Source organism: Apteryx mantelli, chromosome 1 (genome assembly GCF_036417845.1).
Source record: "Apteryx mantelli isolate bAptMan1 chromosome 1, bAptMan1.hap1, whole genome shotgun sequence".
Lineage (NCBI taxonomy): Eukaryota > Metazoa > Chordata > Aves > Apterygiformes > Apterygidae > Apteryx > Apteryx mantelli.
Genome location: NC_089978.1, coordinates 81242099 through 81314187, shown reverse-complemented (window position 1 = coordinate 81314187; position 72089 = coordinate 81242099). Strand labels below are relative to the sequence as shown.

At 37.1% G+C, this 72089-nt stretch overlaps 1 protein-coding gene across 2 annotated transcripts; it reads left to right on the top strand.

The window, feature by feature from the left end:
- The first annotated feature begins 12976 nt into the window (after positions 1–12976).
- On the top strand, positions 12977–41609 carry PNPLA4 (patatin like phospholipase domain containing 4). Of its 2 annotated transcripts, none has more exons than XM_067296316.1 (9): positions 12977–13056; positions 14415–14719; positions 15541–15667; positions 21606–21790; positions 26031–26125; positions 26308–26443; positions 29800–29865; positions 38852–39004; positions 40951–41609. In XM_067296316.1, exons 2-9 carry the CDS (start codon positions 14561–14563, stop codon positions 41080–41082), a joined length of 1053 nt encoding a protein of 350 aa, XP_067152417.1. In that variant the 5' UTR covers positions 12977–13056; positions 14415–14560; the 3' UTR covers positions 41083–41609. The 2 variants fall into 2 exon arrangements, with proteins under 2 accessions (XP_067152417.1, XP_067152424.1); XM_067296323.1 differs by lacking the exon at positions 12977–13056 and adding an exon at positions 13764–13809.
- The last annotated feature ends 30480 nt before the right edge of the window (positions 41610–72089 follow it).

The following is a 72089-nucleotide window of genomic DNA, read 5'->3' as shown; positions in this document are numbered from 1 at the left end:
ACATATTAAAAAAAGTGAGTGAGCGCCAGTAACTTGGAGCAAAATACCACAATATTAAACTGTATTCAGATACCGCACACTTATAACACATTGATGCCAAAAGTAGTTATGCACCATTTCCAGCATTTAAAAGTTGTTATAAAATACCAAATTATACTGAAAGCACTGTGATATTTTTAAGTGTGGTTTGTAAGGAGAGAAATATTTTTAGTATGAATTTCACCTGTAAGGCTGTATGAATTCCTGCACTGTGAAATTATTTTGTTATTCCAAAAGTGCTCTTGTCTCCCAAAGGCTTCCCAGAAGTGACAAGCCCTGTCACAGTACGAGGAGTTTGGGCTGAGAAGTGAGAACACATTGCTCATGGGCTTTCTGGTTAGGATTTCTGAGAACCGGAGATAAGGAATCATGATTTGATGGCTGTTTTTGCTGTTTGCTGCTGCATCTAGCCTACATTTGGAGAAACTTGACCCTTTCCCTCCTCTACAGTGGAAGACATTATAATGTTTTTTATGAAACTGAGAGGCTTGTGCAAAGGCTCCTGAGGACAGACAGTAGGAGAATGGAATCAGCCAGGATTGCCTTACAAGCAGGTAGGAATTTTTCAACTTTTTTTTTTTTTAATATATAAATCAAGTTACCTATAGCAGCAAAATTGCCATTCATATGAAGACCTATTTAGAAAAAAATCTCAGGTCCAGGATGGCATTTCTGGTAGAAGACTAGGCCTCTCCTAAAAATAGTCAGAGACTTTATGTTTAGACAATGGTCTTAATTCCAAACCCTGCTCGGCTTCATCTGGAACAGATTTCAGCTCAGATGAGCTCTACCTCAGCTAAAAACATTCATCGTGTAGCTATATGGGTATATTTCCACAGTTTCTGTGAGAGCTAAGCTATTTAAATGCCACTAGAATTTAATTTGTGAATAAAGAAGAAAAATGTTAGGGAGATGGGAAGAAATATGACTAAACAGGAATTTTTATTTCCAGAATTTGCATCTTAGAAATATTTAGAAAACCCTAGCACTGAAAACATAAGTTAATTGATGTAAGCAGAGTGTGTCTTAATCCTTTTCACACAGGTCTTATTTAAACTGTTATAGCTTCAGCCTGCCTATACTCCACACTAGTAAGCTTTCCACCTGTCCTAATGATTTCTCTGACAGCTGCACACCCTTGAAAACTCAGCTCTTACTGCCTCAGGATATCTTAAATTAGCCAGAATACAGTATTATTGCATAGTATTTCATAAAAAAACAAAAAACAAAAAAACCCACCCTGCTTTATCAGCTTAAAATCTTGATCTCTTGATAGATAATATTATCAGAATAATCCCACTCTGTTCACCTTTACCTCTCAGAAAGATTCAGTGGACCTGTCAGAAAAGGTTGTTATAGCAGTCACAGTTCTCAAAGACATAGAAAGTGGCAGATTTGATTTTCCAGTTTTTCAAGTGATCAGATAGTTTAAAGTAAACATTACTAAACTGCTGATATTTCACAAACCTTCCCATCGGGCTTCAGTTCCTCAGTAAATTTCCTTGACTCTGCTAACTGTTATCATTATTTTGTAGTCATAGCTGGAAAGGGGAAGGCATACACAAAATATTCGGCACATGAATTTCATGCAGGTTGCTTTGAAACACTAAAAGGTTACATCCATTTTTGCCTTCTTTTCTGTTTGTTGCATGAATGTATCATATTTATACACAAGCATCTATTAGAACATCTCCAAGTCATTCAAGCACACACTTACTACAAAAGTGCAGTGTTTATATCAGACTGGTGGTAGAATCCTAAGAAAGGAAAGCTCCTGCAAATTAATCATATTTATAGCTTCACTCTACTTCTATCTTAGATAAGAGTGCAGGTTAAAGCTGACTTTGATACACCACAGTAATTTAGAAAGAGTTTTAATTAGCAAATTTTGTTTAATAGCTTTTAAGTACTGCCGCAAGGTATCTTTACAATAATGTCTTTTGCTCATTTTATGGTGTTGGAGATGATTTTAGCTTGTAAAGTAGTTTAACAAAACAAAAAAACCCTCACGACATATTTTATATATAGACATATTTTCCCATAACAACAGCTTTGTGCCAATGTACAAATTAACCCCAGTGGTATTAAACTGGGAATGATGTTCACTTCTTATGATTCCACAGGAGAGCAGAATAAGATATAGCAAGATATAGTGCACATTCCTATTCTTAATGAAATTGAAAACTATTCATGCACTTTTCCCTATCACAAAATACACCTTATCATAAGGTATACCTTATACATGAGCACGAGCAATTGCAAAACAAACAATACTGACAGTTTATTTGATGATCCTGGTGCTTGGACTTTGTAATGTTCACACATAGCTAGATTCCATAAGTAGAATGTCCATTTTTTGGAGATAAACCTGATAGCATAGCTGAATGATATTTAGATGGCATATGAGACATGAATTCCATACCAGATTGTGACAACATTGTGAATTTTTATTCACAATGTTTTTATTCACAATATTTTTATTTTATATATTTATTGGTGAGACCAATACCTGATGAAAACTTTTAAATTGCTATGATAATGCCAGTAGTTAGCTTGCTTACCAGCCTAAACAAACTGTTAGAAATCAATAGCACATCTATAAACCTCCTCCATTCTTTTGGATATGTTGCTTCAGAAATAGCATAGAAGCCTTTTACCTTAGTCTGAATGCACTGCTATTCTTACATTGCAGGTCAGTAGAACTAAAGTACAACTCAGAAGAGACAGATGCAATATTTAAAGGAATAATCCAGTATCAAATGTGGCAAAACAGATCAAAATATGAATAGGAATCAAGATCATTTTGTCTTCTATCGTCTTCTGAGCACAGAATCTCCCACTCAGTCTTACCAAGCCTTTTCCTACTGCCCTGCTCAGCAAATTTTCTCTTGCTTTGCACTGAACTTGCACACAAAGAGTTTACTTTTAGATAAAAGAAGGATGTTTTGTCAGGGTAAATGCACAAACTAACTTTGTCCTCTCAGCTGAGTATATCTTGGCCACTAAAGGAGACATTGAAGTTAAATGTTAGTGATGATACATTTATATAATATGTATACATAGGGCACAGAAATCATGTTCTTTTGAGGTATGTTACCTGGTGAAGGACAGGACAAGTCACTCTGGTCTCTACACATCACCTGTGAGTCCTTTGAGACCATGATGATCTATCACATACTGCCTGAAATGAAAGACAGCGCTATGTTTTTGCAAGGAAGGGAGACAAATAGGTCATATGGCGATCAAAAGTGGCCCAGTGTTTCTTTATGTCCTTACTCACAGAGTGTGTTTTTTTTCTCAATATCTTTTCTTTCTTTTTTTTTTTTTACAAAGATTAATATTCCTGTCCAAGTACAGGAATCAAAGTCTTAGCTGTTCTTTTTACCTTTCCATTCAAAGAAACACAAAACAAAGATGAAAACTCTTTGTGATATTTTGAGGGCTCCATTTTAACCTCCAAACATTGTTTTTGTCTACAAACTCAATTATGACCATTTTAATTCTGAATCAGTAGCTACAAAGAATTAATGGGGTTTAACTAATCCACTTCATTAGTCATATTCCACCATTAACTAATTTTCCTAACTGTCCCTACATTGACAAATGCTTAACACAGACTATGAAATTAATAGAAAGCCTTTTACAAAAAATAGAGTGGCAATTTGCTTAATTAGGCACAGAGAAACAAATGCTGTTACAAGCAAGTTTCTACCAGGCAACATTATCTTTAGAAATTTCACATACAAAATGTACTGAATACATGGGAAGGACTTATAAATGGATATGATGTAAGGATGCTCATTAAGTCTTCAGCTGTACACGCTTTCATTTGGTTTAATGTGTGAAAAATAAGGAAGACGAGATAAACAATGAGAAGGTGAGATAAAGGGTAAAAGCAGAACAGATGTCAAGATGGAAAAGCGGACAAAAAAGATGAATTATGGTAACTGCATATACAAATACTGATCTGCATATTATACAATTCAGGGAAGTTATCAAAAGTACAAAGACTTTAAAATCTTATTGCAATTGCATAAATACACATAAAAATTCTTTTTGCGGGAGGGTACAGAGCAAGAAATAAAAGGTAATTTCAGAGAAAATCACTGGCAAAAATGTAATGACTTATTAATCTGGTAGAGTTTAAATATTAGGGATTGTGCAGGATGCAAAGCACTTACCTAGCTACTTAGGTGTTGAATTGGAACTTGCAAAGGAATGGAAGAAGCCTATACATCAAAAGAAATGATTATGAGCTGTCATTGTTTACAAATACACCTCTTCTCAGGCTTACACCGAGACTCATTTATTCATATTTAATAAAAGAAACAACAAAACAACATCTACAGAAGGGTTTTCAGAGGAAGCGGTAAAGAGCAGAATACGGGCAAGTCAGCTGTGAATCTGAAAAGGGACATCCACACAGGTATTGGGCTTCTAGACAGTAATTCATCTTGCCTCAGCATTTCGAATGATGGCAGACTTGGCATTTGGCAGCGCAATGAGCCTACTCCATTGCCAGGACAGAGATTCATTTTGCCAAACTTCAGACATTTATTTCTGAGGAGGTTTTCTTAGACATCAGTGTCAATACAGAAAAATAAGGAGTTTTAGAGAGAAAGTATTCTCAGTGAAGAGAAATGGACATTTTTAGAAAGGAATATTGTCTTTGGGATAAAATAAATTCCTTTCTAAAAACATCTGTTTCTCTTCACTGATCATTAAGGCAGCTTAGAATGACTAGCTCAAATACCTATGTCTAGAATGTAGCCTAAGCCTGTTTTGCTCTGATGAATCCCACCCAAGATACCAAGAAATGAAAAGAGGAAATGTAAAAAAGTGAGACAAACAGCAGCACCATCTCCTATTTAGATTGTAGTCTCAGAAACTCCTAAAAGCTGGAACAAGGTACATTATGTATGGTTTACAGTGGAAAATCCACACAAAGAATTACTTTGTGTAACTGATACAGCATGCCTTAAAAAATTAAAAAATTAAGTTTAAAAGCAAAATTAAAAAACACAGCTGTGCAAGACTGAGATGACTGTCATCCATTTCTGCATTTTTTTGGGTGTAAATTATTTCAGTAATGGAAATAAGAAATCTAAAAACATTTTAAATTAAGAGAGTGAAGTGGAAAGACAACTGCTTTTACAATCAAATGGTTCTTTGATTTGTTACATGATTTTGGAATGTATCAACAGTGTAAGCATCATACACACACATATATGTATATGTTCGCACACACACAACATGAAATAGACTTGCAGACTGATTTGTACTCATGAAATTTATGACTTGATGCAGACAAGTCCTGAAAATTGTGTCATTTTTCAGATTAATAGCTAAAGGACACCTAAGGTGTTAGTAGATCTTATTTGAATGAAATGTTTGTAGTGACATTTTTAATAAGGTGCCCAGGAACAGCTCTTACCTTGGAGGTAGTGGGTTCCATCCCCATGAGAACGTTATAACCCCCCAGGAAAAGCTTTGAGTCTCATTTCATTCTTGTGTTAAACAGAAAGGCCTAGTACACACTAGCATGGAGTATGACACCCTGAACATCAGAAGGAGAGAGGTGTACCAAGCCCCTGCACTTGCCCTCAGTGGGGATTTCCCTGGCTGTACTTCCCCCTGCCCCAGGCATGTGGCAAGAGGAAGGAAGGGATTTTTGTTTTTCCAATATATAACAACTGTCCTCATCTAGCATTACCCTGATAACAAATACACTACACTGTTCTTGTTTTGTATGCTATTGTTCTCTTAAATCTCCATTGTGTTACACAAGTCTATTAAACAATTTTCTGTTGAGATCACCACCAGCTAAAAAAGCATTAGGCTTCTGAAGAGACCATTTAAAAAAGTTGTAAGTTTTAGGTTCTCCACCTCTCTTGTAAATTTATTACAATATTCCAGTAATATACAAGTCCATAAATGTAGGATTCATGTTAATTGCTCTGGGCATCTGACTGTTAGGCTTCTAATTCAACCAACTCAGATATCTGAAAAAGAGAGGCCATTCAGAGGGTGAGTCATTTCATCTTATGATACGATGTGAATTGATTTAGCTTATTGCCAATGCATATCAAAGTACAGTTTTCTCTAAACAAATAAATGAATAATTTTGGGGTCAGAATGAATAGGGCAGATAAATCTTTAATAAGGATCTTTCAAAATGAAAAAAAAATCAGTTCTCTTTTCAGAACAATGCTTTGTTTCAAAATTTACAACATTTATTTTTAATAAAATAAAGTAATTTTTGGCTTTGGATAGAAGACAGAAAGTGGCTCTATTCACTGTCATTCCTTTTGAACAAACTGTTTGGCACATTTGCCATGTGTGACAAAGAAAACAAAGATTAGCTTTACAGGATGACTGTCAGGGAAGACACATTTTTCCAGCTTGAGTTGGTCAGTTGTATGCCACAACAGGCAAACCGTACCTTGCTTCCCATATCAGTGTTATAATGACAATGAATATTGAAAATAACTTTTTAACTAGATGATAATATCTGGGCACAAACCAAACTTTCAGAGACTGATGGGACAGAGACTGTAAAGCTGCTAAAAGGCTGACAATGTAGAATATCTAGGAAGCAAAATCAGATCAAATACATGATTTAAATAATTCTCATCTATTCAGTCTAGATAGATGAGGCCTTAAGGAAACTGAGGAGGAACTATCTTCCCCTTGATATTTAGAAGTAACTTGAAAATGTCACCTTTGGACTAGGTAACCACTGCTGTGAGTCAACCCGGGAAAAAAACTCAGTCTTATTTTTAGCTGGTCTTACTCAGTTTTAATGAAAAATAAATCTTCCAGATAAACAGTGCATGGGAATAACAGTGAAGGGTCAAGAAGCACACCTTGTCTATACAGCTTGTTCAGAGTCAATTTAAGTGGCATCCAAGTGATAAACTGGAGGCAGGAAGGACAGGTGAACAATCAAAAATCAAAGACAAAGACAAGCTTTATTAGATACAACTGTGAAAAAAACAATATACACATTATGCAGTCCTCATCCTCATAAGCTAGATTTTACCAATCTGTTTAGGGTGCCTTAAATCACATAATGTCAGCTAGTCTTCCCATGGTTTGTATTTTGGCTTAGTTATAGCTATATCACTGCTGCTTAAATCAAGTGGAAGCTGGTCAGCCTGCAAGTTATATCATATAAAGTAAGTATGTTACACTGGATATGCCTAAACTCAGTCAAATTCATTCATGCTTGGAGTGAACTGGTAAGGTTCAACAAATCTAACCATTTCATAGTAATATACTGCATAAATTTTACTTAATAATAAATCATTGTAATCTAGCACAATGCTTAAAAATTATTTTGCTTTATAGAAATATTCCTTGCAAAAGTGCCCATGCATATGTTTAGAAGCTTTAGCTCAATCAGCCAGCTACTTAAGAAACTCAGAAAAGACCATAGAAATAGTCTGGCTGACATTATTCTACCTCTTTGCTCGGAGAGGCTGAGAATGTTAGCCTTCTGCCTGGAATGATTTTCTTGGCTAAAAACAAATAGGACAACTGTCTCCCACTTTTTTTTTTTTCTTTTTGATTGTATCTGAGATGGCAGATCACAAGGCCGTGTCTGGAAAACATTTGTTCAACGGACTTCTGGCAACCTATGATCCAGCTTTCCAAACTGAAGCTTAGGATAGGTTCTTTGGGACAACTCCTACATTTGTTCCTTCTGTGAACTTATATCTCCTGTAACCCATCTCTCTTTGTGTCACTTTGTTCGGACACTTTATCTGTGCGCAGAGACTCTACAAGCAGGATATACACAGCTAAAAGTGTAAAGCAAATATTCATTGGCTATCATACATATGATAGCTACCATTTAACAAGCTACTAGGCTAAGCTTTAATATGCTCACTGCTCCTTATAAGACACCCAAAGATTCCTTGCTAGCCAGGCAGGTGGTCAGGAGGAGAAGGGTCAGCTCCTGAAAGGGAGCCTCAGTGTTATTCAACTGCCATCTTCTGCCACCCCCCCTTTTTTTTTTTATACTTCTCCATGTTGGTGTTTTTTCCTTGTCTTACCTCTGCCTGCAATTTTACCATTCTTATCTCACATGGCAAGAAATCTTTCCTACCTCACCCTACAGACTTTCTGACATTTTTCTTCACAACTTAGCTATTTCCTCAGAAGTCTGAGCCAAGGTTATGTAGCTGGGCAGTATCAGAGATGGGCCTTGGATCCTTGGAAAACAGAGTTAGAGAGAAAGGGAGTTACATTCTTTTTCAGCATGGGAGATGACTGTGACAAAGGATGTAAGGATTAGCTGGCTAAGATTTAGGATAGGTAGCTACCATATAGATCCATGGGTTTGAATGTCAGCTACACAACAGTAACTTTCTATGTTCTCCAGCTTACCCACAAAAGAAAAGCTTATCCTCTTCCCTGTGATACACCATTAGATATTTCTGCAAATCCTAGTTCACTGCAAAAAATCGTTACTTTTTATCGAATTTTAGTTAGTTTTCAATCCATGTATCAGCATTTGGATCCAGGCCAATTTGAATTAATGTTGCAAAATGCTGCACTAAATCCTTTAATGACATCCATCCAAAATCAGGATCTTATATCCTCTCCATGAAAATACAGAGCTCATAAGAAAGAGACATTCAATAGCAGACATATTTTTAAAATATATATACTTCTGAATAATATGCATCACATTTCTGTCAGCAAAAAAAGGCTTTCAAGTTGTCTTATTCTTAACTGATTTTCCTTATATGCTTTCTCATTTTCTATATAAGGATCAATCTGTGAACTAAGAATTCACAGTCTAACTGGCAGAGACACATCACAGTAATTACACCACTAACCAACTTAATCATGCTGACCAAAACTGTAACAAAGATAGAGTCTTATTACCAAGAGCTCCTTTTGCAGCTGTAGCTTAGCCTGTTCAGGCAACTGATTTTAGATACCTCCAATTAAGTTGTACCTTAATCATCTCAGTGCTCCAAAATACCCGTTCTGGAAAACACCATATTGCAAAGCTATTTAAATTATTATGCAATCTATGTCAGGATTGTTTTTTTTTTTTTTTTTTTTTGGGGGGGGGTGCATTTTCTTAAGAAAATGGCAAAGAACTATGACTGACTATAAATGAACAAAGACTAAAAGATTTATGTCATGCTATAAAATGCTGAATTTATCTAAATAAATTTATCTAAATAAATTTATCTAAATATTAGCACACAGCAGGTAAAAAGAGACATGAGTGACAGCTGCAGAGAGACAGATGGACAGATAGACTCCCCCTCCCTAACAGTATGCTGTCCTCAACAATTACTTGCTTTGCCTACGCTTGGACCTAGCCCTGATTACATTATCTCCAAAACAGAAACCTTAATCTACATTACTAATTTTCCAGTGTATGAATAGACCAGACACAGTGCAGAAGGAACAACAGGCTAGCTACTATACTTTAACACACATCTGGAAGGATGAGAATTCAAAGGTTCCTCTTGCCATTTTTGTGACTTTTGTACCTGCCAAAGCTGTCAACTAAAGTATCAATTTAGATGGAAGCGTGGTCCTAACAACATTAATGCATACTACACATTAGAACAGGAATCCTCGGTCTATAATTAAAGCAAGATTTTTTTCCACTGTTAAGGCTTGTCTGTCTTTCTTGTCTACAAGCTCATTCTGTAAGTATGGGGAGACCAGTGCAGTACAATGGAAAGAGAAGGCAATAACTCTATGTAAGAGGGTTTGGCTACTGTGTGCACTTCAGTAGCCAGAAGACAATCCCAGGTCTCTATGTTTTGCAACTCTTTTTCCTTTACTGTGCATTTGGGATGCAAGCCAGTTGTTGTTGCTGCTGCTTCCTCTTCCTGCCCACCCAAAATACCTGCAGTGAATTTCAGTGTGAATAAATTCCTAACCAACCAAAAAACCTCTCCTTTTGTAAAGTATTAAAGGACTATTCTTTATGAATACACAGAAAATTCAAAGAAAATAGAGCTTTATGCACAAACGTTTTAGTATAACTTCCATCAATTCCACAGAACTTGTTCCTCTGTTTTACTGTAAACTGAAATTTACTTCCAGTGGCGAGTCAGACTTTGTTTTCTTCACTTCTGTAAGAAAGCTGGATGCAGAACTTTCTAATTTTTCAGAGAAATATAGGAAGCCCTGTATGCAGGCTATTCAATGCAGCAATTTTTCTTTGAGGATGGGCTTATTTTTTAACTGCATGTATATCACAAACAGGTTTAATAAAAGTTAAAAAACAGATTGTGGGAAACAATGACTTTAAGGAAATCAGTGCTTATCTATGGCTACAATTGTGTTAACATAGTAAAATAAGAAGTTCCTTTGTTTCTGAAATACTTGCCATTTTAAATTTCTCTTCCTGAGCAGGGAGAGAAACAAAATATTTTATTGAATCAGCTGAAGTGACATCTAGTATTGCTAATGACGGTAATCATTTAAATTAACATAAGAATGAGATAAAAGCCAGGAGTAACAGCCACATAAAAAGGATAGAGAGAAGAGAAAGAGAAAAGGCAAGTCAACTAGTGGATGCTATACTCAGGTCCACATTCTTCTTTCTCTTGTGTCTAGTTTTTACAGATCACCATTTGTGAGAAAGTGTCAGAGATCCACTGTTTATGTTCCTGTGAAAACTGGGCCTGAACTGTCAGATATTTCTGCATTGCTCTAATGAGAAGCATACCTCAGGATTATGCCACTGTTTGATTAATTTATTTCTCTTCCCCCCTTCCTTAGAAACAAGATTTTAACTTTTAGAGTGCTAAATCTACATAAGCTGTCATACAGAAAAAAATCCAAGGCAACTGATAAGACTTAAAATAAGCGATTCCAAAGCCATATTAAATAAAAAGATGCCTATGACATTTCCAGAAATATTTTGTAAACATACACATTCATATCTCACTAGCGTGTCACATTTAATATTTCTTTTCCTTACACTGACAAGTAATATGTACATCAGTGTCTTCCGATGATCAAACCCACAGATGTACATTTGCTGTTCTCACTTCTAACCATCTTTAAGTTGCTGATAGCATACATACATATATACTAAAGGTGAATTTTCTTGTGATTCACCTTTTAAATATTGCATTTTTTTGTCTTCAAAACTCTGCTAATTTATAAGAGGATAGCAGTTGCAGTTCCGGGTTATGCTACAATAGGCTTTGTAGTCTCTATACAAGGAAATATGTGTTTTGCAGGATTCCACGTAGAAATTATCCTACAAATTTTTATTCACATATTTTCTACCTTAGGATACCAGCATTACAAACCTATGAATATTTGTAAGATGTTAGGGTGAAATTAATTAGTGAAAAATATGCATAATTTTTATCTGCATATTTCCATTTCTCACAGGCATGTTTGATAAGCCATAAATTAAAAGTCAAAGACCTTGCAAATGTTCAAATCTCTAAAGTAAAGGTGGATATTCTTTAGTCCTACGCTTTCTGAAATAGATTAAACTGAAGCACAAATTAATACTTTATTATTATTTATTAAGCAAGTACTTTAATGTAAGGGTAGGAAATTTAATAGCTGAAAAGAGGGCCAGATTCAACTGGATACTTAAAGTTTCTCAACTTGTTTTCAGCATTCCTCTCCAATAGGCATTTGTCTGGTTTCAAGATACTCATTCACCTTAAACTGTGTGTAATTTTCAAGTGTTCCCCAGCTACTTCTAATGTTTTAGTGCCTATCCTTTTAGGTCTAAATTGTTAAAAAAGCAGCTCTTTTGAGACACAACAGAGAATATTTTACAAAGAAATTGCATATATTTATTACTTTCAGAAAATAACAAGGCACTACATGTGTTTTAATTGTTTTATTGCATTTTTCTGTAAGTAACAATAAAATTATGATTTCTACCATGAAGCCAATTTTTAATTGCCAAAATTAATCAACTCCACTCTACAAACTAGAAACTAAAATCCATTTATCCCATTTTACATATTGGAAACCAAATTTCAGAAAGACAGAGGCCAAATGTAGCATTTAAAATGCTATAACCAACCCTATCAGTGTAGCTTTAGTAAACTATTACTGTAATTGTATTTTACTAGACCCATGTGCAGTCCACTGCAATAAACACAACCCAGATTCCCCTAAGGCACCCCTGAAATGACACAACTCCTTATCTTATACTGCTGTTTACATACTTTATAACTGAATTGGAAAGCCAGAACTACACTAGAAGGATCATGTCTCACAAGGTCTTTTCAACTCTGTATTACTGGCTCTGACTTAGTTCAGATCAGTAACAGCTGAAAACTGATTCTGTACAGTGAACTGTTGCAATTAGATGATCTCCATCACCAGACTTCCAATATGAGCACCTACCACTGAATATCAAAGCTGGGATACATCTTGCCAGCTTTTAGTGTCTGCAAGCTAGGTGGTGCTTGTAAGCTAGCTGCCTTAAAATCCTTCTCGATCTTTGGATAAAGACAACTACAGAAAGCAACTCATCCCAAGAAAGATACCTAATGTCACAAATGCACACCAGCTTTAAACAACCAGAAGCTAGCCGGCAGGTTTTCCCCACAAAAATGGTTGCACCGTCTTGTATCCCAAACCTGCCCCTCCCATGTACCAAGCGTAGAGGTCAGACAGGCGAAAGAGGCTAATAAGCTATCACTATTTTTTTCCGTCCTGAGGCCGCTCTTTCAGTCACAACCCCCTAGGTAGCGCTAGCTGCCCTGAGAAACTCTCCTCCGACGCCAGGCCAAACACCCTTCCGCTGAGCGAAACGGGGCCGACCGCAACTCATCCTGTCACCCCCCTCCTCGGAGCCGCCGCTCCAACGGCCGCCACGGTTGTTCCCGGCCCCCACCCGGTGACCAGGGCTGCCCCGGGCTGCGCATGCGCTCAGTGACGGCGTCACGGGGGAGGGACGCTCCCGCCCTCCGCGGGCGGCCGCTTGCCGCCTCGAGCCTCCGCTGCCGTGCTACCTCGGGAGCCCCCCCCGCTGCTGCGGCGGCGGCGGAGGTAGCGCCCGGGGGCGGGGTTTTTTTGGAGGGGGCAATCTCGCGAGCTTTCGGGCGAAGAGCGAGCGACCGCGGGGGAGGGGAGAGGGAGGAGGAAGAGAGGGGGGCGCGCGCCGTCGTCAGGTGCGTCAGGGCGCGCAGGGGCCCGGGCCGGCGCGGCGCGGCTCAGGTGGCCGTTAACGAGAGCGGTGGGGCGGTGCCTCCGCGGCGGCGTTGCTGACAGCGGGGCGGCCCGGGAGAGTCCAGCTCCCGCCGGGGCGCTAAAGGGAGCAGGGCGCTGCTGCTGTCGCGTAGCCCGTGTTAGACTCCTGTGTGGGTCTGAGGCGGAAATATACCGCTCGGGGAAACTGATAATTTGGGCTGTGAGGTTAAAACCGGAAGGGATTTGGCCAGCTTTAAAAATCGCCTTCTGTTACTTTTTTAAAAGAAGCAGTGACGTTTCTTTATTTTACGATCACCTAAATTGTCACTTGGCTTCTTGTGTTTATTGTACGAAGAAGCTGTGATTCACAGTTTTGGCTGTGTTTTGCTTGTTAATATTGGTTGTTTACAAAAAAAGAAAAAGAGAGAGGAAAAATCAAATTCTGGGCCAGATCTCATGGTGCAGATGATGATGTGGAAAGCCTGAAACCCACTTATTTGGTTGGGGTTTAATTTGAAGTTGATAGTGGTCGAGACCTTGCATAAACAGAATCACACTTTGTTTCCCCCACACACACTGGTAATCAGGGCAATAACTTGTTTTTCTTTTCATGTGGGCAAGTTCATTTTCATCTATTATACTTCACTGTCAAAACCTTGCTAGGTGTAAATCAGTTTTACAGTTTGATTTGTGTGTCACACCTGTGATTGCCTTGTAGCACAGAAAATTACAAGGTTTACCTCCTACCAGCCAGCCTGCTTGACTTTTCTTTCTTAGGCTCTGACAGTGCAACTTTATGAACAGTTGATTTGAAGACAGGGGAACTCTCACATTTTTCAGCTGAGATAGAAGTAACAGCATGGTCATGCTGTTAATTATAAGGATTTTTTTTCTCATTTGTTCTTTGCATTAATTAACACTTTTAGTGCTTCCTTTTTACAAAATGAACAATTAATTTTATGGAGTCAGATAGCATACTGCAAGGTTATTGCTGGTGAGAGAGAGGTGCATGCTAAATACTTTAAACTGCCAAGAGCTGTTTCAGTTTCAGTGTCATATCAACTGTTAATCTGAAAGCATCAATGTTTTAAATCTTGATTCCTTGAAAGCTGACCATGTGAAAGTGTTGTGAAGAGGGTTCTGTTGCAGAATCAGGGTGTTAGTGTGCCCTACTACTACTTTTCAACTACTCAGGTTTTTTTTCATGTTTTAAACAGGTTATGAGGAGAAATCTCTGTTGTGTACTTCTGTGGTGTCCAGCAGCTCATCTGTTGATATACTTCCTTTATAACTCCATGGTAAAACAACTTCCAAGAGTGTCTGTTTACTGCAGCATCTGAATCCAGAGGTTATTTTTAAGAAAATGTGGACTGCTAAAATTCTTTGTAGTGCTCAAATACAGTTGCTTCACTTGACAGAAGGCAGATTATGTAGTCTCGTGTTTCCAAAAACTCAGCAGTTCTGGACTGGTATTCTAAACTATTGTACCATATGGGCACCATGGAACAGAGTTAAATGCCAGGTAAGTATTTATCTTTGTGGTGCTCTAGGTATATGTGGTTTGGATTGATCCAGAGATAATACCATTTCTTTTAGAACCTACAGGGTTAAGCTTTTGCTCTTGCAGCCTTACTCATGAATTAAAGATGCCTTTCATAAGTAAGGTTAAGGGGCAGGCAGCAGAAAGTTGCAGGAGACCTGGTGTTGCAGTATAAACTTTTTTGTGTGTCTTGCAGTTAATTTTCAATTAAAATTTTATTTGATTTATCATATGTATTTATTTGTTGTTAATAATTTTTTTAGTTATGCTGTAGACAATATACAGTGATAGCTGACAGACTTATTAGTTAAAGTGACAACCCTCTAGTAAAGAATAAGATCAGAGTTCTCTGGAAAATCGTTTGTACTAATACAATATCGCAGAGTGGGCAAAAAAAGTCAGTTTCTACTGGATTGGTAAGAGAGAATAAAAACATAAGAGTGTTTATAAAAAAAAAATCTGTCAATATAAACAAAAAGTATAAAAACGATATAAAATAGAAAATATAAGATTAATCTTAGAGACTGACAGTTCCAAGTTGGAGTGTTTGTCCTTTTCTAATAGTAAGTAGCTGTATATAGTTGAGTGAACCTTTAAAAATATAAATAGCTGCATGCAATTTTTAAATAATAGAATATTGTGTTTTCCAGTTAGTTTAATGGGGCTAAGCAATTATGAGGAAATCTTCTAGACAGTTTTGCAACTATTTTAAATAGATTAGCAAAGTCTATTAAGGATATTTTTTTCCTATATATGCCTGCTGCTTCTCTTCTAAATAATAATATTTGACTGTATAATTGTAGGTTTCCAAGATAAATGATGAAGAATCAGTAGTAGATACAACAGCTGCTGTTAGTGCACAGGGAACTAAAATAGCTGCTGGAAAAAATCTCAGTGGAATATGTAATGGAAAACACCATTCATTAGAAGGTATTTAACCTTTCCTTACCCTCATCTTAAAAAGCAACCCCTCTCCATCTTCTCTTGATATCTTGTATTAATGATCAAGATGGTCTAAACTATTAACTTTAGTTTTACATCATGTGTTGTTTGTTTGTTTGTGTCTTAATGACTGGATTGTGCATTGATTTTATTATTTATTTATTTGTACGCCAACTTCATTCAACTCTTAAAATGCTTATTCAACCTGACTGGACAGATGCAAAACTTATAGTTTTCCCACCTTCCCCCTAGCCACTGTGGTGACTTAAGAAAGTAGAACACAGTCTTGTTGGATGGGTAATTGTTTTGTGTGAGCCCATTTTGGCCTGGGAAAATCAGTTCCTTGAATAATCACTGAAGCCTATAAATGGTCTTTGATGTCAGTGAACTTTTTGACTGGTTCTTGATGTTTAAAACAGAAAAACATTCCTATGTGAGTGGAGATTTCTGGTTTGGGGGAACTTAATGATAATATGACCTTTTTTTAGCAATGCTTCCTTGCTAAACAGTTCTTTTCTTCCCATGACTTTGCTTGTTTTCTCATTCCTAACTAATAACTAATCCTCAAATGTGGCATTTTGCATCATACATCTTTTATCTTAAACTACTTTAAAGTAGTTTTTAGCTCCTGTGCTTCAGGGTGTTTGGTCATTCTCATTCTATGTATATTTAATTCTTGTTTGTAAAGGTTTTCTAGTCAGTTGCTTTGGGCGTTTTCAGCTTTTGTTTACAAACTGGATGACTAGTTAAGACACTGAGATTTTATACTGTTTACCTAATTACATTGTCCAGAAAACAGCATTATGAGAAACTGTTGTGCTATTTGTTGTACATGGCAATTAAGAAGACAGTACCTACCCCCAAAAAGCTATTTTGTAATATGTCCTGATTCTGCAGTAGACTTGTTTCTTTATATATACTCTGTTGCATGTTTGCATTGTGAATGGATGAGATGCTATTAAGTATACAAAAACTAATCCCCCACACACAGCCTGAAGTATAATATATTTTTTTAAGCACCACTGAATACTTCTGACAGATGTGACAATCTTTTAAATATAACTGTTAGGGCTGCGCTTATTCCAGAATGCTCTTGCATTATCCATAAAATAATGTGATTGAGCAGACCCAGTGTCCTTGTTTGTTTCTTGCTGCATGTAGCTTTTTTTACACTTTTAATTTTCTTGGTAGACCACAAAAACATACCTATCCCATTAGCCAGTTGAAAGCCTTAGATTTTCAAATTTGCCAGTCATGTAATTAACAATGTCTTTGCAAAGCAGTGACTAGAGTATTTGCTAGGTCTTCCACGAGCTGTAACTCTACAGAGTATGCACTGCCTAGTTCTCTGCTGAAATGTATTTGTGCATCTTGTAAAGTTCATTAAAATTTTTTCTTAGACATGTCAATATCATAACTTTTAAATTATTGTTATCTTTAAAGATATCTTTAACTTATATTTAATTCTCTAAGAATTTTTGTGATGAAGTCTTGTGGAACAGATGTTTTGTACTAAGATAGCAGGATTTCTGCTGTTTGATCAGTCAGCTGAAAAAACAGGATCTCGTTCCATGTCCCGGTGTGACTGCATTCCCATTTTTGGTACTCTGTAAGAAATTGCCAGGGAGTAGTTATACTGTACTTCAATTTCTCCGTATGTCTTGAGAATTGTTACAATCCTGCTATTCTTTTTGATCAAAAAAGCAGTGATCTAGAAGATCATCAGAGAAAAAAAGTTTTTGACTCATATTGTCTCTGAGATATGCCATTCTAACTTGCAAATCAAGTGTTGCCATGACATTTGCAAGCTTCAAAAGAAATGGGAAGCTTTATATTCTTATGAAACAGAGTATCTTGTTTCCTGTCTCTCCCTTTTCTGATTTCACAGGGCATTCGTTGATCTAATGAATGCTTTCTCATCTTTTCCTCTTACTCAGAGAATTCTCTGAAAGGTGAAACAAGACTGCCTAACTGTCAGTGAGAAGCCTGTTTGCTGGATCTGCATCTGTTAAGCAGATAGTTCCTTATAGAACCATGATTTTTGTTCTTCATCTATATCTGTCTTCTTTGTAGGTCATCTGCCTTGTTACAGACTTTTTTTTTCTTTCACCTCCCTCATTTCAGTCAGTGTACAGAACCTCCCTGTAGGTAGATACATAGCACTGAATGAAAATGTCTCTCTTCTGTTTTCTGTTGTTCTCTTTTCTATAATGATAGTGATTTGTAATACTCCTCTCATTATAATAGTCTGAACAAAAGAATTTTCAATAAAAATTGACCCAGATATGGGTCAGAACTGGCTATCGCTTATGAAGTTAAATATTATATGATTTTTCAAGCTGGATAAAGTCAGTAGCAACCTTGTCTGATTGGTTTGATTGCAAAGCTGCCCCTGCTTTGAGCAGAAGGTTGAACTAGAGACCTCCTGAGGTCTATGGTGCAATGATTTTTTTTTACTCACTGTTTACCCACTTAAAGGTTTGTTACATGTATGTGCAAAACCCATTTTCCAGTCTTGCAGCTAGAGGTAACCACTGGATCTGCCATTTGAACCTGAATGTCATCTGCCAATTCAGATTTGTACTAAATAAAGTATTTTTAGATGCAGTTTATATGTGACAATATGTAGCCTAGGCCTGGGAAGTGGCACTAACTAATCAAAATGTAATGCCCTGGTAACAGAAATATGCTGTTAGCTTTGACTTGAAATCTGCTTGGGGAATTTGTAAAGCAATGTTCTATTGCGTAACATACCCCGTGGATCAAATACTTGTGTAAAAAAAAAAAAAAAAAATTCTTTGGCTACTTTTTGGGTTGCATTAAAATAATACATTCACCTTTTTAATCTCACAGTCTACTCCTACCAAAGTTCAAGTGAATCGAGCAGCATGCTTTAACAGTATTCCTTTAATTGAAGTCTGCATGATCTTTTCTCTTGTTACTTGTTTATCTCTCACTGAATCCTTCTGTCAGTCAGCAAACTGATGTGAATACTCTTTTTTTTTTTTTTTTTTTTTTTTGGAGGGAGACGAGGAAGGAGGGAAGAAGGAGGAAGAGAAGTAAGGGATCTGAACATTAGTTAAGAAATTACCTGATACTAAAGAGCGAATACTATGTGTCCAGACACTTAAGAAAACAATGGTTACTCACAATAGCTGATTCTTAGATAGAACTAAAGGTCATGTAAGAAAATAAATTTCCTCAAGAAGCATTATAACAGAAGGGAAGGACTTTTGACTTCAGTATTTTTTTAGCAGCTTGTGATCTTAGATTTAAGTTTGACATCTCCTTTCCTATTCTTCTTGCTTTAAAGAAAATGTGCCAGCCATTTCTATACACACTGTAGTATGGTATCTACAAATGCAGAAGCATAAGCTTGTTTAAATAAACTTGTGTTTCTTAGTTATCTTTCATAGGTCCCTTAGAAATAATCTTTGGGATCTGTGAACTCTTTTACTTTGCTTGTGTATCTTCTGACCAAACAGCTCTGTAAACATAGTCCTTATTTGATATAATAGCTCATAATAGCAGTGTGTTTTCTTGAAATCTTTTTGGACTAAAATAGGAGTCAATACTATATGGAAAAAATACATATCCTAATCAGTGTTGTATTGAAAGAGAATGTCAGATGTATAGGTAATTCCAGCATTCTGACTGTATGATAAAAGGAAGCACTTTTTTTCCCCCCACCCATTGTTTTTATAGCAATGTAAGCAGTTATTTTCCCAAACTTGGTTTTCTTGCTATCTGATAACACAACTGCTTTAACTAACTTCACCTTTTTTTTTTTTTTTTTTTTTTGGCAGAGTGCCCCTTGATGTAAGTGCACTTTTGCTCCTAACTTGCAGAAGTCATGTTGGTTAACTTCAAAAGTTTAGCCAGCCTCAGAGGAAGCAAATCACTCCATTGAGTGTTTTAGTTTTTCCCCACTCTGTATGTTATACGTTAAAATCTTGAAAGTATAATTGTGTTTGTTGTTTTCCAGGAAATTTCCAGCAAACTCTTTCTATCTTTTCTGCAGTATGGTGATTTTTGTTTTTTTTTAATTAAAAGGGCCTTTCTTTTTGAGAGCAGTATGACAGCTTATCATTTACTTCATTTTACAAATGTCTATCTCTCATATCCCCAGACCAAAAACCAACCTGAAACCCATTCTGTCAGTACAAAATATCTTAGATTTAAGCTACAGATATTCTTATTTACTGATGGATGTGCTGTGTAAAGGGGATAAAGATGATAAATTACCTTATGATAATGTAAGGTTTTAGCAGGATGACTGACCTTTTAATGCAACAGACAGTATGCCCTGGCACTATGAGATTTTCTATCTCTTTTTTTTTTTCCTCCTGTGGATAGATCAATTGAGTTTTTAAGCTGGTCTGAGGTTACAAACATTTGCAGTGGTCCTAGTTTTGATTTAGTTTAGTAGAATTTCAGCCTTATAACTCCACTGAAGAGGTATTGCATTGCATTTCCAATATCTAATGTTAAATATGACCTACAAAAATTGGTAAAATCTTTTAGTTCCTTGAATTTATTCCATGAGCCCTATTCAGTTTTCTCTTTCATACTGCTAGTTGCTCTTTCCATGTGTTGTGACTTGTCATCTAAATAAGAGGTGGTGGCTGGGTTTTTATTGTATGCCTTTTTTTTTAAGGGAAAACGGTAATCCTTACAGTTGGACTGGCAGAGAACAAGACCCTCTTGTGGTCTGATTCTAACCATACCCTGGGTAAAGCAGTTGATTTTAGCTTGTCTTCCTATTGAGTGTTTTTCAAAGCTGCTTCTTACCCTCATTTTTCTTACTCCTCCCACTGCTGAGCTGAATAGACAGCTTACAAAATCTGTTGCTGTACGTCTGCTTCTCTTTATTAGAATTTACACTACAGTATCTGTAGATGTTTGCCAACAGAAACAGCTAGCTATCTCATTATGAGCCAGAATAATCAAGTATGTTCCTGAATTTACTGATGTAATTAGTCCTATTCATATTGATACGTACCCAAATATACTAGGGATTTATTTTTAATTTCTTATTAAGATAATAAGTAAAATAGTGTAGAATATCTTGCTCTCATAATTGTAGTTATTTGCAAAAACAGAGTTAATAAAATACATGGCCTCAGTGAGGTGGCTTATTTTAAAAACAAGCGAACAGAAAACCTAACAATCTCAACTTAAACTTCCTGTTTGTGTTTTTTATTATTTTCAATTCCATCCTTGAGACCTTCCGTGTGTGTGTGTATACTTGGTATGTATTTTACTTAAGTGTTTTTCCTTTCTTATTCCTTTTAAGGGTAGCAATGATATCTTGTATGTTTTTCTTTTTTTAAATGAGAAATTACTTCTATATAAATTATTGAATATATTATTGAATGCTGATAGTACTTCGTAAGTAAATGAGTTCCAATGATGAAGGAAAAAATTGCTTCTCTATAGAACTGTATTAGGTTCAAGGCTGCACGTCATGTGAGTATGACACAGTGCGATTTGTAATTAAATTTGATTTTGACTCAAGGTAGCTAACAGTGTTATCTCTCCTTAAAATAATAATGCAAAATTTCCAACAGCATTTTTTAATACCTTTGAATAGCTACCTTTGTTTTGCATTTCTTTGACAAATTAGTTGAAATATGCAGTTATATTGTATATAAAGCTTTATTTCCTGACGGAACAAGAGATGTGAAACAACATTTTTCTAAGGAGTATTTCAGAACAGTTGTTTTCAATTTTGGAGATGATAAAATTTTAACAGCTACTTGTTTGATGCATTTGGTAATCAAAAGTGCTCACTGTTCTTAACTAAGCTGCCTTTGGTTATATGGGTATTATACTATATTATATATTCTGTGCCAAAAACTAAATGTATGTTATAAGATCTAATTAACTGATCCTTCTCCTGACTGCAAAACTTTTATTTCCACAGCAAAAATGAAACATCTAAACCTGTCATTTGCAGCTTGTGGGTTTCTGGGTATTTACCACTTGGGGGCAGCAGCTGCTCTTTACAGGCATGGTAAGAAGTTACTGAAAGTTGTGAAAGCTTTTGCGGGAGCTTCTGCGGGATCACTGGCTGCCACTGTCTTATTAGCAGTACCAGAAAATATAGAGGTAAATTAATAAACTCGTAGGTATAGGACATGATCACTTTCAAAGGATATTTTTAAGGATATAATCATCTACTTTAAATTTATTTTAATGAAATATTTTAGTTGTTGTCTTTCTTTTTGCTTCTTATAAAGGAGCAGGACTCACATATGTGTCTTCCTCAAAGAAAATTGTGAAACCTAGACAAAAAAAGTTTATGAAGCAAATATTTCTTTAAAATCTGTGTTCAGTTTATAGTAGAGAATCATGTGGACTTTCTGTTTACATAGCTTAAAACATAAAGTCCATATGTGTGTGAATATTGAGTTATATGCAACCAGATGTACTATATTTCTAGTATATGCACTTTCCTTAATCATTGTGGGTTACAGAGGGTTAATCATTGTCGTCTTGGCTAGAGATTTTAATAGGCTTTCTTAAGCAAATGTATAGTGTCATCCTGTTGTGAAAGGAGATAAGAATGATGGACTGTACCTTACAAGTAGGAAAGGAATGCACAAAAGCTTTACTGAATGCCAGTGAAGGATTAACCCTAACAAAGTTCTATTCTAGTATTCCTTATGCATGTTTTCTTTCCTGAGGTGTCACCCTTTTCTTGCCATGGAAATTGTGTCATAATCCATAAGATCTCACAGCAAAGCAATCTTCAGTAGCGTTTTCATAAAAGATTCTCTGGGAGGGCAGTAGCTTTTCTTTTTTTTCCTCCTTAGGTTAAGGCTGCTTTGCCCTCCTGAAGTACCTTTAGAAGATCAGGGGTCTTAATCCATTTTGTAGTATATGACACACAACAATTATTTAGAAGATTTATGTATTTATTTATTTATTTATTTTAAGAGTCCTTTTTTTTTTTTAATTTAAAAAATACAGTAGCCACTAAGTGGTATGTTTTCATACTCTGACTTTGCTTTAATATATGTAGAAAACCAGGTCTTGCTAAATGTTAAGATGAAATGTTTCTTTAGTATTTAGAATTATACGATGCAACATTACTTGGGGAATTGAAGCTATTAGATAATTTTTTATTCTAAGCACACTTAGATTTCAGCTTTCAGTATTCCTCAGGTGACCTTTACCAGACCTTTACCAGGCCTCACTGTTAGAACCTTGACCATTTTTCATTCGAACGATAGTCACAGCCAAGAGCACATTTTGCCGCTGACATTTTTTCCTGCTAGGATACAAACTTAGCCTTCAGAGTTATCTATACTTCTGTTGCTTTCGTTATTACATCCTTCCCTGGCCTCCTTTTTTTTTTTTTTTTTTTTTTTTTCTTTTCTTTGCATTCTGTATGTGACTTGATATTAGGCAAGTTCTCTGTTATGAGGAGACCCTTATTTGTATTCTCTTCATCTCTTCTTCCTTTTCTGTAGCCTTTTACTAGTAGTTCAGTTTCAGATTTGCTTGGTATAATACATACTTTTGACCTTAATTTCCTATATGATGAGCACAGCAGCTAGCCTTTTCTTAGCTGAAGGAGATTATTCTGCTTGTTTTTGGCTTCTGGGCCTGAGCATTTATTCCCAGCCTGGTCCTATTTACGAAGTAAAAATTCTAAGTTAAAAAAAAAATGAGTTTTTACTTTTTATATTTGTGGAAATGAAGTCTATATTGCATTCTTTTTTTTTTTCTTGAAAATGTCATCATGTTAGTATGAACTGAAGAATGTGTTATGAACTTTTTAGCCCTTTAAAATTTTTCTAATAACTTTTTAGTCATTCTGTTGTATTGTTTAAATGGAAAATTATGAGAACTGTCTGTAAAGGGGAGAAAAATACTTCTCAGTTCTCATGGAATTTAAGTAAAGGCAGTGCTGTCTACTAAATAGAAAATACGTCATTTTAATATTTTACTTTCTTTGAAATTTATATTAACTTTTCCTGTCAGCATAATTGCATCATCAATTATTATTTTAAAAAATGGCACTGATATATAAGGAACATTTCTAACTGTTGAAATATTTTATGTCTGCAAATATAACTCTCATACCAATTAGTTTTTTTTCCAGAGATGGTTAGACAAGCTATAATTAGGGATTTCTCCATGTTCCAGTCTCAAAGCTGTAATACATCCTTTTGTGAACTTTGAGTCTAACACCAAGAATGTATTGTTTTGACTATTGCTTTTCTATCACAACAGCTGCAAATGTCCTTCAGTAGTATCTTGGATTTTTGTCGCTGTTGAAAAGGCAAGGGAGTTGAGAATCTTAGGGACAGATTTTCAAATGTATGGAGGCCTATAAAGTTATAGATAAGTGCCTATTCGATTCAGAAGTACCTGATCAAGCTAGATCTCAAAGTTTGCTTAAATCAATGGAAATAGTTGCTATTTCTAAACATGTCATTAGTTACTATTTAAAATTTTGATGCTTTGTTTAAAGCTTTTAGCATGAACAATTATAAACAATTCATAGCTGTAAGTAGAAGTTGTCCCTTTTGGCAGCAAAATTTGAAAGTCTAGGTATGACTTGTTCATAAGATTTGTGATAAGGAAAGTAGTTTTCTGTCATTCTTCTAGGTTCGGATTCATCCAGCTTCTGTTACCCTTATTTCCCTGCTACTTTAGTCACTTTATTAAAGCACCTTAGATATAAGGATAGTGATTCTGAGGTGCTTCTATAATCTTTAGGGGGTTGTGGGTTTCTTCTCTCTATTTAGAGAGAGAGGTGCTGAAGATTTGAATCATAGTCTGAATGTGCCTCTTCTCCTCCTGGCTGACTTTGAAGAAGCCTAACATTAAAGTGGAATAAATTCAAGACCTATTGCATACTGCTAGTTTTATGTATTTGCAGTGAGAAGCTGGCTTGGAATTGGCAATGACGAGCAAAGCACCTGCTTCCTAGGGTAAAAGTACAAATCTAACTCCGAATCTGATGGCAGCTTGACCTATGTGAAATGAATTAGCATGAATCACTATAGTGATCATTGCTTTAAGAGGTATGTACCTCTTATCCCTGTCTAGCATTTGTAATATTTGTTAGAAGTCTATATATGGAAAGTGGATGCAGGAACCATTTCTGTCTGTCGCTTAGGTGAGTGCTCTGACATACCACTGATATGAAGAAGTTAAGCTGCTCCAACCAATGTTTTCTCTATCTTGTAATACCCCCCCCATCCCAACTTTTTCCTATTTCTCCTCCCATTATGTCCTGTGACCTCCCTCCTGGATAGGGCACAATAGCTTGCCTTTTTTCTCCCCCACCGCCCCATGATATAAATCTTTTATTTAGTTACAGGAACATATTTAGTGTGTCTTCATGCAACAAGTTAACAAGCCAGGAACCCCAAACTAGCTATATGCAGTTCTTATATTTTGTAAATATGTGGTTGTTAGGTGCGTGTGAGTGCAGTATATTTATTGAATAAACCACTTTCAGAAAGTCAAATAAGATGGATTGTAGGTTTTTTTTCCCCAAGTCGGTAAAATCGGAACAGAAATCTTAATGAAAGGGTAGAAAAATCTATATGAATACTGAATAGTGAGTCTTAAGCATTCAGAAGCACAATTCAGGATTTCAAAATCTTTTTATTAAAAAATAAACACTACATATTCTTTCACTTTCCTTTTGGAGTTCTTTTGGCTCCTGTTTCAAGCTATTTTTCCACAGTCATTAAAGTCACGGGTTTCAGCTTGCTAAAAAGAAGTTCTCTGTGCAGTGGAATTTGTAGCCTTGTTTCCTGCAGTTGTCTTTTGTTTCTTTATCTTCCGTCACTTGTAGTCACATAGTAATATATTCATTAAATATGTGTTCGTCAGTGGCATGTTTTTTGCATTAGTGCAAACCTTTTTAAAGTTTATAGTCATCTTGAAGTAATTATGTCTATGTTTAGTACTGAGGTAATGTTTAAGATAAAATGTGGCTGTAGACTTGAAATACAAACTGTTGTTCCTGTAAAGACATGGTTCAGAGAATTGATTATCTAGCAGTGGTCATACATAGCAAAACTCTCTTTAACTGTTAGTTGTTAATTGTTAACTTTAATTGTTAATACGGGATATTCTTTTTTTATTTTTATTTAATTAGGGATCTTATATATGTTTTCTTGCAAATTAGTTCTTATAGAAGGATCAACAATTTATTATGCATATCTTGTTACAAACCAAGCACATATAAGAAAATATCTTAGTCTGATCTTGTAGCTTGCTCTTGATTGAAAGTTTAACCATTTAGTATGTTTTAAGTACTACAGTTGGACATGCTTTCCATAACTAAAACATCGTTAATGGTGAATATTTTAATTTTCAGGAATGTAAGCAGTTTGCCTATGAGTTTGCAGAGGAAATTAGAAAATTGGACTTTGGTGCAGTAACGCCAGGTTATGATTTCATGAAAAGACTTAGGTACCTATCTTAATATATTTATTAAAATTCACTTTTATGTGAAGGTCTCTAAATTAAAATGAAGAGTGCAGATGCTTTTTCCATACTCTGGGGAGCTGAACACACTTTCTTTCTCCCCTAAAATATTTACAAGCTTTTTAATTAATGTTGGTGAATAATGTTTATTATTTTCTTTACTTTAGGGGAGGCATAGAGTCTATTCTTCCTTCTAATGCTCATGAGATAGCTGAGAACCGGCTCTATGTGTCAGTCACTAACACCAAAAATGGGGAAAATTATTTGGTTTCAAGTTTTGCTTCCAGGGAGGACCTCATTAAGGTAATGAAGTTGCATATTGCTTTTTTAAATAAAAATGCATGAGTGTCTTCAAGGCATAGGAGTATGTTATTGGCCATGGGGTAATCATTGTTTTACTCAAGTAATCACTTAGATTACAGTTGTGCTACCTGCATAAACAACAGAAGCAGAATTTGGTCCTGCAGTTATACAGACTTTGCTAAAATTAATTTTTGTGCCTTTCCTTCAGCTGCTTTAAAAGTATTACTTTATGAGCAAATTCTATTAAAAGAAAAAAGAAATAACAGGTGACTAATTGTTGCAGTAGATCAGAATCTCCAAATTTGGTCAACACTTCTATAAGTCTTTTTGCATCATTTACATCATTTTAATATGTTCTGTCACAAAAGAAAGTAAACAAAAGGAAGTTCCTGTCTTAAAAAAAAAGAAAGAAAAGAAAAAAGCTTTTCCAACACTTCCTACAAATCCTTTGGAGGAAAGGGTATAATGTATTGGTAAGTCCTGTATATAAACCATGTATACAGCTGGAAAGCATATCTTTTTCTTTTGCTACCTATCCCGTTTCTTTTGAGTACTACTTTTTAAATTTGGATCAGGATTGTAAACTTATACTGATGTTAAAAGGTAGGAGGAATGCAGATGTATGTATCTAGAGGAAATGTCCTTTCCTTTCTGGAACCTCTTAATTTTAACAATTAGTTATATTTTAGTGGAGGGTATCAGGCAATATAGTACAAGTGAAGAAGGAAATGGAATAAGCAGGGAGCTTTGAAGAGAAATTCCTTCTTTTCCTATCTTTCTGGACATGTAGAATTAATGGGAGGTGCTTGATAATTAACACTTCTTAAAGGAAAAAAAAAAAAAAAAGATTCATTACCAAAATCTGAAGTATACATTAGAAGTCTGTCTTTAAAATACCATTTATTTTTTTAATCTTGCCCCTATTATGTTCTACATAGTCCATCACTTTTCAAAATTGATAGGATTTAATCATGCAAAGATAATTATGCAAACAGTTCATTTCAAACCATGCCCTTGTGGTATTTCTAGCTAAAACAGCCAGCAGAGACAGGCGTAGAGACTGTTCTGTAAATTTATGTTCCTTTCCAGTGAAATCTTCTAACCTGAAGACAATTATAATCTTCAGAACAATTGTGTGAATAGATATATATTTCATATTTATATGTGTTTGTGTGTGTGTGCATATATTTAGTTAGTTTTTGAACAGTTCTTTTGTCAACTTAAACATTTCTGTACCATTTTGTTCCATGGAATGGGTTGGAATTATAATAATAAAAGTTCCAAATAATTGCTTATTGGCATACATTCATACTCTTGCTTTTCTGTTCTTTTACTGTCTCATAATACAGGGTTTTGTAGATGCCTTCAGAGGTGCATATATCATTTTTACATCAGATTGAATGTTAGTTTGCTGGCTTGTTTCTATAGAGAACAGAGCTGGAGAGGACCTTGTTAGTTTATGTAATCCTATTATTTTGCCCCAAAGCATAATCAGCTGTATCCAGATCATGCTGGATAGGCAGTGTTTTATAACAGCAAAACTCCTGTACATTCTGCCGAAGATCTTTCAGCCTCCATAGGTAATTGGTTTCAATGCTTAACAAGCCTTATGGTTCCAGATTTTTTTTCCCTAATGGCTAAAATGAGTATCTGCTGTTGCAATTTTAAGCTGTTCTTGTCCTATTCCCAATGGACCTGGAAAGCAATTAATCTTCCACTTTTGAAATTGACTTTACATGTATGAAGAGCATCGTCATGTACCAGCATTCCTAGACCTGCAGTTCTTAAGCTGGGTGTGAGAGAGAGGCATGTTACATGTTCATGAGGGAACAGCACACAGAGTTCTACTGTATTTAGTCTGGAATGGAGGAAGAATTGACAGTTTGCAGTGGTCACCTGTTTTTGACTCTGTTTTCTTTCACTAAACCTTTTATTTTGTCCTTATTCCTCCTAGTATAGGTGGGCCAAATTTAGTGGGATAGAACTGAAAGAGAGAGGAGAAAGGAAGTTGGGCAGCAAAAGACACTGGGCTCTTAGGAACCCTGCAGGATGTCACTTCTGAAGGTCTGAAGAGGAATGGGTTTGAAGTGGACATTTTCTTACGGTTGTGTGAGAGAAAGGCTTGTCGTAGAGAAAAAGCTACAGTTTCACATTTGAAAAATAAGCAGAACCTTTCTGTCTGAGCCCAGGCAAAGCCCTGGGGCTTCAGGTCATCGAATAGAGAAGCAGGCAAGAAAGAGTTCTCAGACTGGGAGTTAAGCTTTCATTTAGAACCTTGATTGGAACTTGTTTGAGGGAGAGGTGTTTAATACTGAGGGTAACTTAATTTGTTGTAAAAAGAAGCACAATTACACCTAAAAAGATTCAGCATTATTTTTCGTAATCTCCATATTTCTTTTGGACCTGATTGCCTTGCACACTGTATGTACCCCCGTTTGTGACCTGCTTGTTTCCCAAATCTGCCTCTTATGCCTGCATGCAAGCTTGTGCATGCATGTATATGCACCACAGTCATATATAGGAAATTTTCCGACATATTGCACTTCAAGTGCACATCTCCACATTCTCTTTGAAATGCTATTTTAACTGCAGCTATATATATATATATATGCATACTATATATATGTACATTTTCATAGGCGCACACACACAGAGAAATTGTTATGAGCGGGTAGAAGAGGTGTGTGTGTGTGCATCCATATGTAACAGAAGAGATGCTCAGATGCTCCAGTCTGAAAAATTTGAGAACTGCTGTAGACAGCAGTCTAGGCTTACAGTAGAGCAAACAGTAATTTGTTGATACTTGAGCATATTTAATGTGAAGTGCTGATACTGATGAAGGTACCTATGTGAATTTTCAGGCTATTTATAGTATTTTGGGCATGTTGTATTACTTATGAAATCTGATTTATTAGAAGAGAAAATACTGTATGTATATACCAGTGAAGTGATTAGTTCAACTTCTTTTTTTTGACAATACTCTATATTGCATGTTTTCCAGTATGTGCATATTTGATTTTTATAAAATCATAGATTTACCTCACATTGTGTAAGGCTAAGTTAATGGTCTTTTTCAGCACTTTATTCAATAATAAGATAATTGATTTGTGATATTTTGTTTTCTTTAAGAGTTGTTATTGTCAAGTGATAAAAAAACTTAATAGTTTTAATCACATTTTGACATAGCATAACAACAGGATGCTAATAAGATGACAGTGGTTTTATATGAAATTAATATGTTGATTAATTACTGCTATTCATCTAATAGATAAATATGTATGAAAATATTTATTGGTTCAGAAATATTTTATTGCCTTTTCTTCACTCCTCCACTCCTACCTCTTTCTTCTCTCTAGGTCCTGCTAGCAAGTAGTTTTGTGCCAGTATATGCAGGAATTAAGCCAGTGGAATATAAAGGAGAGGTAATTTTTCATTCTGTTTACATACTTACTTTTTTTTTTTTTTTTTGCAGGAGGATTCTTTGTTTGCCAGGTAACTTTGATCTCAGGGGAAGGGTAGATGGGAATTACAGTACTGTATTCAGTAGAATAGTTATTGCTTCTACTGATACTATAGGTGAACACATATTGATATCATTCATATTGATTGTTCTTACAGAACTGTGGATGATAAAACTGAAGTGGTCTCTGTAGCATGAAACTGTTTCCTAAAGATAATCTGTCTAGCACTTAAACATGGGAAGAAGCTTCTCTTGGTAGAGACACTTCTCATGATTAGCTGTGTTACCAACTGTAAAATGGTCTTTGCAACTTAAAGACAAACAGTTCTGCTTTTTTTTTTTAATTGTTGGAATGATGAAGGAGATCTTGGCTGGTCTTGGGAGACTGGACACTGCTGGAGTAAATTGGTGTCTCTGTGTATGCAGTGTAATTCTGTTGAGGACATAAGAACAAAGGTTTATCAGCCACCCTCAAATCTGTTATCTCTGAACAAAGATTATTTTTGTGTCACACAAAGTCATGAAATTTTGAGAGGTGTACATTAATACAATAAAACCTTCTCATAGATGCCTGTACTTGATTTAGCTACAAGAACTTTTTTGTCTTTTTACCTAAATGTATTAACATTTTAAGAATTCTTTCAACTGTTTAGTCTGTTTGCAATCATTAGAAGCACAAAAATCTTCTCCAGTTGTTTCCCCTTCTAAAAATTATTACTGGATGCTTTATTCTTTCCTGAGAGGCATCAAAATGATGCTTTTAGAAAATCTTTCATCCTAGCAGATTCCCCATCAGCACCCTGCAAATCCGCTCAAAACCCCTTTTCCTAGTATTCACGTACATTTGTCTCTAGCAATTATATTTCTAACTAGCAAGAGGTAGTTATGTCAAAAAGCTTGTTACCTTTAGAATTATATACAGTGGTACATAACAACTAAAAAGTCTGAAGGGTTCACATCACCATGCCTTGCAAGTTCCCAGGGTTTATGTATTTTGTTGATTGGCATCTTTAGTATGTTCCTTGTGTAGTTCACAGGGCGTATGTACGTGGATGTTTGAAGTTCATTCTGCCATTACATAAAGGGAACGTAATGTCTTTGTTAAGCTTTTTGTGCTGTTTTTTCAGTTAAGAAGTTGAAAGTTTGGGTCAGAGATTAGTTGTCCAAAATGTCCTGGTGGACAAGTTGACCATGAGCCAGCAATGTGCCCTCGTGGCAAAGCAGTCAAATGGTATCCTGGGTTGCGTTAGGCAGAGGGTTGCCAGTAGGTCAAGGGAAGGGGTTCTTTCCCTCAGTTCAGCCCTGCTGAGGTCGCACCTTGAGTACTGAGTCCAGTTGTGGGCTCCCCAATACAAGAGAGATAAGGAGCTACTGGAGCGAGTCCAGTGAAGGCCACTAAGATGATTAAGGGACTAGAGCATCTATCATATGAGGAAAGGCTGAAAGAACTGGATTTGTTTAGCCTGGAGAAGAGAAGACTGAAGGGGAATCTTATCAATGTGTATAAATATCTGAAGAGAAGGTGTAAAGAGGATGCAGCCAGACTCTTTTCAGTGGTGCCCAGCAATAGGATGCGAGGCAACGGGCACAAACTGAAACACAGGCAGTTCCATCTGAACATAAGGAGAAACTTCTTTACTGTGAGGATGCCTGGAGCATTGGAACAGGTTGCCCAGAGAGGTGGTGGAGACCTTGCAGATATTCAAAAGTCATCTGGACAGGGTCCTGGGCAACCTGTTGTAGGTGACCCTGCTTGAGCAGGGCGGTTGAACTAGATGATCTCCAGAGGTCTCTTCCAACCTCAACCATTGGCTCATACTGAAATTAGCTAGCATACCTGTAGTGTGCACAGCTAGAGACTAGACTTCTGGGATGAACCAGCTAAATTTCATGGTAATGCAGACGTAGCATCAGCCTGTTTGTAGTATGTTTTCTTCTAGTTTGATAAGCCTGAAAATAATCTGAAGGAAAAGGGAGTGTATGACCAAGATTAACATCCAAGAACTTAGGCAGTCTGTTAATGGTGTTACATGACTGGGCTATCTCTGAACTTGCGTTGGCTATTTAGGTGCCCTTGGACTAGGTTTCCAGTAACGGGTGCAGTGCTGAGTTATGCATAGAATTGGCTCTGTGCATACCATCTTGTATTGAAACAACCTTTTCCTGGATGCAGTAGGACTATATTCATGTGGAATGATTTAGATTGACAGAATTTGTTCCATGCAAAATTACCTTTCTTTCAGTTGGTTGGTGTCCCCTGAATCTATGGCAAGGTTAGTCTTTGACCTAAATAAATCATCCCCAGATAATTGAGTTAACTGTATCTGATGATGACCCTTTAGTTCATGATGCTGTAGTTCTTACAAGGTGGCTTTGTAAAGTCTATCTACAATTACTGGTGAATGTAGATTCCGTAAGGTCCAGCCTACATCCTCAACTTCAGTGTCTGGCTTGGTTTTCACTGAGCATTATTTCAGAACTTTCTCTGTCTTTGCACTGTACTTACAAAAAGGAACTAATTCAGAAGTTACCAGGAATTTGCTTCCTCAGCTAAGAAGTATTTTTCAGGGATTGGTTAATAGAATTACAAGAAGTAGGACATTAGGTCTTTTTATCTGAAGTATAGAAATATTTCTTTTATTTTAACTGTGTACCACAAGGGACTCTGGAGCCAAAATATTTTCAAATGAAAGGCAGCTTCTTCCAGGTGCTTGAAAGAAAATAAAATGAAATGGAGGGCATCAGACAGGAAGAACAGAATCTACAAAAGATAGTGCTTAATAAAGAATACTGCCCTTGCCTTGGTAACATTAGATGTTTTGATTTAAAAAAAAAAAAGTTGAAGGTACGTAAGAGAAGAAAAAAGCTAAAAAAGCTAAATAATCAGAACAAAAAGCCAATTTGTACTGCAAGGAATGTTGCATCTAAATCAATAATAAACAGCTATTTATAGACAAGAAACGATAAAGAATAGGTTCAACCTGATAGGCATTTAGCCTCTCATTTGTAGCAGCATTGCAGCTTTACTCTTAGGAGTCACAGTAATGATGTAATGGAGTCTGAGGAATTTGAAAGATCAATTTAGATAGCTTTATGGGGGTTTTTTTCAGGTTTTGGGGTTGTTTTGCTTTCCCTAAGACAAAATATTCTCAATCCTAAGCATTCAGAAATGTGATTTTTGTATAAAGTGAAGGAATTCAGTGGTGGATAGTGGTTACAAACATCAGGAGCTTTTGTCATGAATCAAGCTCTCAAAACATACCATGAAATAAGAGTGTGAGAAGGGCCATGAAGACTATTAAATGTAAAAGTAATAGCTTGAATGTGAAAAGTAATAGCTTATATTTTAATTTCAGGAGCGTAAAAGAAGTGAGAAACAGCAAATTTCGTCTGAGTGCATATCATGTGGGCATCTGGCAGGTAGAAAAGTGAGAAAGTGGGGGTAATAATAATAAAGAAAAAGGTGGTTGCAATATATCCATGTGAAAAAGATTGAGTCCATGTATCAGAAGGTATGGGAGTTGTCGGTGGAAGGAAGGGCAAGTGATAAAAAAGTCATGTGATTACATGAACTCAGAAATGTGGCACTGAGAGAAAATCTATACCTATGGAATTAAAAGAAGGCTTGCTTTTTAAGCTAGGGTAGAGGACCCAGCTGAGAGGTATCCATACAGTCGAGTGATGGACCTCAGGGAATCTCAGGGGCTTCTGTAGAACAAATACTCTACCCTGAGATAATGCTTGTTGTATGCTAATCCCTACACAGAATACTAATGTCTTGCCAACAGTTGAAGACCTAATTTAGAGGCCATAAGCAATTTCCAGATAGTATACTTTTTCAGGAGATGATTTCTTGCTACTTTTGTGACTAAGTTCCTGTGGCATTTTCAGTAAGAATTTTGCATGAAAACTTGCATTGTTTTGCCCTTTCATAATGGTCACTTAGAATAATACATGCAGCAGAAAAGCAGTCTTCTGCCTGATTGTTGCTGGAGGGTGCTAGTGCAACTTGCCTTTTTTTATGATACTCTGTATTAATAAATAATGAATCACAGAATCACAGTATCACTGAGGTTGGAAGGGACCTCTGGAGATCATCTAGTCCAACCCCCCTGCTCAAGCAGGGTCACCTAGAGCACGTTGCACAGGATTGCGTCCAGGCAGGTTTTGAATATCTCCAGAAAAGGAGACTCCACAACCTCTCTGGGCAACCTGTTCCAATGCTCTGTCACCCTCACAGCAAAAAAGTTTTTCCTCATGTTCAGATGGAATTGTCTGTGTTTCAGTTTGTGCCCGTTGCCTTGTGTCCTGTCTCTCGGCACCACTGAAAAGAGTCTGGCCCCATCCTCTTGACATCCCTTCGGATACTTGTACACATTAATAAGATCCCCTCTCAGCCTTCTCTTCTCTAGGCTAAACAGGCCCAGCTCTCTCAGCCTTTCCTCATAAGAGAGATGTTCCAGTCCCCTAATCATCTTTGTAGCCCTTCGCTGGACTTGCTCCAGTAGTGCCACGTCTCTCTTGTACTGGGGAGCCCAGAACTGGACGCAGTACTCCAGATGGGGTCTCAGTAGGGCTGAGTAGAGGGGGAGGATCACCTCCCTTGACCTGCTGGCAATGCTCTTCCTGATGCAGCCCAGGATACCATTGTCCTTCTTGGCCACAAGGGCACATTCCTGCCTCATGGTTAACTTGGTGTCCACCAGCACTCCCAGGTCCTTCTCCGCAGAGCTGCTTTCCAGCAGGTCAACCCCCAACCTGTACTGGTGCACGGGGTTATTCCTCCCTAGGTGCAGGACCCTGCACTTGCCTTTGTTGAACTTCATGAGGTTCCTCTCTGCCCAGCTCTCCAGCCTGTCCAGGTCTCTCTGAATGGCAGCACAGCCCTCTGGTGTATCGGCCACTCCTCCCAGTTTTGTATCGTCAGCAAACTTGCTGAGGGTGCACTCTGTCCCTTCATCCAGGTCATTGATGAAGAAGTTGAACAGGGCTGGACCCAGTACTGACCCCTGGGGAACACCGCTAGCTCCAGGCCTCCAACTAGATTCTGCGCTGCTGATCACAACCCTCTGAGCTCTGCCTTTCAGCCAGATCTCAATCCACCTCACTGTCCACTCATCTAACCCACACTTCCTGAGCTTGTCTATGAGGATGTTCTGGGAGACAGTGTCAAAAGCCTTGCTGAAGTCAAGGTAGACAACATCCACTGCTCTCCCCTCATCTACCCAGCCAGGCATTCCATCATAGAAGGCTATCAGATTGGTTAAGCATGATTTCCCCTTGGTGAAGCCACACTGACTACTCCTGATCACATTCTTGTCCTCCACATGCTTAGAGATGGCCTCCAGGATGAGCTGCTCCATCACCTTTCGAGGGATGCAGGTGAGGCTGACTGGCCTGTAGTTCCCTGGGTCCTCCTTCTTGCCCTTTTTGAAGACTGGGGTGACATTGGCTTTCTTGCAAAGATGATGGAGAGTGGCCTAGCAATAACATCCACCAGCGCCCTCAGCACTTGTGGGTGCATCCCATTGGGGCCCATAGATTTGTGGGTGTCAGGTTTGCTTAAATGATCTCTAACCCCATCCTCCTCGACCAAGGGAAAGTCTTCCTTTCTCCAGACTCTCTCTCTTGTCTCCAGGGTCCAGGATTCCTGAGGGCTGGCCTGAGCAGTCAAGACTGAAGCAAAGGCGGCATTCAGTAACTCTGCCTTCTCTGCATCCTTCGTCACCAGGGCAGCCACCCCATTCAGCAAAGGGCCCACGTTTTCCCTAGTCTTCCTCTTGCTACTGATGTATTTGAAGAAGCCCTTCTTGTTGTCCTTGACATCTCTAGCCAGATTTAATTCCAAACGGGCCTTAGCCTTCCTCATCACATCCCTGCATACTCTGACAACGTTCCTATATTCCTCCCAAGCGGCCTGTCCCCCTTTCCACTTTCTGTATACTTCCTTCTTCTGGTTGAGTTTTGCCAGGAGCTCCTTGCTCATCCATGCAGGTCTCCTCCCTCCTTTGCTTGACTTCCTACTCATAGGGATGCACCGCTCTTGAGCCTGGAGGAAGTGATATTTGAATATTAACCAGCCCTCTTGGACCCCCCTTCCTTCTAGGGCCCTAACCCATGGGATTCCTCCAAGTAGGTCCCTGAAGAGGCCAAAGTTTGCTCTCCTGAAGTCCAGGGTTGCAATCCTGCTTATTGCCCTGCCTCCTCCTCGCAGGATCCTGAACTCCACCATCTCGTGGTCACTGCCGCCAAGGCTGCCCCCGACCTTCGCATCTTCGGCCAGTCCTTCTCTGTTAGTACGAGGTGCAGCAGCACACCTCTCCTTGTTGGCTCCTCCACCACTTTTGTCAAGAAGTTATCGTCAATGCTCTGCAGGAATCTCCGGGACTGTTTGAGCCTAGCTGTTTTGTCTCTCCAGAAGATATCGGGGTGGTTGAAGTCCCCCATGAGAACCAGGGCCTGGGATCGTGAGGCTACTTCCAGCTGTCTGTAGAAGGCCTCATCGACTTCCTCTTCCTGATCAGGTGGCCTGTAGTAAACACCCACAACAGTGTCACCCATGTTAGTCTACCCTTTAATCCTTACCCATAAGCTCTCGACTCGCTCTTCAGCCATCCCTAGGCACAGCTCGATACATTCCAGTTGCTCTCTCACATAAAGAGCAACTCCACCACCTCGCTTTCCTGGCCTGTCCTTCCTAAAAAGCAGGTAGCCATCTAGGACAGCACTCCAGTCATGTGAACGATCCCACCACGTCTCTGTAATTGCATGAGCTCATGGTCATGGCCCTGCGACCACACACAGCTCTCTAGTTCTTCCTCTTTAGTGCCCATGCTGCGTGCATTGGTGTACAGGCATTTCAGAGCGCTGATCGAGCACGCGGCTTTCCCAGGAGGGATACAAGAGGCTCTTCCGTAGCCACATCCCATGCGCACTTCCCTGGCTGCATTCACCTGCTGGAGGCATCCCGACTTGAGCTGTCTTTTGCCAACTACCCTGGCACTATAACTCTCCCCTTCCCCCGTCTTTCCTAGTTTAAAGCCCTCCTTACCAGGTTGGCCAACCTGTTGGCAAAGACATGCCTGCCCCACTTAGTGAGGCGGATCTCATCTCTCCCCAGCAGTTGTCAATCTTCAAACAGGGTCCCATGGTCATAGAAACCAAAACCCTGTTGCCAACACCAGCGGCGCAGCCAGTCGTTAACTTGGAAAGTCTGTCTCCTCCTCCTCCCCTCCATCCCCCTCACTGGCAGGATTGAGGAGAAGATGACCTGGGTTCCCAGATCCTTGACCACCATCCCCAGAATGAAGCTTGAAGATAGTTTCCTGGAGTATTCAGTTCACCTTTGGGGAGGTCAGACCCTGAAGAAATAGAGATGCATCTTTTAATATTTTTTCTTAGTGTGTTTCATCATGCCTAGCTTCAGGTATCTGCAGTAGTCTATATCTTACATAGTCAGCGTGTGTTTCCCTTAATTAATGGAGAGAAGAAGGGACCTTTTCAGCATAATTCAAATCAGATGTAAATACCTACTTTAGGATAAGGTGAATCATGCACTAGAAGTGTTTCTGTCTCCTTGACTGTAGAGGGAGTGTAGGATGACTAATTTGGCTGTAGATGTGTAAAGTTTGGTGACATTCGTCTGATCACCAGACGTCATGTACAATGTCAGCAGATGCATCTAGCCAAAAGACTGCTGTTGAGTTTTGGTTTATGCATCTAAGTATAAAAAGAAATCCTATAAAGCATATTGGAAAGAAAATAAAAGGATCGTGTTTAATATAATGTTAAAATAATGGTTATTCTAATAAATACTATAAATTATGGTTATGAATATGTTTATTTAAAGAAGAAACTGAAAAGAACTAGGTAAACCTTCAAAGAAACAGTTTAGTTGTAATTTTTAACTTTCATCGTTGTGTTTTTCTACTGGAAAAATGAGAGAAATATTTTTGGCAGTTGTTTTTTACTTTCTGTAAATACCCTGTTGGGGTTGTGCAAAACCTGTACATTACTAATACAGTATTTCAAGTGTGTAACTCTTAACCTATCAGCTAAAAATTACACAACCAACAAAATCAATATGATGTGGAGGTGGATGAAAACTTGAGGGAAGTCTGCAGCTGTGCCTGGTTATGAGGAGAAGAAACTTGGCTGTGGTCCCTTTTGAGATCAGGCCTGTGCCTCTGGACAGTCTGTAGATCTAAGGAATAGATGTGACTCTGAAAGAACTTCAATGGTTTTTGTTTGTTTTTCCTTGCCATTCTCTTCTATACTCCAGTCCTGTAGCAGACTTGATGTCTGCTCCCTTCCAGGTGCCATAGGTATCCAACTCCTTCCCCCCTTTATCTTCCTCTTTTTTCAGCTATTGCTGTCTTTCACTGTGGTTGATGGCTTTTTGTGTTCAAGAAAGCAAGAAGTTCTGGGAGATTTGATGAGGAAGGTTTGTTTTAGCTTGTTCAGTCAGTTTACCTGCACATACGGATTGTCCAGCTCCTAGTCTGCAAAAAAGTAATGTTTTATAGGGATACACATTACCTGGTATGGTTGCAGTGTAATATTAACAATCTTGTCCTTTCATGTAGGTGTTCAGAAAAAATCTGTGTTTTTAAGCTGAAAAAAATTGGTGTTTTTTAAGCTTTATAGGGCTCTTTTGTTAATAGATTGAACAAGCTGTATCAGTAACCTGGTAAAAACATTTAAGGGTCTGGGAAGCTTGTAAATATGTTTGCAGAGTATATCAAACACTCATTGATTACATACTGTATATGTGAATTATAAGTTCATTGCTTTTTATGCCTCTTATACTCAAGCTGCTTATTCTGAGAAGGGAACTTGTAAGTTTTCTTGAGGGTGGGATGGAGGAGGCAGGGTCAGGAAGGATGAAATACTTGGTTATGATCATACTATACTAAGGTTACCTTAAAAATGTGTTTATTTTCTGATAGAAATGGGTTGACAGTGGCCTTACCAATGGCCTTCCTATCTTGCCTGTGGGACGAACAGTGACAATTTCTCCTTTCAGTGGTCGATTAGATATCTGTCCACAAGATAAAGGACATGTGGCTCTTTATGTTAAATTTGCAAAACAAGATATAATGGTGAGTTCCTTGTTTATTAAATAACTTCAGACAAAGAAAAGGTAGTTGAGCAGCTAACTTTATGCTCAATTCTTAATGTTTTATTTTATGTTTATATATCATGTTTAAGTAGTGTGATATCTTGGTGCTTTGTGTTGTGCATATGGAATGTAACTTGTCCTTAAATGCAGAGGAAGGAAAAATGTAGTATAAATTTTTGTAAGAAAGATTGAAAACTTTTGATCTGGTATAAAATTGAGCAGGTATATCACAGACTATTAAATTTAATCTTATTAAATAATGTAGACTTGATTAAAATATCAGCCGTCTTTGGCTAGGCAGAGTGTTTTCCAGAAAAATAAGGCTTCCGTAGAAGACCTCAGGAGAGGAAAACTCCAGAACATTCCTTCATACTTATTTACTGAAATAAGCTGCTATAACTTAATTTAAAAGGTGAATTTAAACTTCACATATGAAATGGTGTACAAGAACTTGTCACCTCATTGCTCAAGAGAGTTCATATTAAATTTTTGAACATTGTGACCACAACACTTTCAGAAATTTTGTTAGATGTTTGAGAATGTTTCTGTATATTGAAACATAGGCTGACTGATCTTTATGACCTCCTTTTCATCTTTGTCATTTCTGTCTTTGCAAGCTTTTCCCCACAAAGTCTAACCACAGTATTGTTTGCTTTCACATAGTGAAAGAAAATACTGAAGTCGATCTAGCATTGATCTAAAAAAAACTCCATTAGAAAGGAACAATAGTGTTTTATTAATTCTGAGTAAAATTAGTGTTACATAATGTCATTCTAAATTGAACGAGTTTCTGAATTTTTGTGGTGTTTCACAGGGATTTAAGCATGATAATACTTGATAAATGGTCATGAGGTATGAGATTAATAATTTTATTGAAATGTATGCATCTCTTGCTGTATATTTCTTGGTTGTGGTTTGCACCAAATATCCATCTAGAGGGGACGAATGAGTTGATAAATAGATTAATTTTGAGATAGAAAATTAATTGCAGAGTTACTTTTTGTGATTCTGCAGCTGCAGAGTTGTGGTGCAGAATCTCAGGCATCATTTTAAATAATTCTATTTGAAACACCTGTAGCTTTTAGAGCTGTAAAAATGCAAAATAAGAATAAACTTTTGAAGCAGTATCCAAATATGCACAGCATGGAGAGTTATATATATATCACTATTTATCTGCCTTGGAATGTGAACAGTCTTTTGTCTCTTTGGACCTCCTCCATTCATTAGTGTCCGAATTTGGATAATTGCTTAGTTCAAACAATGGAGGTGATTTTGACATTATGTTGCAAAATTGCATATAATCAAGTATATGGCTTAAGTGTATATTAAGTTAATTGTGTAAATGAAGTGTCCAGATCTTTATTAAATTTAATTATATTTGTAATTTTGTTTTAAGCAATTCAATACATGTCTTTTAATAAAGAACAAATTTTGAAGCCTTTTACACCATGAAAGTGACCAGTTGAGAACCTGAGTAGTTCTTAATTTGTTGGAAACACAAGCTACGTTTATACTCATATATTAAACATTTCCTGGGAATGTTCCCAAGAATGTGATTATTTGCACTAGTAAGCTGTCAAAATATTTCCTGGGACAAGTTTAGCATGTGGCAGCTACCACTCCCCCAAACAGTTCTGGGAATGTTTCTGTAGTTAAAATGTTTCAGAAACCATGAGCAGTTTTACAGGCAGACAGTGTGCATTGGAGGTTGCAAGTTTATTAGTGTAGATGCAGACTGTTTGTGCCAGTTCATCTCAGTGCTCAGTAATTTTCCTGGGCATGATTAATTTACTGGTGTAGACACAGCCAGGCTGGCCTTATTTTACATATGCTATATAAAACAGATGATAGGACTGATAGCAACACAGTCAAGTGTAACATAATTTGCTTTAATAAACTAATTTACAGCACCTCTCTCTGTTGCAGCTGTCTTTGGCCAACCTGGTAAGACTTAATCAAGCTTTGTTCCCACCAAACCAGGAGAAAATGGAATTGTTGTACCAAAATGGGTTTGATGATGCTGTACACTTTTTACTAAAAGAAAATTGGTTTGAATAGATTATTCACAGAAAATTAACTAAGCTTGATGGCTGTCAAAACACAGCTACAGGCACCCTGCAAAATCTAAGGAATTGCTGTCAAATTTTCTGTATATCAGAATAAAAACGCCAATGGAATTACATCTGCTCTTGTGAAGAAAATGTACAGGTGTTCTGGATGGAATTCAAAAACACGTCAAAATGGAAATTGTACTTGTGTGGTAAAAGATAGCTGTCTTGTTTTGAGGAGGTTCAATTTTAGATCTATTTTGCTTCAAAGCAGGACTTTATTGTGAGATTTGTGAAAGCTTGTGTTGTCATGCTTACAGAAATTTGAAAATATCTTTTTTCATGTTTCTTATTTGAAAGACAAATCCAGTTTGTACCCCAAAAATTACTGTCTATGTTGTTCACTTAATAGTTGCACACACTAATTGAATGCTTGCAATATTGCTAATATTAGGATTCCAATGCATCTCTCCTGCAGTGTTCTACAGGACTTGAACTCTTAACACTAGCCACAACAAATAAAAAATTTGCACTCTTCTACTGTGATACTGTATTTTTTTCACATTAAAAGTTCTTGTCCTTCTCAGTGAATGTAGTTTTTTTAAATTTGAAATACTATTCTAAAACTTGTAATAGTGTATTTTTGTCCATGAAAATATCTTGTAAAGGAGACAGTAAGAAATATTTATATTAGTTATGTTTATTATGTTTTCTTCCTTACCTAAAATTGAATAGATATATTTTCTTGAATTTTTGTCAAGAGCTCATTTATAAATTTCTCAGAATGCTATAACAACTTGAATATTTACCCAGATCAGCCTATTGGAGGGGAGCTGAAATAAGTTAGCATGTAATGAGTTCAAACTCTTGTGTCTTGGTCTTTTACCGTTTCCCTTGCTTTGACTTCAGGTTCAAGCTTTTCAGTGTTAATACCTAAGTTCTAAAAGGTGCAACTGTTTGTTATAACTTTTATGGCTTTTAAGTTGGATTCTTATGAAAATTTGAAGTTGAATTATGTCTTTATGTATGAAAGTATAGCATTCTCCAAAAACGATGCTAAATGTCTGTAAATTCTGGAGCACGGGAGAAGGGAAAAGAGTCTGGAAAAGGGGAGAATTTAAAAATACCTGTTATAAAAATCTGAAAGCTTTTTCAGCACATAACCACCAGATTTATATTCAAATACAGACTGCATCAGATTAGCATTCATGCAGTGGGGATTGAGTTATTTTATTACCTTATTTGCTAATAAAAGAAATACTAAAAAAAAAAAAAAAGTATGGTTCTTTGCATAAGCTTTTTTATTTCTAGCTGCATGATGTTCTGTAAACAGTGGAAATAGGATATATGTGTTATTCCCACATCTGTAGAACAGCGTTTCTGCGTGTAGAACTTAAGTGCATCACCTTTGTGCTACCAACAACATCTATGCCTGGCTCACTTGCATACTTTTTTTTTTGTATAGAGGAAAACTGTTAGCATGAATAGAGATATATAAACTAAAAAATTCTCCTCTTTACAGTGAACTGCTGCGGCCCATAAGTCTCTAATTCAAGGGTAATATCTATTTTGGCAGTGTGGCAGAAACCTGAAACAACTCTTCGTCTTCTTTTTTACTTAGCATTCTAAGGGCTTGGAGCTACTCTCATGCTTTCAGAAACAGCCTACATGCTCTTATCAGTACCTTTCTGAGCCATAATAGAGCCATATATTTTTAGTTAAACTGTATAAAGCTTGTTTACCTGGATGCCGTTTCGTAAAAGTTGCCTTAAAGGAGAAGGTTGTTAAATGCAAAGTTAATATACAGATAGTGTGTGATGCTTTTGAGCATCAACACTGTCACAGTTCACTATGCTGCTTAATCCATAAAAATCTGGGTTAAAAAATCAGTTCTTCCTGCATGTATTAATGCTACCCACAGGAGCATATGCAGTATCATCTTTATTGAGGTGTAAGAACCACAGGTAATGTTCAGTTTTCTACAAATTGACTTTCAGAGGTTTATGATAAGATTAAAGAAGACTTTACAGGAAGAAAAAAAAATCATATTCATGCAGAGATTAGATGTGGAAGTGTTTTCTGTGATTAGATGAATATATATATATTTTAATATTGGAGCATAAAAGTAGAATAAGAACAGAAATCTGTTCAGTCATAACACTTGTTCCTAGTGAGTACTGCTGCATTAATAGCAAGACTCAGAGTTTTTTTCAGTTACCATCGTTTTATAAATGCTTTTTGATTGTGGATGACTTACAGAAAGTAGAAGGAAGTAAGTGATAGTGGCTGTGTTCTTCAAGTTCTGTGTTCTTCAAGTTGTCCAGCTGATCCTAATGAAACATAGTACAATATGTTCAGAAATATATTATTCTCAGCCAACCATATTTTAATCCATTTTTTTGTGTGAAAAAATGAAATCTTTTTTAAAAATGGGACTTCTCATGATCATTAACATCTTTGGGAAGTATTTGCAAAAGCTAATTTTAAATCAGGAGGATCATTGCATTCTCTTTGTTTTATGGAGGAAGCTAAGGCTGATTCTAAGTAGTCAGATTTTGCGTGTATTGCCAGTCTTATTTCCACCTTCCCCACTGCATGGAAATAAATGTATAACCTTGACAATATCAGATGCAAAGTTTTTAAGAGAATTTTTTTTTTCAAACAAAGTAGTGGGGGTTTTTTCAATATATAACTTATTAAAGATGAAACTATATGCTTTCTGGTTTAGTTTCCAAAAAAAGTTTGTGAATAGATCACAATTATTTTCTGTTTATCTTTATAAGCTTCAAAATTCCCTAACTGAATTGTGTTTAAGACTGTATTTACTACCGTAGATGTATTTACTAACTTACTGTTCAAATATTTGTTTCAGTCTGGACAAAATATTTCTCTGATTTTGTTCTCTAATGTTAAGTGCAGTCCCTGTATCTAATGAAATAATAATGTGTTCATTACTGAAAATGATCTAGGATAGAGCAATCCATGTGAATGTGGGGAATATTCTAGTTTATGTTTTTGCAGAGTATAGATGTCATTCAAGTTTGCTACACAAATGAGGAGTAACATAATGCAAAAGCATTCTCACCATCTTGTTTTAAATTTCTCAGAAAAGCTTAAGGTAGTAGGAACTCTTCTTTCAAAAAGTCCTAAATAAATGGACTTCAAAATCAGTTTCCAATCTTTTTGTCAAAACTCAAGCCAAAATCAACTATATGAAATTGTGGTTTTAATAATGTTTATTGGATAGATTCTGTTATTCCTGCTCTCCTGTTTGGGGCTTTTCTGGTGAAGTCCTGGTTTGGCTGAAAGCAGAACCTGCACTTACCAGAATTTCATCTTTTGATGGACTTAGAAGTCCTTCACTTAAAAATGCTACATAAATAGACTTCACAACTGTTTCATAAAACATACATTCTTAGTATCTTAAAAGGCTGAAGGAAATGAAACTTGCTAAATCTCTCATCTGTTTTGTACCACAATGCTATTGATAAGTGCTTATGATGAAGATGATTGCAAACGCTACTTTATATACACACACATATATACTCATGAAGTGTGCCATTTCTGCTGAAACCTGGTTACCAGCTCTGCTGGTTGTGTTGTCTAGGGAACCTTTTTTTTTTTTAAGTTCACATTTCACAAATAATTTTTAAAATTATCAGTACAGATACATTCAAATCTAGAAGATGAGACAAGATAATGTAATATTTTATCCTAAGGATGAACATGTTTTTATGATAAAGCACAACAGTAATATGTCTGTTCTGAGTGTTACATCAGGTCATGAAATACTAGGATGCTACAGTATTTATTCTTATTTGAATATTCTACACAGAAGTATGTTTAAACAGGCAAGCCACACAAATCCTGAGAGATTAAGAATGCTTTGTATTTGTAAAGCATCTATTTCTTTCTCTCTTGGTCTATAAGTAATAAAGAGTGATCTGAACAACAGTGATTCATTTATATTGAAATCTTTTTATTGATTTTTAGAAAACTAGTCTCAGATTCTTTTCTATTCCAGAGGTCTGCTCTACAGGATAGTTTTGTCTCACATGATTTAGGTATCATCTGGTCAGGAATAATCTTTTTATTGAATCATTTCATATTTCTACAATGATTAGACTTTCACTTGAGAATGTAAACTGTAAGATATCATTCCTCCTTTAGTCACATCATGTACTGCTGGGTTTTTTGCATATGCCCCAAAATAATAGAAAATTTCACTTTTTTTTAAAATAAAACTTAAGTAATTACAGGGGAGAGAAACTGTGCAACCGTAAGTGTACCAGGGAAAGACAGAGAAGCATTTAAAAAATGTGTTTTCCATATTTATGAACTGGACAGCTGTGTAGTACTTAGTGCCTCCCATTTTAATTATAATCTTTATAAGAAAATACAACATGACATCTAGTGAGATTAGAAAATTGGAGCTCCAGTGTGAGAACAGAAAAATGTAGTAAATTTCCAACTTTCCTCATTAAACTACAAATAAATTCTAAAACAGAATGCAGACTCTGAAACAAAAAGAGCTATGGAAGTCCTTCTTCAAACATTAGTATCCTCCGTAATTAATAAACTTATGAATGATCCACTGCAGGTTCTGTCTCCAACCCCTGTTCAGATGTATCTATGCATACCTGTTTTGTTTAGACAACAGAGAGATTAATCCTGAGTCAGCTTCCTTAACTTGAACTTGTGGCATTAGCTCAGCTTTTCCCATAAGAACACAGCTAGTGTGAGACTTCATTCCACAGGGAGAAAGAGGCGCTCGCCTCCAATAACCTAAGGCTGATCTAGAGTGCTGTAAAATTGGGGCCAAGACCCTTGGAAATGCCCTGTTATTTCTTGGGTGACTTGTGGAATGAGGGAAATGCTGAAAAGAGGTGTTCTTAAGGACCTCTGTTTCTAAGGAGGTTACTATTACATTTTGAATGGACTGAAAATCCTAGTAATTTTGTTCCAAAATGCAGTTGTATTGCAATTGTAGCCTGGGAGGCTCACAACATTTAGGCTTCTGGATTCATTGAAGCTTGAACTACAGTTTTGAACTTCCTACCTTGACATATTTGGGCAACCCAACTGTTTTTTTTTTATTGTTGTTTGTTTGTTTTTTAATAGTTTATTCTATAATGTAATGTAATAAATAATGTAAATTTATTATTTGAGATATTCTAAAGAAATCATTATTCCCTTTTTGAGGTCTTAAACATGCACATGTATAATGCTGCAGATGTTTGAGAAGGAAACACTACAGCTTTGGTTTCGCTTTTGGTATGGATGTGCCATCTTTCCCTGATGTCATGCAATTGAGCCTAAAAAGGCAGTTTGCACCAAGTCTTTGGTTAAAAGAGTCTCTTCATATATTCAGGCCAACAGGAATACTTTGCATCTGTTTGGTCCTTTTGAGGATCATTTCAGTTCTTGAAATAGAAGAATCTTTGAGCTTATTCCTGCCTGGAAATCTCTGAATCAGACCATGGTTGGAAGGTTGCTTTAAATTAATGCCCGTATTCTTGAGTTTTGTCATTTTTCTTTTTTCATAAGTGTGATGAGTTTCTATCTGTTCGCTACTCTGAATCTGTGTACACCCTGTCTGAGATAATCAGGAATAAGGCTGCCTTTGCTTAGAGCCACTATTTTCCCCCAAAGATTTTGAACCTACTCTAACTCTCAGATATTTGGTCAACATTGTGTGTGGGGGGAGACTCAAAGTGAAGATCATTGTGAGTATGCAACAATTATTTTATTGCCTAATATCAACAGTCCCAACAGTTGGGACTAATATACTACTAGGCTAAGCAGTAATGCTCATCACAAAGATGCAGATACTGTGTGAGCCCCTGATGCCTAGGCAGTAACTTTATTTCTTCAAAATCAGTTCTTCATTTGAACATCAATGCCCATCCTTTTTCTCATCTCCTTCTTGAAAATTTCACTTTTGGGTACTTCTGATGTTTAAAGGAACCAGGAACTATCTGTAATCTGTAATTACTGTTAAATAAACTCTTAGCTGAGCATATATTTAATAATCTTTAATATTGGATAAAGGAATTGGCAGTTACTGTTTCAGTTAGTATTTTCCTTTAGCTTAGCTACACATTTCCTGTCAGAGTACATATTCAAGAAATTTGAAGTTAAAGTTTAGTCCTACTAAAATTAGCAGGAATTGTCTCCATTTTCCATAGGGCTAAAACTCCATCCTTCATATATTGAGCCATGAACTTGAGGCTCTTGTTTAAACTTATTTGGAATTGGAGACGTTCACCTTCATTGTAGGATCTGGCTTTCATTTAAATATTAATATTCTTAACACTACAGCAGGCACTTTGTAAAAAAGCATAAATTGGGAAAAGTAATATTTTACATGTTAAATATTACAAAGTGCTTGTGCTATAAATTCATCCTGAATCCAGTGCTGGTCTTTCATTCTGTGCTAAGATGCTGTAATAATTCCATGACCTTGCTGCCTACACCAGAACAGATTATTTCTTTCTACTATACATGTGCTGTTGGGTTTTAGGTGGTGACACATAGTAACTATTACTCATTTTCAGTACCCCAGAACCTTCTGAATATTTAAGTTTTCAGACTGAAAGTTTATAGGTTTACTGTCTGTCCTAAAGATGAACTTCTTGAAAACATGTAGTAAATAACTGAGCTGCTTCTGAGAAGCATGCAAAAAAGTACAGAAACCATGTTGACCTTCATTTGAAGGGCCGTTGCTCTGAAGTGGATAGAGGCAGTGTAACAGTGCGGAAATAAAACAGCCCCATTTGGTATATGAATTGTCTGAATGAGATCCCTTTTAAATCCACCGTCTAGTTATATCTGCTAGATTAAGTATGAATTCTTGTCGTTTTTTCCAAAATGCCAGGGCTGGAAGGTATCACTGAATGCGCTGACCTCACTGTGCTCCTTCTACGTGAAGGTGGCATAGCGTCAGTGACTTCTGCCTTCAATTCATTTCTTCATCAAACTGCATCTGTGGCTCAGATGAACTTCACGCATTGTATTTTAAAGGATGGAATGGCTCTTTCTCCCTACTCTAAAGCTATATTTTAAAATGTATAAACATTTCCTGTATTTAACCTCCTTAATATTTAACCCAGTTTATAGTTTTAACTTTACAATGAAGAGTTAAACATGTATCATATAAAACTAGGATTTTATTTTTAATTTGTGTGTAATTTAAAAAATTCCAAACATAGGAGACTTGTGCTTCTGATGTCCTTGCTGCAGAGCTAGTTTCTCTGGAAAATAGATGACTTGCATATTTATATCTACAATTATAGGTTATTTACTGACTCTGGAAATCTAAATATGTACGACTACAGTTACCTTCAGGACCCAGTTTGGGTAGATGAGGAGGGAAAACCATTACTTCATTCCCGTTGTCCAAATAAAAAAATAAATTAAAAAAAAGTGATTAAGACCTGATTATCCTTCCCATAGTCTGTCTGTTCCTCTGAAGGTCACAATTCACTTTTTCTTCCTGTATCAGCCAGCAGTTTCACTAAAAAAAATTGAATACTTAGTTTCTTAAATGAAGATGGTTTTTATTGGCATCTTTATTCATAGAATGCTTAAAGAGAATATAAATGTATAATAACCTGGAAAAGTTCTACAGAAAGCTTTGCTAAGCTGACAATAAGTTTAATGTTATAGAATATCACACAATCATTAGGCTTTATAGGAGGGGAAGACTGATCTTTAATTCACAGCAGAAAACATGGTGCTCTGGGAGCATTCAATTTCTTTTTCATATCACCTTCCTTCCAATGTCAGTGAAAGTCCTTATTAGTGACATGTCTTCATATTCTTGATTAAACCCATTGTTAACTGGTCTGGATGGCTTGTCGTAAATCCAGTCACTTGGCAAGGTAGCGCTGCTGTCTGTGTTTCTTGACCTGTTCTTGCACTTTTTACAGCCCTGATGAATCTGTTACAGTATTTCACAAAATAAATTGTTAAGCAGTAAAAATGTGTTTTCATCGGATACCCCATCTTTTTAAAGAATGTATCTAACTTAACTGAGATAGCAACTTCATTTTTTATTATGAATTGTTTGTAATGTTGTTATGGATATCACAGTCAAAATGAAACATGAGAATACTAATTTTAACCACACCTTCATGAATTGACAAGCTATTCATTATTATTCTGAATAAATTTTAGTAATATGTTAGCTAAGACACTATACCTAAGTAGTTAATGTTTTCTGCCTTATCAGGTTCCAAATTTACAAATGAGTGGAATATGATCAAATGTAGTACCATTATGATATATTAGAACCATTCTGGTATGTTTTTTTATTTATATAATTTGTGTAAAATGATAGTAATAGCTAATATTAAACAGTGTTAAACTAATGTATTCATTTTGGTGAATTAGCTTCTTAAATGCTGAATTCTAAGCCTTTGCAGGTAGCAGGAGAAAAGTAATTCATATTGTACTGGTATGCTCAAGAAATAGGTAGAAAGTCTGTCCGATTGTATGCCAATGACTTCATTAAATACTTCTCCAATCCCCAAAACTCTCTCCTAAAGTGTATGTATACTGTTACTTTAGAAAAAAATAGAGTATGGGGGGAAGACTTTCTTCATTCATTCTTTATTCTTAAGTAGTTTAAACAAGTTTTTGGAGAGCAGATGAGTTGAGCATCTTCTCTGAGGGAAAATCCACAACTGACTTTTTTCTCCACAAAACAGATACAACTATCATGGAGCTTTCATTGGAATATCACATTGCTGTGCCTCAGTCTTGACTTGGAAGCTGAATAAGCACTGAAAAAGTTTGGCAGAAGTAATAATACTACCCCTAAAAGAGCTTTGTAGCTGTGAATCCGTAAGAGTTATATTTTATGCTGAGATCTGAGCACTTTAGTCTTTGAGCACTTCCTAGGGTGAGCTCTTGCTCAGTATGTTATCTTTTGCAAGTCCTCTTTTAGAACTACTTTTTCTATAGGAAACTTGGATTGAGAACTCCTGAAGTTTGTGGGTTGCCTATAATTAAATATTACAACATAGGGCAGGGTATAACACCCCTCTTCCTTTGTAGCAATCTGGGCACATGCTAAGAATACCAACAAATGGGAACAGCCGAGAGTATTTTAGACTGTTTAAGAAGAGGCAAGTCTGACCTCACTTTGGAAACATGAACTCCTCATAGAAGCTACCTGAAGGACTTAGCCAGCCATGACATACGGGATTTAAGCTGTGGCCTATAAGGGTCAAAGGGCCTTTGAGTCATATAGTCCCCCTTTCATTATTTTACACTCTTATTTTGACATAATATATATTTTCATGACATGAAGCATTTGTCATTTAGTAAAGAAATGACTTTTAAGAAGTTATAAACTTCCTAACTTTATAAACTTCGCTGTTTTTTTTTTTTTTTTTTTTCAGTCTGCTACTGTTGATTGTACTCACAGTGACTCATTTTAGGAAAGCTTAAGTGGGCTCATTCTGTATATTCAGATGTGAAGCTGCTTTTGACAGGTTTATGCTGCTGTTGTATCTTAGCAAGGTTTGACTGTTTACCACTTCTCTCACTGGCTTTAGTTTACTCTGTCTTACTAAGTACACATCCCTTGTTCTCCTACTGCCTGAACTACATGAACATTTCTGGTTTTGATGTGTCTTTGAGGTAACAGTGCTTAACAACTGGCTTTTAAAGAAAACAAAACCCAAACCTTACTTGACCCAGAAGAACAATCTGATACCATAAATGTCTTTGTAAGTCTTATGACTTAATAGTCTTTGGTGCTGTGTCTTTTAGTAATGAAATTTTGGGCTGTGCAGCAATATCAGCAGAGAGGGACCCATTGCCAAGTATCAATAATGTTTATGTAACATCTTTAAACTATGCAGGCTGAGAAAGAGAAAACAAGATGAAGGAAGTCCAGCCTTCAAGTCAGGTATCTGAAAGATCCTTCTTTCTGGACTTAAAACAGCCACAATTTTGAACCTGTGTGGAGTCTCCAAGAACTAAATTTTCTACTTATGAGCCTGTTTAGTTTGGTACCTATTCCCTCTTGGTCCAACTTAGGCAACATTTACTAACTTTTGAGGCACTTTACAATGTTGGGTCTTCAGGGGCATGGTTGTTGGTGAAGCATGAGGAACTTTTTAGGTCTATTTTAAATGATAATCTTTGAACTACATTTAAAAGTAAGGAACCTGTGAATATGGAATAGGTATTACTAGAGTACATTGTACTTTTCAGGGTTAGGAATGAGGGTAGCACAGCCCAATATATATACCATGCCTTCAAAGATTGTGTGATGCTAACTGTACAATTGAATCAGTTCATCAGTGTTAGGAAAAGAGAAGCAACAAAATAAAGAACTTCTTGTGCTGTGATCAGCAGCACACACCAGATAGTGTTCTCTGACCACCTGTAGCTAAGATTTTTCAAAAATAGTCTTTGTTGATTAGGATCCAATATTAAAACACAAATAATCATATCAAACCTGCTGGGAGGAAGGTCATGAGTGTGTGTAAACTGAGGCTAAGATGTAAGTGAAGCAGAAGTTTTTAAAATATTATGGCATGATTTCATCTTTAGTCTAGAACCCTAAGTAGAAGAAAAGCCAGCTAGAGGCTTTGGAGAAAATCACAATCAATGGAAAGCAGTCTTCAGCCTATTGTGAAACAGATAAAACATGTCTGCATTTTGCATTGGCATTGGTGGCTGGGTTTAGATGGCTGTTTGATCTATGGATACCTGAGAAAAATGACTACTTTTGTTAATTAAGGGAGGGAAAGGGAGATGGGAAACTGCCTTAATGAAACAAGAACAGACCAAGAGAACTGAGACATGATGACCTAACATTAAGCAGGAGAGATTCTGAGCCTACCAACAGGAATACTGCTCTGGCGGCTATTCACTAGTAGGAAATGCATCATTTGCATCAAATTATAGCATACCTCGGACTTCTTCAGCTTAAGATAATTTCATTCCAAAAGGCTTCATTTACATAAAGAAGGTTCCCACATAGGATCAAAATACAGCTATTGATTAAAAGCTGGCTTTTTGTTTTTTGGTTTCATAAAAAGTAATTGAAAAACATGACTAAAAAAAAAAGAAAATTGGATTACAAATAGAAATAAAATTATTTTGATTTTTTTCTTAAAGTAGGGAACAGAACCCACTGTATGGAAAGAGGGGAGGATTTGTAAAGTATCATGGGAAGCATAAAAGATTGTCCTGAATTTGGACTGAGTTGTTTTTATCAAAAAAATATTTTCTCCTTCTCTTCCAAAATATTTCTACATTTTCAGTTTGTCCCTAATCAGAAGTTGCCAGTGTGCTTCACTGCTGGCCAGGTAATTGCCAGGCCTTGGCTGGAGAGTGGGACATATGGACTAGTGGGTGGGAGTGAGCATAAAACCCTGGCGTGGTGGGTTTGTTGGAACATGAGCAAGACAGAACATGAGCAGACATATCTCCAGAGGAACTCATGAAATTAGGAGCTGGAGCCTGGAAGTATGGAGGGAGCAGGACATGTTTCAAACTGCTGATCATTTAAGCAATTTTTTCTCATTCAGTTGTTTCCAGGTAGAAATAACAGTTTTAGATCAGCTGGCTATATAGCAAATAACTTCCCATATGTCAACAAGTTCAGAGAAAGCAGATATTATAATTTCTCTAGGTATCTCCATTGCTACAGCGTACTCTTTTCTTTCATGACTGTGCCCTCGAAACATTCACAGGCAGGTGGTTCTACCCTTAAATCTTTAGTTAACAGAAAATAGAGGAATTTTTTACTTTGTCACAGGTGAATATTCAGGCCACTCACTCGTTTCTGTCAGAAGATGTCACCCATATTTAAGTTTGTAGTATTTATTTTGGAAATTATTACTTACACTGAAAGCTATGATAACTGTGGTGACAAAGATGGTGTATCCAAGAAGAAGAAACCAACCCCACCAGGTCTTGTCTGATCTTATACAGTCTTTGCATTTTAAGTCTGAAATAAAGAGAAAGTAAGTTAAATATCTGAGTAACAAAAAGTTGCTTTTCCGATTGAGGACTGACCAGACAGCAATGTTGCCCTTATATACATTTTTATCACATTTTCTTTCACTCTTTTTTCAGGCTAAAAGATTAAACTTCTCTTGAGAGAACTATTATCTTCTTTTACTTAAGACCTGTGAAATTTGTGAACCTGTTTTAAACTATTTATTAAATGGATAGTAAACAAAATTCTTAGTTTATTAGAAGCGCAACATCTGCAAAGAACTTTGTTATGTAGTACAAACTAAAGTAATAGTGAAAAAGCCAGTTTAAATGACAGTTATCTTATTAAGTTTCAGAAAACTTTTTTTTGTGGGGAGGGGGAACTAAACCAAAGCTATGCTTATGGTGTGATACTGGCCACTGACTAGTTTTTTAGATCCTCAGAAGAATTTCCTTGGAAAATTGGAAAATATAATGTGAAATCAAGAGTTAGGGAGATGCTTTGCAGTATTGAACATATGTGTAGTCAGATTTGTCTGGAAAGTCTACATGGCAAAAACCTGGCTCCTCTAAAATAGTTCATCTCAGTCGCTGAAGTCACAATCCCCATCAGGAATACTGAATTTATTTTCATAATATGAGGACGGAGAAGAGTTTTAAATTATTGAAAATGCTTTTACAATTAGAGAGAAAGAATCTTTCATTCACACATAACCCTACTTTCACATACTCTTTTTCTTAAAACACTTGCACTGCTTAATTTACTGTTAATTTTTTAGTAAATGGAAAGACAAACTGCCTACTTCAGACAAGATCATTGGCTTACAAAGACTGATAAAAATGATAAAAAGGATATGAAAGGTTGTCAAGGATTTGTGGATTTTGTATGGAGTAAAGATCCAGCAAGTGTTTGTGGAGAGCTTTAAGAAAATATATTTAAAAGTATTCTATAAAAATGGATAATATTGCTGAAAGAATCATTGTTCTACTGCTCAGTGAACTGTTTCAGATCCAAAGAAAAGCCTCTGTCCTTGCGTAGTCTGTCTGTCTAGTTGTATAAATTGTTCAAGCAAAAGATTGACTTCTGCTTATTAGCCTTCTTTCTCTCACTCATACGATTGTAGGCTGCTTTTTCCCACCCTTCTCCTGACTGAGGTGAGTGGTAGGAGAGAATAAAATTAAATAAAAATGTAATTCACCTTACATACATCAAATCCATATCTGTTACTCTCAAGTGCTCCTTACCATGTACAGTCAGGTTGGTGCCACTTCCACGTTTGCTCCGGACGTTCTGAGTTAGTGTCACATCACAGAAATATGAACTACTGGCACTGTGATCAACATTGCTCAGTTTCAAGACGGAGAATCCCTTGAGTATGTTCTTTGTAATGCGTATGTGTGGCCTAGCAGTTCCTGCGCTCGACTGAAGACTCTGCAGATTATTATAGTCAGGGCCCTTCCTCCAGTACACGACGGGCTCCTCGTTCTCCTCCTCTGGGTACTCAAATACGCAGAGCATCCACACCGTTGAGTTCAGAAGCACACTGGCATCTTCAGGGTATTGCACAACTGAAAGTTCTGGCCCACTGCTAGCTGTAAGGTATAAATAAAGTACAAGTAAGTAAGCAAAGATACGCTCTTTTAGGAAGGTTCATCTTCACCAGCTGAATATATGGGCATAGCAGATATCTGGGCATGCAGGAAAGCCACAGCCATAAGCGTATGTAGTGAAAGGCGCACCCAAGTGAGGCAAATGACAGTTTTGCCATTGTCTTCAGAGAAACCAGTGTTTCATTCAGTGTTCAAATACAAATTAGTAAAGCTCTAGAAAGACAGTTCATTAGCTTTGCCTAAGGAACAGATATCAAATAAATTCCATGGAATGTATACGAGTTCCAAGACCAGGAAGTGATAAAGTAGAAAGAGTTGTGAATAGAAGTTTTGGATAGATTAAATTTGCATACAATTCATATTATTCTTAAACTTTAGGGATGTCCAATACCAAAGCTTTGCTCTGGGAAATTTCAGACAATATTTTGAACTTTTAAAAGTTATAGAAAATATAAACATATTTTTATAAACTTAAAACATTATTATCTAAGTGGCTAGACCTGATGTAAATTTTGTATTCCTATGTATACAACAGTTCATATGAAAATGAAGGGTGACATTAAAACTCATTTTGGCAACAATTTAGTGAAAAAGCTCTGAAGAATCTTTTTATTCTGATCAATGTGCAAAATTTAATTGCTCTTTTCACAGTTGCTCTTTTCACAATATTTTTAATGAAGGAGTTTTACCGCAAAATGCATATTGCCAATAGCACAGATATGATTTACAATATAAGACCGTTATGTACAATATAAGACCCTATTTCCATGCTGGGAATTTGATGCAGATCTGGGAAAAAATGACAGTTACAATCTTCCTAGTAGTGACGAAGAAAGCCAGGATCATATTAAAATGGAGTGAGACCAAAGGAAACTAAAGATCATTATTATCTTTATTAAGAGCAATTTCAATACTCCATTCTATTATTTCAATAGATCATTATTTAAGTATTTGTGTATAGTCAGGTTTTGTAGCCCTTTATTATGGGCAGTAATCCTGGAAGACAAGAGAATACAATGATAACTAAACAGAATAAAAATTAGAAATTAAATAAACATGACAGTAATGAATGCTTTAGAGATAAGAAATTCTATGCTTGTATTAAAATAAATAAAAGAATTATTCAAGCTTGCTCAAACTCACTGTTTTCGATATCTTCTACATAATCTTAGTAACAGATTCAATTTCCATTCTTCAATTTCTGTCATTTTTCAGTGCTGGTAATTCTTAATATCACTGCCTAGAGTTTTGGAGGAATTTTTTGACTGTCATAGGTCTGTACGCAGTACAGCTTTGGACTCTATGTGCACATAAACTAACTGTATACAATTAACACAGAAGGATAATGCATTCATAAATCGTGGATATTTTGAGAGAGATTTCTTCCGTATATGCAGGCAACAATGTGCAAAATGGGGGGGGGAGAGAGGAGTGCATGCCTGAAATAAGTCAATTACTATGCCTTGAACTGCTAAAATGCAGAGAATAACAATTAAAACAGGATTGCCATGAACATGACAATATGTCTCAAGAAACAAATTTTGAATTAAATACAAAGTATCCAGAAAGCTAAACTGATTATGCATTCAGAGATTTTATCTGGCAGAGGCAGTCTACAGGTCAACAGTCTGTCCTGTCTGCACTTCCTCCGTTGCTGTAGACACGATGGCATGAGCCGAATGTTGGAGGTCGTTAGAGTGCACTTCAGTAAGGCAGTCCTAAACTGGCAAACAGCTTTAAATGGCTTTTTCAAGCAGCGTAATGATGAACTCCTAGAATTTCTTCTGAATAATAGAATGATCCCCTACTTGACAACCATTTCAGGTCTGCTGGCAACCGTGTTTCTCTCTTTCAAGCGAAACACTTTACATGACTAAACTTCATCTACATTTGAGTCTCATCCTAAGTGTTTTGGAATTTATAACTAAAAAATCATGTGAGATTACCCTACTCTGAACTGAGGTATTTACACTTTAAATATCGACATTTAAACTCCTACTATCCCTCTGTAGTCAGTAAACAGAAATAGTAACTTAAAGGCAAGATTCATTTCATCCCACAATAAAGTTTAAATAGATAAAATAATTTTATTTTATCTGAAAAGCACCTATTTATCACCTAGAGTAATAAGTTCAGATACAGGCATAAAAAATTTTGTGAAATGAATCTTTCCTATTCCATCTGAGGAGCTGAAACTAGATTTCCATCATGAATGATCTATTTATGGAATCATTTTCAAATGAAACATAGTTTGTCTTCAAATTTTACATATGCAATTTTGTACTGAGTATCAAAAAAATTGCAAAGTATTTATGAGCACAGAGAAAACATGCTTTTAAAAGTACCAGAATAAATTAGAATGTCTTTCTAAAATGGCTAGTTAACCCTATTTTTATATATCATTTTTTAATTATTTTTTACTACTTGAACATTTATGCTAAGAAATATATATTGAGAAATTACTGGGCTGTACTGAAAGAGATTCAGTTATTTGGTGAAAGCTAACATGGAACACATTTTAAAATGGAAATAATCCAGGGGAGTACAGGAAGTTTCTGGCCTACTTCCTTCATTTACATGAAAAATAAATATCTTCAAAAATCGGTACACCACATTGATATATACATGTATGTATATTCCAAAACTCACTCACAAGCCAGTCTCAATTTAATGCATGCAGAAAGATAGCTAACTTTGTGAAGAGAAGTTGATGGTTCATATGGGAAATATCTTTGGCACTTTGATGATTCTATACAATTAAAACAAACAAACAAAAAAACTCAGCTAGTTCCAAATAACTTTTATGTTTTTCTTTTAAGTTTGTTGGTATAAGTGAATATGTATACTTCTAAAAATGCTTCAAGATCAGATAAGACCTAGTAATATAAAAATCCTGAAATAAATATAATATGCTATCTGATTGACCTAAATATAATGTGTCAGTACAGACTCCTAACATCCAAAATATTAACACATTATTTTTTTTCTTTTTCAGTGTGTATCAGTCAGATGGAATCTAAATTTTTATCTACATTTGAAAATACTCTTATACTTCCTTTCTTATTTTGTTTTCTTTCATAAAACAGCGATTTGAAGAGTTCATGAAGTAAAAATAAAATTAAAACTGAGCCAGTGACACTTTTATCTTTTTTAAAAATTAGCACTGTTTTTCTTGATTAGTTAAAGTTTAGAAACTTCTGTGGTAAAAAGAAAATCTACTTACCTGTAAAGTGAACAAAGTAAGATATCATAATTAATATACCAAGCTGCATCATTTTCTTGGGATTGCTAATGCAGAGATTTTAAAACCTCAGCCAAGACTATTGATACCACACTCAGCAACTAGCGGAAAAGTAAATTAAAGCTCTCCTAAAAACATGTTTTTAACCTTGTTTCTAGGGGGAGGTTCTTGTGGTTTTACTCAGTGTAGCTATTTCCCTTTCTACCATCACACATCCTGAACCTTGCAATAGGACCTTGCTTCTCAACATCACAGTTTCGAATTGAACTCCATCAGGACTATTTTTCCATTCTGAGGATTTTTTTCAGGCACACTAGAAGGAGGATCAGTTTTGTGTGGCAAAGATACCCAAAGCTCCCAAAGCTGCCCATCTAAAAAGAAAATTCATTGAAAGCAGCAGTCACAAACTTGCGATAGGCACCTGTCTCTGACACTCTTGGCCAAAGTCCTGTCAAAGCCTTCAGCACCGGGTAAATGAAGATGACTTTGCTCCACGCGGTATTGGTCCCATTAGACAAATAAAACATACCATGTAAATGCTTCAGAATATCCATTATCTTTGCAGAAATTATGCTGAATGTATAATTATCATCCTGAAATCCAAGATGCATGAAAATTAGCTGCAAAAAGCTATGGTGTGGCAAAGAGGGTGATGTAGTTACTCTCCTAGTAAATACCTTTTAAACTTACCAGAGACCGTTAGATCAGCTATTCTGACCCCTTCATACACTATTAGATTTCATCCAGCAAAGTTACCTCTGAGTTTGGCTAAAACTTGGTTTCATCCAGCTAAACTGCCTACAAATTTGAATGTCTGTGTTTGACTAAGACATAACTTCCTGAGAAATACCCGGTTTTGATTTGAAGGCTTTGAGAGGTAGATAGTCAACCACTTTAATGGTTAGTTGTTGCAATGACTAATCACTCTCACTGTGAAAGGCTGTCTCTTCATTTTGATTTTTGTGCTCGTCTTGGGCTTCTAGCTACTGAACCAGCTTTTGCATCTCTACTGAAGTGACCTTTAGTACCACATATGTTTTCCGTCATGATGATATACATTGTATAAGATAATCTCTTGATATTCTTTTCAAAAAAAACAAAATACCTGGAAGTTTCCTGCTGTAAGACATTTTCTCCAGTCCTGGAGTAAGGTATGATTCTATTTCTTGTGACCTGCATCCTTTACAGCTAGATACCTTAGAACCTATTGACAGAAAGTTAAAATCAAGTTCTTGCTCTTCCACACCTCTGTCTTGTTTATAGATACAAAGGCAGCCTTCATCTCCCTCCACAGAGTCCTACTGGGAGCTCACGGTCAGTTGACTACTTTAAAAATTATGGCTGTTTTTGGAGTCACTGCTTTCTAAAGGAGTACATGTATATCCCATCTTCCTTGAATAGCATCAAGAACCAAACCCTTGGCTTCCCGGTAGAAGAAACACCATTTAATGATGTGTCCCCTGTGGTAACTTTTTGAGATATTCATTAATCAGCTCTTAAATCACTAATTGTATGCTCTTACTGTTTTAATTATTTTCACTTATTTCTTAAAGAATTCCATTCTTTTAATTTACATATATTCAGGGGTTTGTCTTAGACCAAATACTTGTGGACTATTTAAACTTGCATGTGCAGACACATTATCTATCTTAGTTAACAAGCAATTAACTAAAATGAAAATTAAAATAGGGCAAAAATTGTTTTCTAGAAATACCCAGATAGCCAATTATCACTCAAAGGAAATAAAAATGGCAACAAGATAGAAAGTAAAATTTTATTACTTAGAAGAGACAGAGAAAAATAATTTCAAAGATAATATATTATTAAAGCTATGACAGAGACTATACCTCTTTTTGTTATCAACAAATAAACAAATGTATTTAATTATGTTTACCAATATTTGAATGTAAGAATACCTAAGAAATTAGGTATGATAGTTATCAATCACCTCTGATGCCAATTGGGTTAAAGAAGAAAACAAAAAAAGTGGAAAGCTTTTCTAAGTTTCTGTTTCTAGATAGCAAGCGCTCAGATAACACTCTATTTTGATCTATAACATTTTGAACAATAGTGATAAAAGCCCATAAAGATACTGATTTAAGTAAGAAGTATCTGATTCAGAGAAGACTGATTACAGACAAGCATTAGTAATTTAATGCAGTTGGCTTGGGATTCAAACATGCATTTAAGCAGCTAGTCAGTATCAGAACAAGCAGTTTTTTTTTTTTTTTTTGAAAATGTATTTGATTAATCAGATACTGATAGAGTTTTTCTGTTTTCTAACTTAGTATTTATCTCAATATCTTGATCCAATTAATTTTGGCTCAACAAAAGTTTAACCTATTTTTAATGATACGTAATTACAATCTACTACTAAGTAGATTTTCAGGCTGTAAATGAGCACCAGCTTTTTGACTAAGTGAGTATTCAGCAAACAGAAAGGCTTGCCTACAGTTATAACTAACTAAAGCATTGTGAAATTCATATTTTAATTGCAGTGAAGTTCATGCGTTAATATTATACAAGGCAAAAAGTATCTTTTAAAAATAGTACAGAAAATTGCTAACCACCTGAAATCAAATGCTGCCAGAGCCTTGAGTTTCAGATAACCAAAACCTTTATGCTCATATTTAATGATAAGCATTTGCTTAAGTCTATTTTGATTCATTAAAGGTGTTTGAGAAGAAACGTATGTCCCATAGGAGTCATGTACATGTGCCAAAAATGCCTTGGTGAAGAAAAATGAGATTACTCTTGTACTTTGCTGTTCAGTAGCTATGTTAGTGAAACTTGTACCAAGAAAACATGACGAAAGATTTGAAATAATGAAGAGCTTAAATAAGATCAACTGTAAAAATGCTTTTTATGGCATACAATAGGACCCATTACAGTGCCATTGTATGAAGAGTGTTTTTATTCTCTATCACTGAAGATATCTTAATCTTCAAATCTTTTATATTCTTCCTGTGCATGAAATAGCTGACAGAGAAGAATTTTAAGGTCTGAAACTTAAGACAGGTTAAGAACTGTACCTACAATGATGGTTGAACTCTTAAAATAAGTACATAACTTTGAGATCTCTAAGCATTAGGGGATGCTGTGTAGGACCTTCTCCTGTTAGTGAAAATAAGAACCAGCTCTATTAAAATTTTAGAGAGATATCAACATAAAACCTGTGTGAGTACAATTAGATTTAGACTTTCTGTCAGTTCTCTGTGTCTTCTTATTACCAGCTTTAAATGTAATTTCAGGGAGTTTTGAAACTTAAGTCTGATTACCTGAAAAGTATCTTTTTAATTATCTACTGAAGTAAAGACTATATTTAAGACTATAATAAGGAATATTCTTTTAGAAAAGGCCTAAACGTCAGTTGATTATCATCCTTCCAGAGGACTGGAAAAAAGATAGATGGATTTCCCTAAGAGGCTGTAGCTCCTCTGCTAGCAGCATTACGTACACTATGTTAAGAGGTTGCACCATCCAGTTATGTGAAGAGGGAGAGTTAAGTGCATAACTGAACACCTTTCTCACATGTGCTGTTGTTGCGTATAACAAAGAGGAGTGGGATAGCTGAAGTAATGTCTGAATGAAAAATAAATACACAATCTGTTTCGAAAGGTATAAAGGTATCACCAAGATATGAGAAAATAAATATTGTGCCTGTCTGCTCCTGAAGCAATGAAAATGGATAACAAGACATGAGGGAAGAGCCAATCTCAGACAGTAATATCTCTTTATCGATCTTTATTTGGAGATATTTATCCACGAAAGGCAATCAAGCAATCAAGAAATGGAGATGAATATGGCTGTGTGAAAAACAACAGTGCCTCACAGTTCAGCAACTACCCACAAATACCTACTTCAAAATACAGAACGTCTTAAAGTAGGTATCTCCTTAACGTATCTTAGACAAGTAGCATAACTTATATTTGGTTTATTGTTTAGGTTTATTCAGCATAAATTTAGAGTCCAACAAAGTGGGCAAACATTATAAAAAGTTTTCTAATGGTAAAAGTAGCAAAGCACTGGAATAGATTCTCTGGAAGGTTGGAGAAAGATTAGACAAATATGTGTCAAGAATGACATGAATATAGCTGATGCTGCTTTGAAAAGTGATGGAAGACATGATTTGTTGGTGGCTTCAGCCTATAGCCTCAGGATTTTTCTCTGTTTCCTAAACAGATGTATATGATGTGATCGGGCTGTCACAATAATGTCATAATAATGCAGACTGAGACAACCTACCCGATCTCAGAAGCTGCTTTATGTACAGTCTCTGTTCCCAAAAGCTTTAGCAAAATTCATCAGTTAATGCAGGTTATGCAAACTCCTGTTGGGTGTCTCCATAACAATGCATTCTTTAGCCTAGTAGAAAGTTACAGACACTGCAGGATCCCTGTTAATAATATCCAGAATGAAATAGGAGTAAAAATGGATTTCAGAAAGGAAAGGCGAAAAAATTAATGATATCTTACATTCACAATTAGGAGAGAAACTGGGTGAATATAGCAGGTGACATATGCAAAGAGTATGTACTCTCATTTGACCAAAGTGACAAACTTTGTTTGTTTAGCAGTTCCTAATTCTTACAGCCAAGAGAGGAATTTCCAGCAATACCAGAGTATTTACTTTGTATATTGAATTAAAAGTGCCATTAATCAGTTGGAGTCTAGAGTCCAAACTTATGCACTGTTCCTTCTATAAGCACAAATGGACAGAGATGCCAACAGTGTGGATCAGTAGTGGATCTGCAGCTTGCAAATTGGAGTTATAGCAAGTTGTTTTACAAAGGCAATTGATTTCAGATCCCTGTACTGTTGTGTGTTATTACTATAGGAATAGGAAGCTAAATACTGTTTAAACAAAGCTCGTAAGGGGAAAAATAGCTTTACTGGATTTAATAAATGTTATATAATTAAGAAAATATTTTTTAACGTAGGTGGATCTTGACTTCTGGCTTATTCAGAATAGTTGGATATCAGGAATTTGAGAAATTTCCATGCTTAGTTTTGTAAAGGAATCTGAAAAACACTAGTGGTTCATTGCTCTCCATGGACATATCCATAAACAGAGCTGTTTTTTAGTCTGGGATGAAGTGTGCTTCCACAGTCTGCAAGTTTCCTCCATATTCTCTGAGTAGGAGTGGAATAGGCTTGTGATTAAAACACTTGAACTTTGGTATCTATGTGTATATTGGGTGTTTGAGCTGCCATTGTAGATAATGGAGAGCTAGTCAATATCTCCAGTGGAGTCTGTGGTAGACTGAGAGGCCTTACTCATCCCAGGAATGCTTTTCTTGACTTTGTTGGAGAGATGCAAAGTAGTAGTTAAAAATGCTTTAAAAAAACCCACAAAGGCAGGATAGTGGCACTGATGCATTGAAATGTTTCTGCCCAAATCAACATAGATGTTCAATGTTCTCATCCTGGACATAGCCAGAAGTGCTAATTCCATAGTTTAGCTAATCATGTACGTTCCTCTGAGATCTCCTGTGTAACCCCCACCCCATTTGTTCACACATGCTCAGAGGGTTCTTAATGCACACGATCAGCTCAGAACCCATCTCAAAAATGCTAAGATGACCGTATTTTTTTCTTAATGTCTTACAGCACATGCAAAACAAATGGGAAACAGCAGGCCTTCCTCAGCTTATTAAGGTGGAATTTTACATTTCATCCAACCCCACAGAGCACAGTAAGAATCAAGCTATTACGGAGTAAGAATACCCTTCCTTTCTCTCCCTCTCTCTCTCCTGCTTCATCCCCCTTGCTCTCCTCTCTGTTGAAGATTGTACCCTCTGGCCTGGAAACATTTTTCTTCCTATTAAATTGAGGAATTTCTAGTGCAGTGCTTTTCACTGCATGTTACCATACTATAGAAAAGAAACAGTTTATCAAGTAGGCAGAAAGCAAACTATTTTGTTTTTTATAGATCAATACCATCACTTTAAAATCCATCCGGTGCAAAGCACAGGGCTGTCATACTATATATTCCCACTGACAAACTGATTCAATAAGCCATCCACAGATTCTTTTACACTGGCTTTGTTTTCCAAGCTAGCTTGAAGTGTAACTCCATGTAGGTTGGGTGCCCTTCAGTAAGCTAGTCTTGACATTGTAAAGGCAAGAGTCTCAGTAAACCAATGAGAATATCTCTTTAGATAGAAGTTATCACATTTAGGTTAGGACAAAACAAAACAAAACCAAAGAAAAAAATGCCTCCTTGCAAATCTTGTTTGCACAGTGGTGATGTAACATTGATGTAAGCTTATGTAACAGTGGGCTGGAAATCTTACAGATTGATTTTAAAAACTGAAACCATACACTTCCAGTGAAATCCTCACCTTGTCTTCTGCTTTGAATCATCTATCCTACCAATTATATTGCAATTTCATCTGGACTGAACTTCAGCTACCTACCTGCTACCCAGTCACTTGTTAAGACCGTGATAACAGCTGTAAGAGTCTCTATCAGTCTGCTGAAAGCTACCACCACAGTGAAAGCACTGGAGTTGATGTTCCCACACTTGACGCTCCTGCTAGCCAGACAGAAGACAATTCTCACATGAGATACAAAAGAACGTTTTATCGGAACGACTTTTTGAAACCTCCAACTGAAAGAACAAGTCAACAGGTCTCTGTGCTTTCTCATACCAAAAGTAGGCAACACCCTTCTCAAACCTAGTATAAGTGTTCTTCATCTGTTGCCAGGAAGAGCAAAAACAAGATGAGATCTTTCTACACTATACTTCAGTGTCAACTTCTTGAGACATATGCACTCTACTTGGAGCAATTTCTGTAACAGAAGCTGATAACTTTCCCCTTTAAAGAAAGTAGTAACTTCATTACCTAGCAATAAATAAAAATCTTACTTTTTTTCTGCAGTTACCTTCAGAAGCAACTTGAGGTAAAGGGTATAGGTCTGAAATACAGCTCCATTCCTTGAAGTGAGGCTAGTTTCTCTAGCGCTTATGTCAGTACGGTTGGACCTACGTTGAACAAGACAATCACTCTAACTTAGAAAGTGCTGGGTTAATGACCTTCAAACCCCACAGGCATTATCACAATATATAGATATTCTACCCTTCAGATATTAAGCCATGAACATTTGTCTCTACAGAAACTGTACTTTATGCATGGAAGTAGAAAACTAAAAGGAGGGAGGAAGAGAAAGGAAATATTAAAGGGAGGATAAAAAGAGAAAGAGGGGAGCCTAAAAATAAATGTAAAAACACTAATTTATATATCTTCAGATTTTTGGTCCTCAGCCTACAGCTCCCAGACAAAAGGTTTCCTCTAAGACCCCTTGATGTTTTTCAGAGCTGCAAACATGAAATTACTTGATCAGTATTGTTTAACCATATGAGGTATAAGGCTCCAATTCCTAACAATAGTTTTGCAATCAGCAATGAAAAATTAATTGTGACGCTAATATCATTTTGTTCCTGAATGGTGATTTATCTGTAAATCAGCAAGCTGGATTGTCAAAAAATATTTTCTGTTTGATGGAGAACCCAAAACATAATTCTAACAGCTGACTAAATATCCACATTTCTTTTATTTGCCCAAGGCTCCTCGTAATTCAGAGAGATTTTTTCTCCTTTCAGTGCTGTAGAGCTGATGAAGAAAATGTACTTCGTTTATTCTAAGGAAATGAAGAAGACGAAAAAGGAAAACTGGCTGGCTTTTGAGAACTCAGAGCTCCAGATTTTACTATTTAAAAAAATGTGAAATGAATTTAAAAAAAAATTACTTTAATGAGTGCCCTCAGGGCTTTATATTTCACCCAGTGTAAAATTCCAGATGCTGGCCATATATCTGGAAAGTGGAGCTCATGGCAATAGCTTTTTTGCTAATTCCCTTGTGACTGATTCATAAATTGAAAAAAAAAATCATGAATGAAGGAGAAAAAATTAAGCCAGAACTGAATTATATTGACAGAGTGATATAATGAAGCTTATACTGTGACTACCAGTCTATATCTCTTCCTTTAATAAATTTATCAAGAGTTCCCAGTGTTGGCAATCTTCCACCTTCTTCCAGCATTAAAAGTCCTTTTGAAAGTAAGGAACTGAAAGCTAGTATGATTATTTTATGAATCCTGCATATTTGTCCTCAGTCAGCAAAAATCACAGGTGTTAATAATAATGAAGCAACTAAATTACTGTTTTCTATCCCTGTGGAGAAGCCAGCAGCAATCAAGGAAACAGATGGGCCAATGAGGGCGGTAATTCAGATTCTTAAACAAATAGGAGACAAAACTGCAAAATAGCTAGTTCTTACCTTGATCAGCAAATGTTATATATGTAACAATGTCAAGCTGAAACAGTGAAAATGCTAAGTGTGTTAAACCACCAATAGCAACCAGAGAGATAAAACTTCCTCTTTTTAAGCTGCTGAAGGGTAGGAGAAATCACGGAACAAATATTGCTTTCTACTACTTGTCTTGGTGTTTTTTCTTTTAATTTTTAAATAAACATGAAAAATACAAAGTGCACACTCTAAAGAGCAGTATCATTAGGAGTGACATCATGAGATCCCTGGGGATCGGCCACTGTAATCTCTTCCTTTAATACTACATTTAATCCACTCCTTCTGAAAAAATGATTATATATATATATATCCAGGAAGATGTCAGACTTACAGCATTTTTGTAAAGTGTTGCCTTTTGTAAAGCTTTTTATCAGTTTTGGATTTGGTGACAGTTTTCCCTCCCTCCACCCAATTGCTTTTCAGTTTCTGGAAATTTCCTTTGTAAACAGTTTTCAATCTGAGTAAATACTTCATAAGGACCAATATCTCAAACATCATTTAATCATCTAAAGTATAATTAGGGCAAAGTTTAAGTACATAAGTCAGTAAGAGAGTTTTTAAAAATCCTGCTGAGCTTGTTAAGGTCCTGAATGATTCTAGAAAGCCAATCTTGGTTTAGCTATTCCTTTTCTGAGATTACATAGTCTTTGCAAACTAAGTCTCTTTCTACATACGTAAATCCCCTGAAGGGCCCCACTTAGTCTGAGAGTGACATAGACCAATGTTACTGAGTTAAGCGTATGCAGAAGCACCCAACACAACTTTCATTCACTAACAGAGCCAGCGAAAGGGAAGATATTGCAACCCACATGTTGTAACAGCCAATTTCTAGAAAATCTACAGAGGAAATGAGGGATCAGGGTTCCACGTTTCAGTCTGAAAGTGTTTTACTGTAACTGAAGATCTGGCCACATACATTTCCCTGTTCTGGTCAGCCTAAACTAAATTTGCAAACAAGTGAACTGAGACGTGGGTTTTTTTTGTTTGTTTGTTTGTTTTGTTTTGTTTTTTAAGATGCTAAAACAAGGCAAAGCAAAGTCCTTTTCTCTCCCCATAAAATTTACAGTGGTATAAGCCATTTTAAATAGTATTTGCTGTTTGGAGCAAGGACATCTTTAGATACCTGCAGATGTCTACTCTGTTTATCAGTCTGTATCCTCTGCTTATTGTAATGAAACCACAGAGAACAAAACTGAAGAGTTTAAAAAATCTCAAAGAAACCAGTTCATTGTCCAATCTTTCTGGGCACCAGAAATTTGAAGGACCGATTCTCTACTATGTTACAGTGGTTTATTGTAGAGAAGGCAGAGAAGACAGTTTCAGAGTCAAACTTTGAGGCCAGCCACATTGGAGTCCAAAAGGATAAATCAGTAAGGGTCCAATAAGGGTAAACCCAAAAGGAAAAAATAAAGCTTTCATTCTAAATGCCTCTGTTGCAGAATCTCTCTTTCTGTCCTTGATCAGCCCACATGCATTTTTCATTAGTAGAAAACCACTGACTGCATCAGCATCTCTACTTGTGCTTTAGAAGCTAAGGCACAGATTCCTCTGATGTTTGCAGGTCCCGCTTTTCAAGAGGAAGCTTGGACATTATTGAAATTCTCTTCAAAAACACATAAAAGGTGGCTGACCAATTCAATGACAAGTAAGATAATCATTTGGGGGGTGACTGAGGAGGTTGAAAAAGATAAAGGGTAGATAACCATTTACTTATCTTTCTGTCCTTCTCCCTTTTGCCTGTTTCAGTTCTATTTTATACTTTGTACAGGATGGTTCTGTCCTGTTTGCACTGACGAATGTGGGAAAAATTACTAGATTCCACATAGTTATCTCATTCTGGTCTCTTACATCATGGGCTTTTTAATAATACTGAATGTTGATTTGTTAAATATTAAAGGATTGTTTAATATTAAAGTCATATAACTTTAAATTTATGGGTTCTGGCATAGCACATCATATTGTTATGAAAACTTACTTAATTCTATCACCCATAGCACATTTGGATTATGATAACCACACTGTATTGCTTAATGCCATCTTATTTACCACATATGTACAACTAAATCTACATGTACATACTTATTAAAACATCTGCTTATTTTTCCTAGTTGTTTTTATAAGTTTTGTGTTGTAGAAGCATGGAGAATGATCTGCAGAAGATATATAGGGACATTTCATCATAAGCAAGTAACTAAAAAACATAATTGATACATAACCTTTATTAAACCACTTAAACTTTTGTGTCTCAATTTATCTTTTGTAAAATTGGAGAAACAATCATTTTGTTTTCTTTTGTCATTGCTTAGATTTCTAAGGTTTTCAGACCAGCAACTATTATTTATTTGTATACTGTAAGAGATATAATCTTTTTAGGTCACTTGATGATTTTTTAGTGTTAGCATGGCACAAAAGATCATGGGTAGCCTCTACTGCAGCAAAGATGTATGGGTAGTCAGGGGGAACCAGGATAAGCGTGCCTTTTCACACAAGGTTGTGCTCTAATAGAACTAATGCTGTCATAAAGTGTGTTATCTGTTTAAAACTGTCAGTTTCTTAGCTCTGTTTTTTTGGGGCGGGGGGGGAAGGGGGTGGTAAATTAGCAAGCGTAAGTCTGAGAAGTTTAAAACTGTTAACGTTACAGTTAAATTGTAATGTTTAAGCTCCCAGAAGAGTACTCCTCAGTGCTGCAGGGACTATATTTGAGATGTTCAGTTACTTAAGGTGGAAGAGAGGAAACAGTCACAAAACAGATATCCATGCAGCAAGACAGAGCACACTGAAGATAAGGGAAAAGGTCAGTACTTTTAGGAAGTTTAGGAGAGTACAACTAACAGAGGCAGTGAACAGACACAGCAGTTTGCACAGCAGTTTGTGCAGAAGGGCGCAAGAAGGCACCTCGTTTCTAATCCTAGTAGTGTACGCTTCCTCAGATATGGTCATGACATGCTGCAGAGCACGTTCCCCAGTGGCTGTTGGAGTTGCTGCATTGGCTGTGTCAGACCCAGACCGACCCTCTGACAGTAGATGCAGCTCTACAGGTCTCAGGCTGCAGGGAGTGCTTGGGGCCTCTCCGGGAGGCCTGGGCTGGCAGCCAGCTCTCCTGCAGGAGGTGTGCTGCTGTTGACGAGTTGTGTTGTCAGGTAAGGGAGTTATGGGAGGAAGTCAGTAGGCTGCGCAGCATCTGAGAAGATGAGCAGAAGATAGACAGGGCATTCTCAGAGACCGTACAGCTCCAGGAGTCCCAACCCCCCACAGCAGTGGAGTTGCCAGAGGGCTCTCTGCCATGTGAAATGGTTCATCATAACTCTGTAGAAGAAGGCTGGGAACTGGTCACTGCTCATAGGAGGAGAAAGGCTCCTGTTCCTCCTGAGGACTTGCAGTTGAGGAACAGGTTTAGTGCCCTCCAGGATGAGGAGGAGCTGGGCATGGCTGCAAGGGAAGTACCTGGGAGTTACTGGGAGTAACTGGGAAGTGCCTTGCGGGAACACCTGAAAGAAGCGGTGAGTGATTGTCGTGGGTGACTCCCTGCTGCAGGGGATGGAGGCACCTATCTGCTGACCTGATCTCTTATCTAGAGAGGTTTGTTGCCTGTCAGGGGCTCGCATATGAGATGTCATGGAAAGACTGCCAAGGCTTGTCCATGCTTTGGACTATTACCCTCTGCTGCTCTTCCATGTGGGCATTAATGACACCAAGGGCAAACTGGAGACCATCAGACAGGATTTCAGAGCTCTGGGGATGGTGGTCAAGGGTCTGGGAACCCAGGTCATCTTCTCCTCAATCCTGCCAGTGAGGGGGATGGAGGGGAGGAGGAGGAGACAGACTTTCCAAGTTAACGACTGGCTGCGCCGCTGGTGTTGGCAACAGGGTTTTGGTTTCTATGGCCATGGGACCCTGTTTGAAGATCGACAACTGGTGGGGAGAGATGGGATCCACCTCACTAAGTGGGGCATGTGTGTCTTTGCCAACAGGTTGGCCAACCTGGTAAGGAGGGCTTTAAACTAGGAAAGACGGGGGAAGGGGAGAGTTATAGTGCCAGGGTAGCTGGCAAAAGACAGCTCAAGTCGGGATGCCTCCAGCAGGTGAACGCAGCCAGGGAAGTGCGCATGGGATGTGGCTATGGAGGACCCTCTTTTACCCCTCCTGGGAAACCTGCATGCTCGATCATATCCCTGAAATGCCTGTACACCAATGCACGCAGCATGGGCACTAAAGAGGAAGAACTAGAGATCTGTGTGCGGTCGCAGGGCCATGATCTCATTGCCATTACAGAGACACGGTGGGATAGCTCGCGTGACTGGAGTGCCGTCATGGATGGCTACGTGCTTTTTAGGAAAGACAGGCCAGGTAAGCGAGGTGGTGGAGTTGCTCTTTATGTGAGAGAGCAACTGGAATGCATTGAGCTGTGCCTAGGGGTGGATGAAGAGCGAGTTGAGAGCTTATGGGTAAGGATTAAAGGGCAGGCTAGCATGGGTGACACTGCTGTGGGTGTTTACTACAGGCCACCTGATCAGGAAGAGGAAGTCGATGAGGCCTTCTACAGGCAGCTGGAAGTAGCCCCACGATCACAGGCCCTGATTCTCATGGGGGACTTCAACCACCCTGATATCTTCTGGAGAGACAAAACAGCTAGGCTCAAACAGTCCTGGAGGTTCCTGCAGAGCATTGGTGATAACTTCTTGACACAGGTGGTGGAGGAGCCAACAAGGAGAGGTGTGCTGCTGGACCTCGTACTAACAAACAAAGGAGGACTGGTGGAAGATGTGAAGGTTGGGGGCAGCCTTGGCTGCAGTGACCATGAGATGGTGGAGTTCAGGATCCTGTGAGGAGGAGGCAGGGCACTAAGTAGGATCGCAACCCTGGACTTCAGGAGAGCAAACTTTGGCCTCTTCAGGGACCTACTTGGAGGAATCCCATGGGTTAGGGCCCTAGAAGGAAGGGGCGTTCAAGAGAGCTGGTTAATATTCAAACATCACTTCCTCCAGGCTCAAGAGCGGTGCATCCCTATGAGTAAGAAGCCAAGCAAAGGGGGCAGGAGACCTGCATGGATGAGCAAGGAGCTCCTGGCAAAACTCAACCAGAAGAAGGAAGTATACAGAAAGTGGAAAGGGAGACAGGCCAATTGGGAGCATTATAGGAACATTGACCCTGCTTGAGCAGGGGGGTTGGACTAGATGATCTCCAGAGGTCCCTTCCAACCTCAGCGATTCTGTGATTCTGTGATTCTGTTGTCAGAGTATGCAGACGAGAAAGGCTAAGGCCCGTTTGGAATTAAATCTGGCTAGAGATGTCAAGGACAACAAGATGGACTTCTTCAAATACACCAGGAGCAAAAGGAAGACTAGGGAAAATGCGGGCCCATTGCTGAATGGTGTGGCTGCCCTGGTGAGAGAAGGCAGAGTTACTGAATGCCGCCTTTGCTTCAGTCTTGACTGCTCAGGCCAGCCCTCAGGAACCCCAGACCCTGGAGGCAAGAGAGAAAGTCTGGAGAAAGGAAGACGTTCCCTTGGTTGAGGAGGATCGGGTTAGAGATCATTTAGTCAAACCTGACACCCACAGATCCATGGGCCCCGATGGGAAGCACCCACGAGTGCTGAGGGCGCTGGCGGATGTTATTGCTAAGCCACTCTCCATCATCTTTGCAAGGTCATGGAGAACAGGAGAGCTGCCTGAGGACTGGAAGAAAGCCAGTGTCACCCCAGTCTTCAAAAAGGGCAAGAAGGAGGACCCAGGGAACTACAGGCCAGTCAGCCTCACCTGCATCCCTGGAAAGGTGATGGAGCAGCTCATCCTGGAGGCCATCTCTAAGCCTGTGGCAGACAAGAAAGTGATCAGGAGTAGTCAGCATGGCTTCACCAAGGGGAAATCATGCTTAACCAATCTGATAGCT

Excerpts from the sequence above, each read along its gene's own strand:
- PNPLA4 (XM_067296316.1), top strand. The coding sequence starts at position 14,561 with ATGTGGACTGCTAAAATTCTTTGTAGTGCTCAAATACAGTTGCTTCAC. Across the intron at positions 14,720-15,540 it reads GGAACAGAGTTAAATGCCAG|GTTTCCAAGATAAATGATGA; the intron begins GTAAGTATTTAT and ends GTATAATTGTAG. Across the intron at positions 26,126-26,307 it reads GATTTCATGAAAAGACTTAG|GGGAGGCATAGAGTCTATTC; the intron begins GTACCTATCTTA and ends TCTTTACTTTAG.